Consider the following 72,089-nt stretch of genomic DNA (forward strand, 5'->3'; position numbering starts at 1 on the left):
AGACTTTAAGCACTGAGGTCACTTCTGTTAAACAACATTCCTAGACAGCAAATTACTGGCTGCTTGAAAATGTCAAGACGTTTACGACCCTCCATTGAGATTTACAAGATTTGCCCCCAAACGACTCTTAATTGGGTGAAAATGGCTTCATTAGCCTATTACAGTGATTCAATTAACTAATCTAAAAATCACTTGATAATGTCTGGCTCAGAGTGCCATGGAATAAAATAATAATAATAAGTAGAACGCCCAGTACATGATGTCTGTAATCTGTCTACTGCATTATTGCATTCCCTTTTATTCACTATAGCAGTAGCCAGCCACTGACCAACGTCCTTCCACTGCCAGGATAAATATGTCCACACGCTGCAAATGCTATTTAGCAGACTCCCTCTAGCTTGTTATTGCACTTTTTTAGTCAATACCCTGCAGATTCAGAGTATTTTTGGAAGGGAAAACGCTGGCCGGGCGCGGCAGAGCACTTTCGAAAATGAGCTGCACAATTGATATCTTGTCAGCGTTGTATTATGTTCTTAATGAAGATTACACATGGCGTGTCTACTGGGGAACAGGCACTCTAGATCTTTACGTTTATATGAATGTATTGACTATGTGCTCTGCGCCCTGCAGCACTGTTCACTAAAGTGGATAACTGATGAGAGCAGATGGGGGCAGATTGGGCTTTGGTGATGGGGGTCTGTGGAGCGAGAGTGCCATCTAGTGGGAGGTAAATGTAAGACTCATACGACTATAACAATCCTCCATAGTCATTCCCACATACTCATTGATGCTCTAATGCATTCTAGCTATAGGTCTTATGTTTGTTTGCATAATTATGTAACACTGCAATTTAAATAAGAATAATACAAAAGACTACTATGAGAAAACTTCATTTGTCAGAAAACCAATTTAAACATATCTCATGCTACTGCAATACATCAGATAATAAAATAAAATAAAGACGAGCAGAACATTTGATTATTTCTTTACTCCACGTGCTTTACAGTACAAACATGTATTCAGAATTGACATTTTAATCAATGTCAGTATCCTTCAAACAAAATCATTTATATGCAGAGGTACCAAAGTGAAAAGTGATAAGCTATATCAACAGTTGATATAAATATTTGAAGCTAGGCTTGGGCGGTATATATATTTTTCCTCCATACCTCACTGACATTGGACCACGGTATACGGTATATGACGGTATTAGTTTCATCGGTGGGCGAAGGGGGGCGGAGCTGCACGAGTAACCAGCCATTTGTGTTTAGTCGCTCTTTCGTTTCTGTTTTGTTTTCTACGATATCTGGCAATTCATGAAAAGGCGTGACTTTGCCCCTAAAAAGTCTCCAGCATCTCGTGACCTCCATGTCAATACATTTGTATGTATAGCTTTACTCGTGTGGTTTTATATTTGATTAGGTTTCTTTTTGTCCTTTCGGTTTTATTTTAATGTAAAAGTCGCCTGTGGAGAGGTGTTGAAAATGAGCGTTCTGCTATAAACACTTGACACTGTGTATCTGGGTGTTGTTCATACATGTATGTTACATCTCCAATGCTCTGTGATGATGTTAGGGTTAGTTGAGTTAACTAACCCTAACCCTAACCCTATCCATATCAAATAAACCTAACCTCAACTTTTTTCGACCTCCAAATAATTCTTCTGTTGGCTAAGTTCCTGTTGTATAAATTCATGTCCATCAATAAAAAAAGAGGGTTACTACTTCGGTTTCATTTACATGCACAATGTTGTTCACAAATAATAATAATAATAAATTGGATTTATATAGCGCCTTTCTAGATACTCAAAGCGCGTCACATGTCAGGGGAGGGAGAGGGAGGGAACTCAACTCATCCACCACAAATGTCCTCAATGGAGAATGACGAATGAACGGAATGGGCACCGTTATGGGCGAGCCTGTTTAAAGTGGTATATGTTTGCCTATTAATAAGGTTTAAAAAAGTAGCCTACAAATAGCGAATAGAAATGTAAAATAAAAGAATAAAAATAATTTATACTAAGCCCAACACAGGCAAGGAGACTTGCGACTCTTCTGGCTGAAGGAAAAAGATGGAAAACAGTTTTGACAGTATTGGGATTTCTAAAAACCCTGGTATACCGTAATACCGCCCAAGCCTACTTGAAGCATTGTAGTGGAATGGTTCTCAACAGCAGTGTTACAACCCTCATCAGTCATAAGTACCCTAACAGAGACATCTCCACATCATGTGTCAGAACTGAAACAACCCTATTAAATAGAGCTCATGGAATGAAGGAACAGTACACATCAGTTGTAAGCCTGAAAGCTAGTACTGTGAGTGAGTTAGTGACATTGAGAAGTCATCTGGCTCAAAGGAGGCCAAAGTATCATCTTCATAAAAAAAACTCTACAGATCATTTGTAGTATACTCAATATTTTTACAGCAACGAGTCATCCAGCATACTGTAGTGTTTCCAGTTTCAACATTCCCGTTTCTTGCAGGCGTTTGGGAATACTGGACTTTCAAACATTCCATGGAATGTAGGAATAAAGTGGCCGTGTGCCGTACGATTTCTCTTGAATTGCTTATTTGTGACAAACATGCTGGTGAACACAGACAGTAGAGAGAAAGCTGGTGAAAACAGACAGTAGAGAGAAAGGCTTGTAGAGAGAAAGCTGGTGAAAACAGACAGTAGAGAGAAAGGCTCGTAGAGAGAAAGCTGCAGAGCAGAGCTGTGCTTCTCCTGGACTGATTGTCGACACCACAAAGCTTTTAGCATTGAGGTCAAACAACGAGACCATAAAGACCTCGAAACAATGTGTGTGTGTGTGTGTGTGTGTGTGTGTGTGTGTGTGTGTGTGTGTGTGCACGCGCGTGTCATAGTCACTTCGTGCTGAGGAATGTTATGGGCTACTTTTACAAAAAGATGTAAAAATTTTAAGACACTGAGTAGCGCAAAAGTGCACCATCATCAAAAGTGGAAAAGAGCTTTAAAAAAAGTACAACCATCTGCCAACGCTTAATGCTTCTCTCTCTCCTTCATCCTGTCTGTCTGTCTGTCAGTCAGTCAGTCAGTCAGTCAGCCTGTCTGTCTGTCTGTCTGTCTGTCTGTCTGTCTGTCTGTCTGTCAGTCAACCTGTCTGTCTGTCTGTCAGCCTGTCTGTGTGTCAGTTAGTCAGCCTGTCTGTCAGCATATCTGTCTGTCAGTCTGTCTGTCTGTCAGCATATCTGTCTGTCAGTCTGTCTGTCTGTCAGCATATCTGTCTGTCAGTCAGCCTGCCTGTCTGTCTGTCAGTCAGTCAGTCAGTCAGTCAGTCCGTGAGTCAGTCAGTGAGTCAGTCAGCCTGTCTGTCTGTGTGTCAGTCATCCTGTCTGTCTGTGTGTCAGTCAGCCTGTCTGTGTGTGTGTCAGTCAGCCTGTCTGTCTGTGTGTCAGTCAGCCTGTCTGTGTGTGTGTCAGTCAGCCTGTCTGTGTGTGTGTCAGTCAGCCTGTCTGTGTGTGTGTCAGTCAGTCAGTCAGCCTGTCTGTGTGTCTGTGTGTCAGTCAGCCTGTCTGTGTGTGTGTCAGTCAGCCTGTCTGTGTGTGTGTCAGTCAGCCTGTCTGTCTGTGTGTCAGTCAGCCTGTCTGTGTGTGTGTCAGTCATCCTGTCTGTGTGTGTGTCAGTCATCCTGGGCGTCTGTAGCAGGCCTCCTGGTAGGAAGTAGCGTTGATGACGCTGAACATGTCTCTCCTGACGAAAGAGAGGAATCTGTGCAGAGGGCAGAGCGGCTGTCCGGCGTGGCGGTCGTGGGAGCGGCAGAAGGCGGTGTGAAACGTCACGTCCTGGCCGTTGTACAGCAGCCTGACGAACAGCTGCCCGTCCTTCACCTTTGACCTCTGGCCTTTGCCCGCGCCCTTCTTCGGCTGTGCTGCTGGCGCCGCTGCGGCGGCGGGGGCGGGGCTCTTCCACAGCTCAAACACCACCCTCGCGGCAAAGCGAGGGAACTTGACCTCCTCCAGCCCCAGGGCGCTGAGCAGGGGCGCCACGGTGACGTCGTGCGCCGAGGAGAGGGTGAACACCTCCTCGCCGCCCGTGCGCGCACGCCGCCCCGCCTCGTCGCCCCGGGCCACGCGCTCCATCTTGGCGGCCGTCCGGTTGAGGTAGGGGTGCGCGGCCAGGACGGCGTACCTACGGTACAGCCCCGCTCTCCGCCTGTCCGCCTCATCCTCCAGCTGCTGCCGGCGAATCACGGCGAACTGCCCGACGGTCAGGCACCCGCCGGCGCCCGCCTCGCCCCCCGCGGGCACGCACGGGAACGGCAGGCCATGGCACAGGTGGCACAGCAGGGAGTCTATGGGGTTCGCCGCCCGCAGCTGCCGGGTGGGCAGACCCAGAGTGCGCGCCATGTCGGCGTACGTCCGCTCCAGCTGGGTGTCGGCCACGCGGAGCCGATACTGCCTCCTCTGCTCCTCCTCCAGGTAGCGGTTGCGGGCGGGGCAGTCGCAGGCCGAGCCGCAGAACAGCGTGCTCCACTGGTGACGCACCGTCAGCTTGGTCCAGTCGAAGTCCGGCAGGAAGCCGTACAGGAGGGACAGGCCGCTCTGGAGGGTGCGGCTCTTCCCCGTGGTCTCCACCCACAGCTGGCGGGGCGACCAGTCGGAGGGGAGGAGTTTGTGGCGCTTGTAGGCTTGGCGGAGGAGCTGGCCGTTGCGCAGGTGCTGCACAACACCTGGTGGTGAGGGGAGGGAATGACACAAAGGTTGAGCTTGACCGTGATGATGACGAAGATAATGATGATAGAAAATCATTTCACAGTTGGCAACAGCTGATTAGTGTTTGCTGTCAGAGTGTCAAGAAGGAGAACGGACCACTGCATTAGATGAGACACTGATTTGTACATATCAGGCCCATCTTAAGTGTTGTCCACCTATGACATCACAGATATGATCGTTTCATAAATCTGAATATTAATTTTCATATTTGAATATTCTTTTAATGTGTATATGTCATTGGAATATATAGTAGAATATTGAATATTGTTTGACAGGCCTGCTTGGCTACCTGTCTGTGTGAGCTCTCCCATCTCACAGGCACTGTGGTTGGGCAGACGGGGAACAGAGCCCAGTGTGGACTCCCAGTGGCCACGCCCTCCCTGGCCCATGTGACTGATGAAGGAGCCCAACTGGGGGTGGGAGGGCTTCCTGAGAGAGAGAGAGAGAGAGAGAGAGAGAGAGAGAGAGAGAGAGAGAGAGAGAGAGATGCACAATGTTTAATGATGTAAATACACAGCCATTACAAAACAATTAGCACACAGATACAAGTGCATGGCCGACTCAAAAGTCAAAATAAACAAACCAACTGGCATCCTATTTCTAATTGGACACACATTGAACCCACGTGTTTCCAGATGGTCTGGAGTTTCAACGGCTACATCAGAATCAGAATCACAATTCTTTATTTCGCAACGGTATGTTCTCACATACAAGGAAATAGAGCTGGGTATTGGTTCAAATTTCAAGAATCGATTCGATTCCAATTCACAAGGTTGCGAATCGATTAATTTCGATTAGATTCTATTCCGATTCGATCAATTTCAATATTGATTTGGTTAGTGATACCAAAATGTGTTTTTTGAGCTGTACCCTGAATTACATGACTGTCCAGTTATGTAACATAGGGGTTCCCAACCAGCCAAGTAGATACATGGGAAAAAAGTTGCAGACCTGTTGTCAATTTTAATGGTTTTAGTTACACATATATTTACTCACCAGGTGGTGACAAAGGGTAAATAACAGCCTTTTCATCTGTCAATAAAGACACTTTCACAATTATGCACAGTGATTTGATTTCAGCCTATATAATTTCTAAAAGTAGATATTAATGATCAAACATTTCCATTTATGTAGCCTACAGTATTTATGTTTTTGTTTCAACTACAAACATAAATAAACGTCAACTTGAAACTATGTTTCAACTACCACACACAGCATAATATTTTAGCCTGTTTATTATTATTATTTTTTTTTTTTTGATAAAAAAAAATCGATCTCTGGACATATGAATCGATAATCGAGGATTAAAATAAAAATTGATAAAAAATCGGAGAATCGATTTTTTTAACCCAGCCCTACAAGGAAATTTACTTGGTGCGGTTGGTGCATAAGTAACATGCGATAAATTAGAACAAATAAACAAGATATAACAAATATAAGATAGAAAGAATATAAAAAGATTCAAATATATTAAAAGATATAGATATATAAACAGTATTAACAGCCTGTAAAGATATCTTTACAACCAAATGTGGTAGCCCAAAAATTTGCTATTTTAACAAAAATATGTACAGGGTCCATGATAAGTAGCAGCATTAATGAGCTTTGTATTGCACATAAATTACGGATATTGACAGAGCAGTAGTATTGAATATAGAATATAGAGTATAGAATAGTATTGCACATTAGGGGGATTTGAGGTACAATGCAGTGGAAAACTGTGTGTCTATGTATTTATTTATTATCAGGCAAACACAGGCAAAGCGCTTCTAGGAAAATGTGAATTTCAACATCTCTGGTAATGGGAAGTCTCTTTGTATGGTACCTGCCTTTTCCTTCTCACAGCTGTGTCCTACTCCCTTTCTATCTATGCGCTGTGTGTGGGACTGGGACACATCTGGTTCTGTATGCAACTGCACTTCCTACATCTACCACCAGGTGTCTCTCTATCACAACACTACTGCTCGACAGCATGTGTGGGTGGGAATATGGGAGATTGAGATATAAAAAGATGAAAGAATGTGTTGCCTTGGGACACACACACACACACACACACACACACACACACACACACACACACACACACACACGTACATATGCACACGCACACAAACGTGCACACAGGGATGAGGGCAGGCAGAGGAGCAGGCGGTGATCTAATAGATTAGAGATGATTGAAGATTACAGTTTCATATTATGACAAATGTCTGGGAGCTGCGGCTCAGCTGGGTCAGATTAAAGAAGCCAGCAGAAGGGAACACGTACACGTACACACGTACACACAACACACAGTTTCCATAGCGATCAGGGATTGGTTGAGGAGCACACCATCAAAAATGGCCTACTATGAACCCTTGAATCAATCATGTTCACAGTAGGGATGGGAATTTCATGAATTTTCCTTAACAATCAGTTAACCGGTTATTGTTAACATAGTTTCTCTCACGTCTCGTCTTTCTCTCAGTTCAAGTTCCATTTAACCTCACAGTCACACAATAGCTGCATATTATTTATGTGACATTCATGGCATGAATCACAAATGAAAATAATAATAAAACTATAATTAGCCTAAAAACAATAAGGCTCACCTCCTTTGAACAGCCGCCTGTCCTTAATAGTCATTTGAACAAAGGGGGATGTGATCGCCTGGTTCAATGAACTTGATGAAATCCCTCTCCGTCCACCACGCTTCTTTTCCACCATAAAGCAAGGCTTCTGTGTTATTGTCTCTGCACGCACGATGCCTGCTCCAATCGCCTAGTATTAATATTTAGCTATAACTTTTATGAGTGACAGCGTCCACAATCAGCGTCCAGCGATAATGGAATGTAACGTGAAGTTCAGCGATGCTCGTCGGGGAATCATAAATTGCCCCTGGAGTTGAATTTTGAGAACGGCGTCGCAATATTAAATAAAGAGTGTAATCCTTCTATGCTGTTGCTAGCGCGAGCTTGCGGCTAATTTTAGCATCTGTTTTGTTTCATGTTGTTTGCTCAATTCACTTCCTACTTCCTCATGCATGCGTGACGACCTTCTCACGTGACCACTCCTTCTGTTGCGCTAGCTGGGCGAGGTACGCCGTCTGCTGGACTGGTATAATTAACACACTGTGAGCTATGAAGACTGAATTAATGACACGTAACAACGTTGTCGGTCAAAACAGTTAATTAATTTTAATCGGTTACGTTCTTAACGGCAGTTAACCGACTATCGGTTAATCATTAACATCCCTAGTTCACAGTTGTTGCAATTGTTTAAACACACAAACATGACAACCTTGAATTTACAATCAGCAGCCATCTATGACACTCGTACGCATAAATACTAAATAGCCCTACTTTTCTCCAAATACAAAGAGCTTCGAGAGACATGGGGGGATAAGCAGGACTATCCACCTTATTTTTGAATGCCCCACTGTAAAAAAATAATTGTGGGAACAAGGTCCGGTTTAACGTGACTTATTGTTGCAGCTTGCCATTTCCTTTGTTATACTCGGCTGCAGACCCGAATTAAAAACCGGAAACTGGAGTATGTTATAAAAGTTATAGTCACGTTATAAACAACTAACCAACGCTGGGGGTCCGTATGGAAACAGTGTTACTCAAAATGGTTCAAACTAAAAGTTTAATCAATTTGGTCATTCAGTGGCATTTTACTGCCATGTAAAGTAACTATTACGCTAGCCGCTAGCATTAGCCACAGTAGCCGACTACCCACAATGCATTATGTTATCCCAGCACCCGAACGACACGGCTGTAGAGCAGAATGGCTCTGCTGTAAAATCCTCATAGACGTTTTTTTTGTCAAGTTAAAACCATAGACTGTAAAACAGTCTATTACACCGGAAGCGGAAGAAGCACCCATCAGGCATCATGGCAGCTAGAAATAAGGTGGATAGGTTCAAATCAGCTTCCCACTGCTTTGATGGTGGATGTCCTGTGACAACACTAGCCTCGATCTGTTTATTGTCTGCATCTCTCTCTCTCTATTGAGGTAGGGCTGCACCTGACGATTACGTTCATTGTCGATTAATCTGTCAATTACTTTCTCGATGAATCGATAAAGCTGCGTTCACACCGACCTATTAAAGTTTTTCGCTGGCATCGAGTTTACATACAAAGTCAATGCAAACGAGCGATTGAGCGTATATTCGCCCGGGAGAAAAATCGCTGGGCGTCCGAGCGACAGAGACAGAGCGATAGGGAGAAAATTCGCTCGTCGCCCGAGATGAAATATCCCAACTCGAGCGAAATTACGCTGGCATCAGTCGCTCGCTGTTCAACTCTGATTGGCTGCCGTGTGAGAGTGAGTCAAGGATCACACTGGTTGGGAAAAAAAACGCTGGTTTATTGTGTGACAACAAACCGCATTGACAGTTGATTGACAGGCTGACAGCTGACATGAAGTGAAGTCTGTACTACCGGTATAGAGCTCGCGTTAGGAGCACGCTGATAGGCTTAGCTTGTAAACAACTACGGTGGCTCGTAGTGGACAAACATCATGACATTGCGTAACGTTATAGCCCCCAGATGTCCGTCAATTATTGTGCCTGTTGACGAGCGATTTAAACAGAGCGACAGAGCGATTCCAAATGGTTGAATCGAGCGACAGAGAGAAAAATAAATATCTCTGTATGAACACAGCTTAAAGAATTACTCAAACCGATCAAAATAGTTGGCAATCAATAGTTGACAACTAAAGGTCCTTACACATCGGGAGCGTTTTTTTCGTGCGATTAATTCGCACGTCAATAATATTTTCCGAACCTATCTATATCAGTCAATGCAACCGTGCATATGTCAGGGTAAATGACACATACCAACGGCGAAGTTTCGCCGAGCGTTATGGCGGTGTTTATTTTTTCGGACCACGGTCGATTTTTCAGAAAGTCGCTTCCGACGTGTACACATCTGTGGCTGTGATTGACAGGTGGGTCAAAACTCGCATCGCAATTTCGTGCCGTATATTCGCATCGCTCTTGATGTGTAAGGACCTTAAATCAAGTAATCGCTGCAGCTCTACATTGAAATCATCTTAACAGGTTTTTGCACCATCAGGACACAAGGGCCTGGGGACATGAAACAAGTGAGAGAGATACTATGTTTCCACCAATGTTACAGACTGTAACATTGATCTAGGCTTCAAGGATACTATGTTTCCATCAATGTTACAGACTGTAACATTGATGGAAACATAGTATCCTTGAAGCCTAGATCAATGTTACAGACTGTAACATTGATGGAAACATAGTATCCTTGAAGCCTAGATCAATGTTACAGACTGTAACATTGATGGAAACATAGTATCCTTGAAGCCTAGATCAATGTTACAGACTGTAACATTGATGGAAACATAGTATCCTTGAAGCCTAGATCAATGTTACAGACTGTAACATTGATGGAAACATAGTATCCTTGAAGCCTAGATCAATGTTACAGACTGTAACATTGATGGAAACATAGTATCCTTGAAGCCTAGATCAATGTTACAGACTGTAACATTGATGGAAACATAGTATCCTTGAAGCCTAGATCAATGTTACAGACTGTAACATTGATGGAAACATAGTATCCTTGAAGCCTAGATCAATGTTACAGACTGTAACATTGATGGAAACATAGTATCCTTGAAGCCTAGATCAATGTTACAGACTGTAACATTGATGGAAACATAGTATCCTTGAAGCCTAGATCAATGTTACAGACTGTAACATTGATGGAAACATAGTATCCTTGAAGCCTAGATCAATGTTACAGACTGTAACATTGATGGAAACATAGTATCTTTGAAGCCTAGATCAATGTTACAGACTGTAACATTGATGGAAACATAGTATCCTTGAAGCCTAGATCAATGTTACAGCGTTGAAGCCTAGATCTGACTCCAGGGTGAACAGAGTGTTGCTGTGGGTAGATATGGACGATCCATATTTATGTGGCTGTAGCAGGAGACTGTAAGGCTGTCATGTGGATTGGACGGGGTTCCGCTAGCCTGGACAAAGAGCCAGCCAGGCTGACTATTAGGATGATTGTTGCTAACCAGAGATTACAGAGACCAATTACATTAAGAAGGGATTATTATCACTGGATAGGAGGGGGGAAGAGATTAGTGAGGGGGGAAGGGGGGAGAGAGGGGGAGATGGATGGCACAAATGAGTGGGAGGAATGAATGGAGAGAGAGAGAGAGAGAGAGGGGAAATAACGCTGTGTGGTTGAAACGGAGAGAGAGCTAGAGGAAAAGAAAGATATCAGCACGTCAAACGTAATTCTGTCCCAAATGCTCGACAGGAATGAGTCTTAACACCCAGATTCTCCCAGAAATGAGTTAAAATTGGTTCCCTCATCTCAAAGTCACAGTTTTTTTTTCATGGGTTTTTGCTTAGGTCTGTCGTTAACAAAAAGTGTATAATGTGTTAATTCCACTACAGGAGAGATTTGATCTTCTCTGAAATTAGGTGAGGAAAAAATCTGTGCATCTAGCAAAGAATCTGACGCTAACCTGGACAGAGAGTGTACTGGTGGAAGAGAGAGAGAGAAGAGAGTGTACTGGTGGAAGAGAGAGAGAGAAGAGAGTGTACTGGTGGAAGAGAGAGAGAGAGAGAAGAGAGTGTACTGGTGGAAGAGAGAGAGAGAAGAGAGTGTACTGGTGGAAGAGAGAGAGAGAAGAGAGTGTACTGGTGGAAGAGAGAGAGAGAGAAGAGAGTGTACTGGTGGAAGAGAGAGAGAGAGAAGAGAGTGTACTGGTGGAAGAGAGAGAGAGAAGAGAGTGTACTGGTGGAAGAGAGAGAGAGAGAAGAGAGTGTACTGGTGGAAGAGAGAGAGAGAGAAGAGAGTGTACTGGTGGAAGAGAGAGAGAGAGAAGAGAGTGTACTGGTGGAAGAGAGAGAGAGAGAAGAGTGGAAATGTTCCCAGCTGAAGAGAGCTCAGTTAACCGCAGACGGAGACAGTGGGTCGGCAAGCTGGTGCCAACACACACACAGACACACACACACACAGACACACACACACACACACACACACACACACACACACACACACACACACACACACACACACACACGCGCCCAGGGCAAATGCTAGTTGCTAGTTCAGCGCCCCGTAATTACACCGTGGTCTAAATAAGAAACAGATTATTGTCAGGAGGAGATCTACTGTAGAAATAAGCAATAAGCTTGAATGTTCTCTCTCTCTGCAGAACACGTACGCTCAAACGACACATCATCCAAACACACTCTGCAGCTCCACTCTGTGTGTGTGTGTGTGTCCACACAGGATGGAAGCCCAGGAGGACCAATCCCTCTGACGCTTCACTCTCTCTACCTACATGGTGTGTTTTGTTTTTTTCTGTTCGTCTTCTCCCTGTCTGCCGCCATCCTCCTTTCAACTCTGCTGTGCCTTGGAGAGGAATGTGCCCACTGAGAGCCAGATGGCACCAGGACCACTCAGACCAAGCAGGGCGAGAGAGAGAGAGAGACACAGAGACAGACAGACAGAGAGAGAGAGAGAGAGGGAGAGGGAGGGAGAGAGAGAGAGACAGACAGAGAGAGATGGGGGGGTTGGCAGAGGTTTGATGAAGACGAGGATGAAAGAAGAGCGGGAGGTGGACACAGGACATTAGGAGTCATTAAAAGGATGAGTTTTACCATCACATCATGTGCAGGTGGAGGACCAATTTACAAACAATGGAGGGTTGGACTTAGGGCTGCACGATATGAGGAAAAGCTGCGATGTGCGATAACACTGTTCAATATTGCGATGACGATATGACCTGCGATAAATAAATAAATGCTATAAACAAAAATATGAATGGGTAGGGGTGCTCCGATCCGGCTAAGCCACGATCCGATCCGATTCCGATTCCTGGGGTCACGATCCGATTCCAGAATCGATTCTCGATTCCAACGATTCTCGATTCCAGAATCTAGAATCGATTCTCAATTATGTAGTTTTATATTGCAATAACACACAAAGGTAAATCTAAGACAAAAAATGACAAATGTATTAATGCTGAACTTCAAATTCAACTTCTGAAGTATTACAGTGAGGGCCTAAATTCATTTTGCAATACGAGTGTGTTAATTTAAGCATACGTATCAGTAAGTGGCACGGGATTCTCAAAGCCTGTGTTGAGGGTCATACGAACCAAAATGCACTCTTGAAGCAAAAAAAAAATCCAAAACCAACAAGTTAATTATTTACATTTTTACTTCAATGTAGAACAGTCATTTCTTACACATGAGGGCGGCTTTAGCTCAGGAGGTAGAGCGGGTCGGCCAATGACGCAAGGGTTGGCGGTTCGATCTCCGCTCCCTCCCAGCTGCTGTCGTTGTGTCCTTGGGCAAGACACTTAACCCTCCTTGCTCCCGATGGTGTGTAGGCACCCTGCGTGGCAGCCTGCCGCCATCGGTGTATGAATGGGTGAATGTAGACTATCTACTGATTGTAAAGCGCTTTGGATAAAAGCGCTATATAAATGCAGGCCATAAATGCAGGCCATTTTAGCCTTTTAGTCATAACGATTATTGAAAGATATTCCATATTCCAGACTGAAATGTTATAACAGAAGTGGAGTATTGGCCAGAATGACATGAACATTTGGACACTTATTCAGCCGGTATCTTGCATGTTGCGTTCAGGTGCACTGTCATTTTTTTTTTTTTTGCGATAACACATGACTTTTGCGATGTGTTCATCGCGCATTTTCATATCGCGATGACGATGAAAATACGATAAATCGTGCAGCCCTAGTTCGACTTTACCATGGTGTACTGTTCATGGACCCCCTTTTGACTGTGTCATGTGTTTGTCAGTGTGGATGGGGGGGGGGGCACACAGTGTTTTCACCATGCTCCTGGTCCTATTCACCTTATGTTCAGATGAGGGGGTGGGCCAAATTCTTCCGGGTTGTGTTAACACTTCCGGTGGTCACGGCGCGAAATAAAAAAGAACTTTGAGGAAGAGAGTTGTTTTTGTAGCGGACAGTGCAGAGGGTAAAATAAAGAACGTAGCCTACTACTTTGAGCTCGGTACACAGCAAGCAAGCGGAGTATCCACTGTTAGCCAGGTCAGATAACGTTATCGTGGACAATGACGAGCACTTTCTTGTAAAACATACCTGGACTCCAACAAAGAAAGCTTCAGATGGTTTTCTCTCCTCCGAGCGCAGCTCGAGCCACTTACGTCTATAAGACCCGCAGACGTTAATGTAATTCCCTGGAATGCGAGAATTAACGAGCCAGTTACATGGCATTAGGGTTGCACGGTATACCGGTATTAGTATGGTACCGCGGTTCCCTGCCGTTAAAAAGGATACTATACCACGTTAATTTAGTACCGATACTTAAAAAAATGTCATGGGTTGCGTCAGTGTGCGACCGTGGTGTTTGTTAGCGGAGGAGAGAGACACAGCGGCATTACAGTTGAGAGCCTGTCTCCCACCTCACGTGAAGGCAACACAGCCTTGCCTTGAACCAATGGTGACTCGTGAAAAGTGAAAAAAAGCTCGTCTCTGACTCTGTCTGCTTCATGTGGGGGCGTGTCGACTTTCCTCTCTTCCCTCTCTGCTCGCTCTCTGGCCACACTCGTTCAGTCCTCACTACAGCAACCCGACACACAGGACAGACGCAGCGAAAATGGCAGCGGCTTCTTCTAGTCTTGCAAGCCGACCAACGCTTGTAGAAAAAGCAGATGCACGAAGCGAAATATGGAAATATTTTGCTTACGTTGCCGACAGCGAAGGCAAGCCCGTGGACACATCCAAACCAGTGTGTAAAAGGTGCTTCAACGTGACGCAAGCGAAAGGATCAAACACATCGAACCTGGCTAAACATCTTGCCGACAGGCACCCCGACCTGTTCAAAGAGTTTAAAGACCGACAGGTTAGCGAACGTGAACGATAAACATACATGCCCTCAAATAAGTCCAACGAGTATTGTGTGACAAGCGAACTTGTTTCACTGAAAAAGTTCGCTTGTCACAATAGCCTACTCGTTTACAGTGAAACACGAGGCAATGTGCTGGAGCACAGATCTCTGCCAAGGAGAAAGTCATGACATGTAACGTTTAGGGGAGGGGACATCAGATGACTGCATACCATGTACAATATTTAATAACACTATGGTCCTCAATGCCAGTGTTATTAAAGCTTTTACATGGTAAGCAGTCATCTGATCTCACCTATCCTAATATTTACAATAATCCCAATTATTAATGATATACGAATTCATTGTAAAAAACACCTAGCCTACACGTATGGGGGGGGGGGGGGGGGCTGGGAATACACCACATAATAAGCCTACATTTCAATAGCCTACATTTATGTGTGAAAATAATATATATTACTAGATTAACCATAAATCAGGCACTTCATGTTAATGAAGCTTAGGAGCTGCAAGTACAGAGTACTTTTTTGGGATAAAACAAATAGCTATAATAGTGTAGCAGCTGTGTGAAAATATATTTTATTTATATTATTTATAAGTTTAAACGGTTGACATTCCTTTAAAATATGTTTACAGGAGAGATTATGTTAATTTTACACTAGATAATAAAAGTTCTAGCATGTTCAGCGCCACACGTGGTGGCAGTACTACCAGCATGTAGTAAAATGACTACATGGCTGTGCATTACCTTGTTAAATCAATAAAATAAGTTTTAAGTTCCATGTTTTGTCCCCTCTATTTATTCCAATACTTTTCCTGATGTTTTAGTTTTTTGCCGTGGTATCGTTTCAGTATCGGTATCGAGATACTTAGGCAGGTATCGGTATCGAACTCATAATTTTGGTATCGTGACATCCCTACATGGCATTGCATTCTTATTAGAGCCTGACCGATATATCGGTCCACCGATATTGGCCGATAACCGATATATCGGTATCGGTTGGCCGATATGCCGATATTTGTTTATTTTGTATTTTTTAAGTCATAGACAACATGTTGTGTATATTTGATCTTTTTTCTTAAATCAAGTTATATTTTATATTTGTTATATTTGTGTTTTTGTATTTCTAGTTATTTATAATTATTAAATCCCCAGTTAAGTTTACTGTTTTATTGCATTGATGTCAATTTGGACAATAAAGTTTATTGATAAGCTGTAAAATATCCTGCCTACATTACATATCTCAAGTCATGTCAAGTTATCTTTGTCAAGTGTTTGATATTTGAGGGATCATTGCAAAAACATTGTGTAATATAATGTGTATATTTAATATAAGAATATCGACCGATATATCGATATCGGATTTCTTTTTTTTTTGGTCGGGCACTAATTCTTATACATTGCCGTTTGCTTTTATTTGGTATGTTACATACCATTGGCTAAATTATTAGTTCATTCAGAGTTAGATGATATTGGAGCAGCCAGCCATTTTCTATTTCTTTCTTTTAGCCGTAAGTCGTCACACGACCACATGACCGGGTCAAATGGGCGTGGCTACATAAGGTGAATACGGCCTCATAGTCCTTGGCGGCTATACGACCGTGCATTGTGATTATCTGACCTAATGACGAGATGATCCACCGTCATAAGAGTTGCTAAGACACATTGTGGGTTGAAGGCATCTGGTTGCTTTCTCCAAATCAGTCTGCATGTCAGAAGACGTGTGAGAGACCAGACCATTCATACGGTCAAAATCACACAGCAAGAAGATGTGGCGGTCAAGAACATCCACAGTTTTCAGGAGAGATTTAAAAACAACCCTGTTTGCTGATCACTACATGTGGTTGTCCATATGCACATTGTGCACGCATGGACATGCGTGTGTACACACAAAACACACAGTGGGTTTGAAAGTGCTCATTTTGTTCAGACTTCTTCTCAAGCTGAGGTATGAAGGCAGGACTTCTCTCTGGCTATAAATAACATCCCATCAGGACCTGTCATCTAGCCAGTCTGAGCACAGAGAACAGCAGCACAGCCTGTGAAAACACACACATGCTGCTTCACAAGAGACACGCAGACAGAGACAGAAGAGAGACAGAGACAGACAGAAGAGAGACAGAGACAGAAGAGAGACAGAGACAGAAGAGAGACAGACAGGAGAGAGACAGAGACAGACAGGAGAGAGACAGAGACAGACAGAAGAGAGACAGAGACAGAAGAGAGACAGACAGGAGAGAGACAGAGACAGACAGAAGAGAGACAGAGACAGAAGAGAGACAGACAGGAGAGAGACAGAGACAGACAGAAGAGAGACAGAGGCAGAAGCGAGACAGACAGAAAAAAGACAGAGACAGAAGCGAGACAGAGAGAAGAGAGACAGAGACACAAGAGAGACAGATACAGAAGAGAGACAGATACAGAAGAGAGACAGATACAGAAGAGAGACAGATACAGAAGCGAGACAGAGAGAAGAGAGACAGAGACACATGAGAGACAGATACAGAAGAGAGACAGAGACAGAAGAGAGACAGAGACAGAAGAGAGACAGAGACAGAAGAGAGAGACAGAAGAGAGACAGAGACACAAGAGAGAGACAGAGTCAGAAGAGAGACAGAGACACAAGAGAGAGACAGAGACATAAGAGAGACAGAGACAGACAGAAGAGAGAGACAGAGACAGAAGAGAGAGACAGAAGAGAGACAGAGACAGAAGAGACATTGGGAAATAATGGATTGCAGGCGGTTAGCATAATTTAAGTGTGTGATTGTGTGTCTTTGATGTAGCTATTCTGCCTCCAGTCTTGGCTTACTCTAGTCTGCCTGTCTGTCTGTGTCTGTGTGTGTGTGTGTGTGTGTGTGTCTGTGTGTGTGTGTGTGTGTGTGTGTGTGTGTGTGTGTGTTTCCCACCCATATTCCTGTAGGGAGTACCTGAACGGTGAAAGTTCTGTCTTGCCAGAATTGCTCAGCGAGCATGTTGCTCAAATCGAGCCAGATAACAACACCAACAACTCTGCCTCAGCAGGGCATACACGCTGTGTGTGTATAGTGTGTGTGTATAGTGTATGTGTGTGTATAGTGTGTGTGTGCACGTGTGTGTATAGTGTGTGTGTATCCATCTGCACCACAGCGCAGCAGAACAGATGTAGCAAACCAAACTCCTCCGCCAGCGCTGACACAAGCACTGACAGTGTACAGAGGACCGGCAGAGACAGAGGGAGGCAATGAGCCAGTGTGAAAGACAAACAACTGTCTCACTAATACAGCTGGGACACCTGGACCAGACCTGCATCTGATTTAATAGCATCTTGGAGCCTGCGTCTCTTAAGACTGCTGCTCATAATGCTATTCTCTGAAAGGACAGAAGACAATGAAAACCAATTTTAAGTCTTAAATAGGCACTTTTCTTAAAATGTCACTGCATCATATGCAGTGAAATTTTAAGTTGAGGCTCAGTTGCACAAAGCACCGTAGGTTCAGATTTCCCTTAGAGTCAGAGTTAAGGTGTCCATAAAATAGAATCGGCTGCACAAAACAGCCTTAAATCTTGTGCTTATGTTTTGCTTAAAATGTTTAACCTTATGGAGAAGATTTAAGGGTGTTTTGATGTGCAGCCGATTCTATTTTATGGACACCTTAACTCTGACTCTAAGGGAAATCTTAACCTAAGGTGCTTTGTGCAACTGGGCTATCACATGCACACACAGACAGATGACAGACACTAGATCTAATGTCGTCACCTCCCTTCACACAAACACACTCCGCTAGTAGAGAGGCAAAGTGAACGTCACTTCCTGCTTCAGCACTGTACCAGAGATTTTCATCCGACATTTATTTTCCCATAGACATTTCGTAAAATGCTTATAAAAATAGTATTACTTGGTCAAACCAAACGGTTCAGCTATACTTAGAATTAGGGATGCACCGATATGAAAATTTTGGCCGATGCCGATAACCGATATTAACATTGCTGTTATGGCCGATAACCGATATTTACCGATGTCGATATGATCTGTATAAAACCACATTTTTATGATCATCACATTTTGTACATACTGAAAAACCCATGTTAACACTGAATTTGAAAAAGTTATGCATTTCTTTATTTGCAAAGCCTTTGGAAAAGCCCATAAATCATAGATTGACTGCATTATTTCATATCAATGTGAAGAATTTGGCTGATAATGATAACCGATATTAACATTGCAACATCTGACCGATACCGATATGACCGATATGTTAAAAAATGACCAACATCGGCCGATACCGATATGATTGCCGATATATCGTGCATCCCTACTTAGAATCGGGAGAGACCATAGAACATTTCACTCGGACCAAAACTTTAAAAGAAAACATCGAAAAAATATTTTCTTTAAATCCGCAATTCTTTTACGTTTTGGTCCGAGTGAAACGTTATGTGGTCTCTCCCGTTTCTAAATATACCTGAACCGTTTGATTTGACCAAGTAAAACAATTTTTATAAGCATTTTACGAAATGTCTATGGGAAAATAAATGTCGGATGAAAATCTCTGGTACAGTGCTGAAGCAGGAAGTGACGTTCCACTTTGGCTCTCTATTCACCTTATTCTTTGCCCATACAAGGACGCTTCTGCATGACGTCATTTCGTAATCGTCTTTCCGGTTTTAAACACGGAAGTAGAGTACGCCTACCGCAGTCATTAGACTTGCCAAAAAGCTGTTTTCAAGCTAAAAAACAAACAAACTGTTTTAAAGTTTTAATATTTGTCGGGTGAGAACGTAACATTATATGTGACCAGTTTATCAGAATAACGCCTATTTGGAAATCTTTAACGAGCAGCGAGGACCGGGAGCGCTGACTGTGCGGACACCGGTCAGACTAGCTATTAGGGGTGGGGGAAAAAATCGATTCACCTAAGTATCGCGATTTTTAATGTCACGATTTTTTGGATCGATCTTTTATTCCAGAATCGATAATCGCAAATTTAATTTTTTTTTTATTTTTATTTTTTTATTTGGTGCTTGCAGTCAGGCCACTCACTGAACAGCAGGCCAAGCGCCGCCTACTGGTTTACTAGTGGTTTTATTACTTTATTAGTTAGTCTGAAGTAATAATTACACTTCAGGGTTAAAGTGGGTGCATCTCATTGTAAAATTGGACTTCAAACGGCCCAAATCTGGCTTCAAACGGCCCAAATTTCACGCGCGTTGGCCCATATCGGCCTGGCCTGCTTGGTATCTAATGCCCGGCCTGAATTATGATCCCAGTCCGCCCCTGTTTTTAACTATATCGCCCAGCCCTACTCATGATATATAATATACAGTCTCTAGTGTATGATTCAACTTTTCCCATGTTCTAATCTAGTGTAAAAAAGCAAACAAACTGAAAAAAGAAAAGAAAAAAATAAACAAAAATCGCAATAAATCGTAATATCGAATCGCAATAATCGTAGAATCGCAATACTTAAGAATCGCAATATAAATCGAATCGGCACCCAAGAATCGTGATAGTATCGAATCGGGAGATAAGTGAATCGCCACAGCCCTACTAGCTATCCTACTGTAGTTAGGCTACTGGCAGTGAGAAAACACTGACTGTCGACGTGCTTTTGTAACTAACGTTAAAAATGCCGACCGGGTACAGCCATCGGCTCCTCGCAGCAGTAACATTATGAACATGTACGGTAACTGAAGTTGGCCGCAGTGTAGCTTAATTCTGAATGTTGCCAAACTTCATTCATACTGACGTTTTATTTTGAAAATGGCCGCCAACTAGCGCTGAACCGGAAGAACAAATACGTTGCGTCGAACGCGTTAGAGAGAAAAAGTGGGCGTGGTGAATAAGGTGAATAACCAGGAGACACAAACTGAAAGGACCTCCTCCCTTCATCTCTCATATTGTGTCCTGTGCTTCTCATCTCTCTTGTTCCCTGTCAGCCTAAATGTGGAGAAGCCTTTTATCTGGAGACAAATTGAGCTCATTTTCAGGGAGTCGTCGAGCCACGACAATATCAAAAGCTGTGGCTATAATTGGTTGTCTCCCTCTCCCGTATATCTCTCTCTCCTCTCTCTCCCTCTCCCCTATATCTCTCTCTCCTCTCTCTCCCTCTCCCCCATATCTCTCTCTCCCCTCTCTCTCTCTCTCGCTCTCCTCCACTCAAGCTTTCCACCAGGCCTTCTTGTTAGGACTGAGAGACTGTCACATGCCTGGCTGGCTCTCATTTCATGTGTGTTCGGCTCATGGAGAGAGAGGCACTGCTTGGGACACCATCTTGGATCCCTGTGGCATCTCCTGACATTGTGTGCCCTTTACTCGGAGCTGATTTCATAGACTGCGGGGATAAAGCCATCAGCTTCTGACACTACCAGTACCGCTTTGCGTTAAGCTTTTCTTTAATTTTCTCTGACATAACGGTACAAGGGAAACAAAACAAGACACAGAGTCTAATAAAAGCATGGTTACTGGACTCGGCTTGGTCGGTGCCCAATTTATAAGCTCAGCAGGGAAGGAGTTCTGACATCACTGATGATGTCACTGATGTCACAATATCTATGCATAAGTGAATGCAGTGAATCATCAGTTCAACTTGTGACACTTTTTTCCTGTTGGCTATCTTACAGCATTGAGCATTCTGTCCTAAGCTAATTATTCTTTGTTTGATCAATTTATCCCCTACTTTCCGGAGGACATAAGGACGGACATACGGACAGACCCTCATATAGACGTCTCTGCCCCTAGTGGCCACGCCGTAAAAATTGCATTTTAACACCCAACAACCTCTACCACCAGATTGGGTGGGAAATCTCCTGGATTGCTTTATGTCCAAAAAATATATTGCTACCAACCAACTGCTTTGACAACGGTCTGATTTGCTAATGGTAAGTAATTATGGTAATTATGTAATTAGTCATGGTAAAGTTAGTATTGGCAATAGAGGCAAAGTGACCGCCTACTTCCTGCTTCACCACTGTACCAGAGATTTTCATCCACCATTTATTTTCCCATAGACATTTCATAAAATGCTTATAAAAATAGTTTACTTCGTCAAGTCAAACGGTTCAGCTATATTTGGAATCGGGAGAGACCATAGATAGAACATTTCACACGGACCAAAACTTAAAAAAAAAACTACATCGAAAGAATATTTTCTTTAAATCCAGAATTATTTTACGTTTTGGTCCGATTGAAATGTTATGTGGTCTCTCCTGTTTCTAAATACAGCTGAAGCGTTTGGTTTGAACAAGTAAAAGATTCTTATACGCATTTTACGAAATGTCTATTTGAAAATAAATGACAGATGAAAATCTCTGGTACAGTGCTGAAGCAGGAAGTAGGCGGTCACTTTGCCTCTCTATAATAAACAATACATAATTTGACGATGGTATATTTAGATTTGGTATGAAACTGTATGTGTGTATTATACCTGCTGGGGGACAGGGTGCAGTATGTGTGTGTACCTGCTGGGGGACAGGGTGCAGTATGTGTGTGTACCTGCTGGGGGACAGGGTGCAGTATGTGTGTATTATACCTGCTGGGGGACAGGGTGCAGTATGTGTGTATTATACCTGCTGGGGGACAGGGTGCAGTATGTGTGTGTACCTGCTGGGGGACAGGGTGCAGTATGTGTGTGTACCTGCTGGGGGACAGGGTGCAGTCGATGGCGGGCCGTTTGGTCTTGGGGATGTAGTAGAGGGGGTAGCGATCTCCGTGACGAATCATCACCTGGACAGACAGCAGCTTATAGTCGACGGGACTGTGACCTGGCAGAGGAAGAGGACATCAGCATCATCATCATCATCTACAGTATATTTCTAATATCATCATTATAGCCTTCGATATTGTCAAGGCCTATGAGGATTGATTTTCTCAATATGACAGAAGTAAAGAAATATTATTATTTAGGTCTGAATCATCCTAAATATCACCTAAAAATAACTTTTATAGATCTAGTTTTTAATGTCATGTCATTTTTTTTAACTACCGTAATTGTCCTTGAACACACATTTTTAGCTGCGACCAGCAACTATGTCACTCTGTCGCTCACTCCTTTACTGAGAATTATACAAATACATTTTTATCCGAAAGGTATTAAAACATTTATATACAGTAATTTAACAGAATAAGAACACATCCCACATCAATGACCTTATGAACTTGGGTTAATGTAGTGGATCAATATTAAAATAATATGTCTGGTATCGCCCAAAATATAACATGTACAGTGTGTAACAGTATACCTCGGTCAGACTGGTTCTAAAAATAATTCAACCCCTCTCAACTGCTCAGTTCAAAAAGCATTCTACAGTAACGAGGCTAATAATTGGCTAATCCTTTTTTTCCAATAGATTATTGAAATATTGTGATATTAGCGCACCATGACTGATAATGATTTTTTGAGCAACGACCCAACACTGCTTGTTACTGTCAATAACAACAACATGATGCTACTGACGTGGAGAGAGGAGAGTGCTCAACATCAACTGAGGCCACGAGTTTGACCCTGAAGGTCCAGAGGGTTTCTGCATTTTACAACAGAAAATGCCTAGTATTAACCCATTGATAGCTGATGCAGCATTTGCGTGTATATCCCTCATTTGTGTGTGTATCCCTTTAAGACCGCGAACCGCATCACGCGGTTCGCGGTCTTAAAGGGATACACACACAAATGCTGCATCAGGTATCAATGGGTTAAAGAAGTCAAAAAAGCCTTCCAGCCATCATCACCACACAGACATCCAACAAGACATCTCTTCGTGTGCAAAAAGCAGGCTCCCTCTACATGCAAATTGTCTCCTTTCTCATCAAAATGCAGACTTTGCATGTGCGTACGTGTGAATATAGGTCTAATGGCTTTGCCGGAGCGCGGCTAAGGCTTCAAACTGACAGCTGTTTCTACAGCCTCTGCATGAATCCATGAGCTACATGCTTGATGAAGAGCACACTTGGCTCAAAGTGATGACAAGACACAATCTTTTAAACAGCTTCTGTTTTCAATCACGCAGTAAGTCGTGCACTGCCAACACATGTGCATCTTATTCTTTTCCATAACAAGTTTGTGTCACAAATAACGTTAGGCCTGCAACATTAACCTGACAATACAATAGCAATGTTACGTTGATTTTTCAACCGATAAAGGCCAATAAATGAAATGTCAGGCCAGCGGTAGACTATAGAGGCCATTTACACCTGGCGTTAACATGTGTTTTCTGCCATCAGATTGCAATCTGATGGCAGAAATGGGTGTCCTCTCAATCCGCATACAGTTGCTGTATCCAGATTGAGAGGACACATTGCATTTACACTTGTGTTCAATGTGTACACAATGCATCCCTGACCACCTCCGGAGGTGGTTTGGCCGATCAGATTGCAATCCTTCTTCAATGCGTTTTGGGGGTGTTTACACCTGTACTTTCAAGTGATAAAACACAATCTGATTGCAATCTGATCACAGAAAACGCATGTTAGCGCCAGGTGTAAATGGCCTCAGTGCGCCCTTGTGAGATTTAACGTTACATTTCTCTGTATTTCAACAGTTTTACTGTTTCTGTGCTCACCTTTGGTGGTAGTCCACGAGCTTCGTTCATGTTGTTGTGCTGTCCTCGTAACATTAGCGTTAGGTGTGTTAGGAGGTTTGAGGTCATGATTTTCACAGTGGAAAAAATCTTAGGAATCGACAAAATTAAGGATGTAACAAGTTGTTTTATCTTGGGGTAACGGTAATATTATTACCAGTGTTGGGCAAGTTACTTTCAAAATGTAATATACTACATATTACTAGTTACTTCCATTTGAAAGTAATAAGTTACTTTACAAAATTACTTTCTGTGTAGAGTAACTCGTTACTTATTACACTACTTTTGCATTACTTTTACCAAAACAACAGCAGCAGCGGAATGACATGGCCATCCCGAAAAATAATTTAAACCGCCTTGAACTTCAGTGTAAACAAATCAAAAGTCTAAATGTTATTCTTTTCCTTTTGTTATTGTCATCTATAGTGGTTATTTGCATAAAAACACAGTTTGATTAGGAAATGATTGTATCTTTTTAAAATATGTACTTTGATTAAAAGAAAAAGGACCTACAATTTGTAACTTGAGTTACTTGACAAAGTAACTGGTATAATATTACTGAAATCCTATAAGTAATAAGTTATATTACTGAGTTACTGCTAAAAGTAATATATTACATGTAATATGTTACTTTTGTAATGAGTTACCGCCAACATTGATTATTAATGCAAATGTATTAGTAATTCATTACACTACTCGTTACTGGGGAAAGTAGTATTATTACAGTAACGCGTTACTAGTAAAGCGTTACTGCCCAATATGCTAATTTGTTACTGAATTTCAAATATAGCCAGAATGCATTGAATGGTTAGCGATTAATAAATGGCAAATCTGTCATCCAGATGAACAGAGCTAAGTCAAATAAATTAAATTGTTGCCAGGCGGTGGAGGATATCAGCATGGTTGCCTTTGGCTGCCTTCATTTCTCTATGGAAGAAAACCAAGGCTTTGTACTGTAGAATGAAGGCACTGCAGTATTATGGTCGGATGATGCAATCAAGTCGAAATGACTTGCACACGCTTGCGCTGGCGCTGTTCTATGGCGACCCGGTTTTGCTCTCCGACTCTGAGAGCGAACCAAGCACAATTTCGCTCGTGATACTTGTACCATGAAGTGACAATAAAGGACTGTAACTGTAACTGAGTTCTCCAGTGGAACTGCTAAGAGCCTAATGTATTCATAACAAAAGAGTCATATGTGATTCACCGAGTATGAATCGTTGCTGAAAAAGCAAGCATAGTCTGTGAATCTTCCTGGGATAAATAAAGGTTTAAAAAGCGTGTGATTGTACTGATGGCAAGTGTCACCAAAGTGGAGAAATGTTGCGTTTAACCGAGGGGTCTCAAACTCACGGCCCACGGGCCGCATGCGGCCCGCCGGCGCCCCCTGTGTGGCCCGCGATGGAATTGCAAAAAAACAATGCACCTGAACGCAACATGCAAGATACCTGCTGAATAAGTTTCCAAATGTTCATGTCATTCTGGCCTATACTCCACTTCTGTATGTTATATCGTCTGTCCAGAAAAAAAAGTCACTTAAGCAACATCAGCCTTTCAGCCAACACAGTGGCAGAGCAGATTACTGAGCTCAGCTGTCAAGTGACATTTATGATCAGTTCTAATTCTAGCTCGAGTTCCAAGGGACAGTTGAAAATTAACACTGCCTAATTTAGTAATGTGCATTGTCCCTAAAAAAAGAAAACAATGTCCCTCAAATAAACAAATAAATTGTTAATGTAAAAAATTGATTGTCCATCAAATAAATGAATAAATTGTTAATGTTGAGAATTTGAACGGTTGCATTTTTCTCTCTTTTTTTTTTAAATACATGAAGTGGCCCCCTTGTGACAAGACTGGACACTCAGCGGCCCCCAGGTAATTTGAGTTTGAGACCCCTGGTTTAACCCATTGATACCTGATGCAGCATTTGCGTGTATATCCCTCATTTGTGTGTGTATCCCTTTAAGACTTCTTAAAGACGGTCTTAAAGGGATACACACACAAATGCTGCATCAGGTATCAATGGGTTAAGAGAACCTGGATTGAATACAGATTGTCTACAGCCCCACAGAGCATATTCATGGTGCCAAAATGTAACCACGCAAAGAGGATGACACAAACAGCAAATGTGTGAATTCCAAGGTGTGAAGCTCCATCGTTTCTAGGGATCAGACAATATATCAAAATCCAATATATCACAATGTAAACATTTGAATGTAAATAAGTATTGTGGGGGAGAAAAATTAATGGTGATATTAGCTTTTTATTTATTTATTAAAGTCTGCAATTCTTATTAAAGTCTACAAAATCTTCACGAGCTCGCTTGGACTCGGTCAGATCCTGAAAATCAGTTGGGGTGGACAAATCGTATATATTATTAGGCTACAGTCATGTAGTGTATCTCCAGGTTTCCACGCTTACAGTGTTAGTGTGTGTGTGTGTGTGTGTGTGTGTGTGTGTGTGCGCGCGCGTGTGTGTGTAGAGGTCTCACCCTCCCAGGCCTGCTCGGTGCGGTTGGGGGTGTTGCAGTAGCCGTAGGCCTCAGATACGGGGTTGGGGTCCGGCGTGTGGAGCACCGGGAACACCCTCTTCCTGCTCTTGCCCTGGCCCGCCCCGGTGCCTCCATCTAGGGCCTGTAGGAGGCGCTCCTCTGCTATGGGAGTGGTGGGGATCAGGTTCACTGTTGGATGGAGAGAGAGAGAATGTAGAGAGGGGGAGAGAGAGACAGAGAGGGACAGAGAAAAAAGAAAGGGAGAAAGAAAAAGACTTCATTCTAAATCCATTGGTTAATTAATTATGTAGATTAGATTCTAAGTGCCCAACAAGGCCAGATTTGCATGTATTAATTAAGGAATGGTACAAACTAGGGATGCACGGCACAATATGTTTTTTTCCCCCCAGCAGATACATTAACCGCTAATTACCTGCTTCTCATGGCCGATACCGATAAGATATTCTGATCATTTGAAATCTTTGGATTTTAAAATTAAGTTCATAACCTGTAGTTTATGCCCACTAGAGCAGTGTTTCCCAACCGGGGGTACGGGGAACGATTGAGGATTAATACAATTTATTTTCAGATGAGAGGAGAGAGAGAGAGAGAAACTCCGCCCCCGGAAGGTGTTAACTGTGACACCTCTACTCTGTGAAAAACAGAAGAAGTCATTCACGCTGCTGCAGGTCAAACAATAGCTCTCACTATGAGCTCTCACTATGAGCTCTCACTATGAGCTCTCACTATGCGTAAGTGGCTCAAATGCCCGGCTGATCTGGATTTCGGTTCAGGCGAGCCAAGCGAAAAAAGGAAAAGGGAGGCCAGGTCTAAACCGCGGCTGTTCAATGAAAAATACATTTTGTATGGATTTACCTGTACCTCAGCGGATCCACCGCAGCCACAGTGTTTTTTCTGTGGCGAAGTCCTGGCAAATAATTAAATGAAGCCAGCTCATCTGCAACGCCACCAGAGCACCAAACACGCAGCATGTCTTGGTAAGACAAATGACTTTTTCACTCGAAAACTCTCAGAGTTCAAGTCGAGTCGGGCTACGATGAAGAAAGCTGTGTTTCAAGCAAAGCACTGGAGGTGTCGTATGCTGTGTCACTGCTTGTGGCTAAATCAAAAAAGCCTCATTCAATCGTTGAGGATCTGATTCTCCCTGCAGCCCTGATGTTAGCTGAAACTATGATCGACAAGAAAGCAGCAGACGCTCTCAAAACGGTTCCATTGTCAAACAACACGCTCTCCCGTCGGATCGATGATGTCAATTAATATTGTTGGACAAGTTGTGAATAAAATGAAGCAAGCAGGTCAATTCGCCTTGCTGCTATGGCAGGCTCTGCTGCCTCACGGATCCACGTTCAGATGGCGGCCGCTCGTCGGGGGAGTCTGGATGGGGCTCGCGTTCGTCTGCGTTTCTGGGGTTTCGGTTGTGAGCTGGGATGAAGCTGCGTCCTATTATAGGCTTTCTGCTGCGCGTTTCAAAGTGCGCTGCACCCAGTCTATTTTCGGAGCGTTCAGCCTTGTGGCTCCCAGCGCGACACTGTATAAGCCAAACCATTCTCATGGTTTGGCTTTGGTTTTATTTTCTGGCGGCTAATCGTGTGGAGAAGCTATGCAGCAGAGACAGAGACATTTGTGGGAGCGGATTGACTGCTGTTCGCAGCTAAAGTTGGCTCCAGGCAGCCAGAGCAATCTGTGCCGCTCTGGCTCATGCATCGGTTTCTCTTTGATCACGGGGATTTTTCTGCTTTTTTTACTCAACTTTCTCTAATCTGGAGAGCACTGTCGCCACCTAATGGGTCGGTAAAATAGGTTTTACACATTCAACATGCCCCAAAATTTTACAGGAGATGGATCTGGCTTTGATCCACGTCCCACCGTCAAAAAACACAATTGACGACAATCGTCGTCATTGGCACTCTACGTCACTAAAGCAATTGACGACGATTGTCGTCATTGGCACTCAATGAGTTAAAGATGACAATCTGGAGTGGAAATCCGTGAGGTTGAAAGGGAATATCCTGAACTGGGAAATGTGCACTGAACTTTTGCCTTTTGGATCTAATATGTGTGATATTTGTGTGTGCTATTTTGGTGTGATGTGCACTGATTTGAACTTTTGCTTTTTGGATCTACTTATCTTATGTGTGATATTTTGCCTGGTAACAGCTGCCCCCAGAACTGTCAAAGCTTATGAAAGACAAACTAGCTTAGGTGTCTTTTTAAAGGTGCCAAGTGACTGAATAAAAATAGTTGAAACTGTTACTGTGTGAGTCTGAATATATCTATCTCTATATAGGCTATATATAATATTTTGTTCATTCTCAATAAGTGTATAGCTATTTGTATTAAAGGGGAGTCATTCAAAATTATTTTAATGTAATATTGTTTTAATTTAATAATCAGTTGTGTTGGATAGTAAAAGTTGAATGAGAATAATGGAACTAATTTGGGAGAATCATCAACACGCTGTCAGGGGGTACACTTGGCATGGCAAAACAGCTCAAGGGGTACACGGCACAAAAAAGGTTGGGAACCACTGATCTAGAGGGTAAGAAAGGCTAAGATGTAGTGAGCGAAGATTGATTGATTGATTTTATTTTGGATAAAGAATGACAACATGAAAAAGTGTAAACACTTATTTCCATCATGGTGCCTGACTTCATATTCCATAGCTCTGACCTAACTGACATCATCACTATGTTAACATAAAACTAAGAACATTTCTGATATGTTGATTTTTTTCCATTAAGTACATCAAAAACGTCATCAACATTTGAATACTTTGACTTTTATAGAGCTTTTAGCCTTAGAATTTAAATGAAATGCTTAAATTGACATAATCTGTCAAATCAGACATGTCAAAGAGGTATTAAATGAAGGGCTTTTATTGAAACCAAAGTGTATGGCTGCTGGTCTACACATAAAACACAATGACATAAGGCATATATATACCTGTAGTAGACTGTCTGGCACCTACAGTACAGCATTTTAAGCTTAAAGGTATCCAAAGGAGTTTTCCTTGTAAACATACTTGTTTTGTATAGATATTATACTGATTCTAGTATACATTACTTTGCATTGCACTTTTCTACTGCTCTTTTGCACTTCTGATTAGATGCTACAACTGCATTTTGTTGTCTTAGTACTTAGTACTACAATAAAGTTGAATCTAATCTAATCTAATATTAAATATTAGCCAGTATGTATCTCCTATAATAACGCCAATATTCATAATAGGGGTGGGAATCACCAGATGCCCATGATACGATACTAAAACGATACTTGAGTCACGATACGATAGTATTGCGATATCGCAGATATTGATATATTGAATATTGCGATATATTGAATATTGCGATATATTGAATATTGCGATATTTCGATATATTGCGATTTCTTACTTTTTCAACTGCAAATGATGTCACCAAAGGAATACTTTGTCAACATCTGGTTTATATACCGGTACTGTAAGAACAATTTTTCAGTCTGTACATCTGACTTCAACCATTTTATTGCAGCAACATTGTCAAGTAGACAGACCAACTCCCTGCCCAGGGCCATCCAAAACATCCCCACTTTAGCCAGCTTTAAGAGAGCTGTAAAAAAGCAGCTACAGGCATAGGTTGCAGCATGCACCAAGTAGATTTAATGTTTTTAATTCAAAATGTCTCATGTATTTTAAAAACTCAGAATTCAGAATGCTGAAATCTGAATTCTCGTGTGTGTTTTATACAGTATGTGCTCTCTCTCTCTCTCTCGCCTTCTCTCACTATTCTTTCTCTTCTCTACTAGGGACCACATTGGAAATAAGCTCCAGGACTTCAAAGCCCTGGGACTTTCATGTGTTTTTTTTATCCCTGTATGCCAATTCTTTGCATTTTACCTCTACATGAAATGTTTATGTGCTTGTACTAAATAAAATTAAATCAAATAAAATCAACAACTTTCATAAAGTCATGTCATAGTTGCATGCACCTGACAAACTGAACTGTTTGTTACAGTCTACTTACAGTCCACCTTAACTGGATGTGTGTGTGGACTACTGTACTTAGGTAGTTTTTGAACAATGCAACTTCACTTACACAAAACATCTTGTGCAACCCATTCAGTAACTGGGGAATTTATAAATGACTGTTATGACAAAACTGTTACTGTTAAAACAAAATGAAAATATGCTACTGTTTGTTTACTGCTGGCCTTGGAACGAAAGTTTATAGCAGCCCGGTGGCCTGGCATGGCCTGCAAAAAAAAAAAAAAAATTGCAATATCGATACTTGGCGTCCAAATATCGATACAATATCGTCAGGCAAAATATCGCGATACTATGGTGTATCGATTTTTTCCCCCACCCCTAATTCTTAATAGGCAATAAGTATATTATCTGACAAAAATGTATCGGCAGCACTGATATATATCGTGCATCCCTAAAATAGAGAAAAGACCACTGAACGAAAGGATTTCTAAAATTGTAAAAGCAGAGAGCGAGGAGGGAGTCAAATCCTTCCACTGACTCTGCATCGCCCCCTAAATCTGGAGCCCATCTCCATGTCAACAGCTCTGTACCCCAAAAAAACCCTCAGCACTACCAGAGTGCTGCCATGGAGACCGGTGACCTGTGACCCTTGGGAGAAATACTCCCAACAGGAGAAGAAGAGGTGTGGGAACCATGTTAAGCCCGTTCAGAAAGACACATTCGGGGGGAAACGAGGAGAGGTTGAACCCCCTGTGCCATCACACTCTCTCACACACACACACACACACACACACACACACACACACACACACACACACACACACACACACACACACACACACACACACCTTGAAAGCAGTCAGCCAACTATGGAAATACTGCATGTCGCTGCAAGGAGAGAAAGCAAGCAAGGTTCCTGCCTGCCTCATCATAAAACACAGACAGCAAATGGTTTCATTAATAGAATAACCCTCAGACTTAAATCACCTACTCCCTACTTTTACACACACACACACACACACACGCACACGCACACACACACACACACACGCACACACGCACACGTCTTTTTCTGGCGTCCGCACGCCCTCACACACGACTTTTCCATTTCCTGCCCCATCCAGCTGAGCTCATAAAGTGCACAGCGCTGCAGCACAAAGCAAGTAAAGTAGCTGCGACTAGGACTGGGGCGGCCAGCAGGGGGCGCTGAACAAATCTTCCTCAGCAGCATATAATGGTCTGAAATAGATCTGCAAACTCAGATGATGTCATATTATCACCCGAGTTGATCGCCCCCATAATGAAACTGACAAGACATTTTGTGCAAATATCCATCAGCTCGTCTTTGCTCTGCAAATGTGCCTCCGGGATCATTGTTTGTTCATTCATTCAACCATGATGAACGCTGCATCTGGTGACGGTACTCTGGTACTCTGGCATTTTCAAAATGACACTGGTTAGCCTAAGGGAGAGCACTACAATGATCAAAATTTGAATTGTGGATTTTATGAAGTTCGGGGCACATATCCAGCCATCCTCGCTCTACAATTGATCTCGAGTCCAGGACCATAAACGATTGGCCCGAGGGGAGACATTGCATCATCATTTTTACAAGCAACCAAACGCAACAAAATACCATAAAAGAAAAGACCCAACAAAATAGACTTCCATTGTTTCATGATAGACTTGATGTTCTTTTTCACATCTCGTTATGGATTGATGGATTTCATTTTAAGACACAAAGAGAGACAACGTAACGTTCAAGGACCTCAAAAGTAACAGACAGTTTGGGAAAGAGTGTTGTAAGCCTGCTGCCAGCCTGACTATTAACTGTTAACATCAGGTCCTGAAGAGGATCCAGACAGCCACTTCTCCTGCCTCCTCCCATCAACTCCTACACGTCCTCACTGCACTTCATCTGAACAGCTGACACGCTAGAAGAAGCTTTGAAGTACAAGCTGTAGAGACTCTAAACACACATTATCTGTCTTTTTCCTGCTGTGTCCTGTCTGTCTGTCTGTCTGTCTGTCTGTAGTTGTTATTGTTTTGGGCTTACGATGCAGAGTCCCACCAAGCCTTCAAAGCGTAGGACGGAGTCAGCAAGATATATTTCAATAACCATAGAAAGATCTCCATGATTTCTGGTTGTCAAGTAGCACTTCCTGTTAAAAATAGATTTTTAAACTCACCGGCGATGATGAGGACGAGGAGAAGGCGCGCAGCGGCAACGACGGAGACCATTCTGATGATGTCTGCTGGCTCGCTAGAGGCCCAGCCACACACTGGAGCCCATTCACACACACAGCCACAACCTGCCTGTCTCCCTCTACCCTCCATGACCAGCCCCCCCCCCCCCCCCCCCCCCACCCCCTCCCATGCCCCCCACCCCCTCCCATGCCCCCCGCCCCTCACTCACACGCACGCCTGCGCAGACGAGGCCGGCTTTCGGAGGCCAGCTCAGTCACGGTTGCCTGACACAATGGAGCTTTTGTAACAAGGTTGCCTAACATCCAGCCAGAGCATGCATAGGAATAATGTACACATAGAACGCACTACGACACAGACACACACACACACACACACACACACACACACTCTCTCTCTCTCTCTCTCACACACACACACACACACACAGAGCGTGTATTGAGGCACACCAGCAGGATTTCAAACGTCTTCCTAAAGGCACCAGGCAGCCGCCTACATTACAGCTAGCTGCCCCCACACTGAATCACACAGCACGCTACAGACTGACATAACACATGAGTTTGATACTGACAAACTGTCACAGTCCTCTTCAAAAGTGTAGGAAATGCCTGAGGGTAAGTACTGCATAAAGTTGCTAAGCGTAGCAACGCCGTTTGGGTGAGTGTGTTCTTCATGGTGCTCCTCTGGAAACCAGCTTGCAGGAGGTGCTGAGTGTGTGTGTGTGTGTGTGTGTGTGTGTGTGTGTGTATGTGTGTGTGTGTGTGTAATGGAAATTTAATTCAATGAATTGAACGAAAAGAAAAAGATCTAAATCTTGGGGGCAATTTTTGCTCCTCGCTCACGGTTTCGCCCCTTGCCCCTCTGGCTATTATGTCCTACACTGCTGTTAAACCTCGATAGTGTTAACACAAACGTTCACACGTGTGCAGAGACTGCAGACGTGCACACACACCCATATAAACGCAGAGCTAAGTATAGTGAACCCTCAAACAGCTTGTCAACAGTCAGACACGTAATAGCACATTTGCACCTCCTTGTCTGTTGACTGTATCATTATGATCAGCTTGACTACAGTACAGTAGCTTACCTGAAGGAAGAAGCCCAGGCTGCTCAGCTCAGCCCCACAAAGCAGACGTGTCTGTCAGCCGTGACACCAGAGTCATCAGGGGGTGAGCAGAGGACTTGCAGAATGTGGTTTGGCTTGAAATGAAGAAGGTGGGACTGGGGTTAGCTGGCCAGCCTTCCCTCCCTCCCTTCCGTGAGAGGAGTCTGGCACCGCAGGTCTCCATTGTGGGATTGCGATGGGCGGCGCTTGGCGGCAGTGCCCTTGGAAAATAGTTTCCAACAATCCAACTTGCCGTTTTCAGCGTGTAGCAACGAGCTAGCGTGCAGGTTTCTGCCGTTAGCTTGCTAGCTAGTTAGCGTTGTTGTTTTCACTGATGTGGCAGGGCACTGTTTACAGCGACACAGAGGGAGGAGGGAGCGGAAGCCGCTCTGATTGACATGGTCGGAGCCAATGACAGAGCTTGTAATAAAGCGGGGAGCGGACATCCGGCAGCCACTGAAACAGTCGCTCCAATGGGAGAGCAGCTGTAGAGCAGGGGAGGGCTACTGTCCTCTAGAGAGAGAGTGGCGTCAGCGGAGGACCAAAATGCGAGACTCATTAGCCAATGAACAGCCAGGAATGGGTCTCGCGCTACTTTTGCATGTTAAAATAAAGCTGATAATGTCCAATTTGATTCAAGGGGGAAAAAACCCTTTCAGAGTACAACACAAACTGCCTATTTTGCTGCAACTCGACAGTGCTGCTTAATCCAGGACCTTACTTCCTGGAACTCTTGAGAGTAAAAAACTGGTTCATTGGAGTGAATGGAGATGCCGGGACTCTTCTATCTACATGGCTCTGGGGAGGGCTTATCCCAGTAGCCTGTTTCCGTGCAGCCAGACTCGGTTCCCACTAACCGGATTCCAAAGTGTTCTATGCTGCCTATCAGGGTGGGAATTTCATCATTTCAGGGTCAAGGTCATCTGGCCTTCGGCGTCGCAAATCTTTTAGGGCACAAGGCCACATGCCAGGGCTCAAAGGCCATTTTTCTGAAATGTGTGTTAAAATGAGCCAATGACACATCCTTAGCTTGCATAGAGCAGCTACATTAAACTGAGACCAGTGATGCTTTTAAAGCAGCTGACAGTAGCAGGCTGGTAGCAGCAGGGCACTGCCAAGGTGGCCTTAGTGATCTCAGGGCATCACGGCCATGTAGTTCCCACCCTGCTGCCTGTAGTGTCTACTGTGGTACAGAAGCCTCTGCCAACCGTGCACAAATATTAACACAGGCTGGATCAATAATAATAGGGGTGGTTGGGAATCACCAGATACCCCACGAGACGATATTATCACGATACTTGAATCACGATATGATGGTATATTGCGATATTATGATATGCTAGTATTGCGATATTGAGTGTTGTGATATTTAAGCTATATCACACGAGAGGGAGTGATGTTGTCTAAGGGCGTTTTCACACATATTTGGGTCGAGCCAGGCGCTGCCGCAGCAGTGAAAAGTATACAATGTTTAAATTTTCAACTAGAGCGGCTTCGTTTCACATGTGATTTTTATCACCGCGCCCAGGCCGTCGTTCTACAGAGTGGAGCGTCATGTATCCATGCCAACCAGACGGAAGTAGACGCGTATAACGTAATTCCACCCGGAAAGGAAGCCCGGATGTAAACAGAACTGAACGAAGTTTATTTCTATAGGGACAGATACATAGAGCATTCACAGTCTTTGTTATATATCCTGACATTTATAGCCTAAGCTAGTTTGCAATATTTGTCCCTAGATGGAGAATGGAGAATGAACAGCAACGCTGTTTGCTCTTGGTAGCCTACTGCTTTTTGCATTTTACATCGTTTGTCTCTTTCAATATCGGGAAAGTGTTGAATTTGAAAACGAGGCACGGCTGCATCTGGAAAACAATGTTTTCATGTACTGGAGGCGGCGGATGTGAATCTCCAGACAAAGCAGGACAAGGCGCAGATTGATTCTGTTGAACCGTGAAGCCCTCACCATACGCAGATATTATCGGCGAACAGCCAGGTAAGTTGTAAACATTAACGTTTGTAACGCTAGGCTTGCTATGCCCTTGGTGGTAATTTGGCCAATAACTGTTTATGCAATGTTTGTGAACGCCGAATTGACGTTAACATTAGAAATACAGCATTAGGACGAGCTGAAGTCGGCGCGCGTTCACACATCACTCGCGCCGTATTTAGGGTAGGGTTAGGGCGACGCAAGCCGCTCCGAAACCACCCTCTCCAGCTGGACCGAGAGCGAGTCAGTTACGTCGACTACGAGTTTGAGTGGCATGTTCACACTGACCCAGTCGCGCCGTGTTCGGCCCCAAAACTCAGTTAAGTCGACCTAAAACGTTCCAGTGTGAAAACGCCCTAATATTGTATGGGGGGGGGGGGTAGGGCCGCGGCCGTGTGCCGAAGATGATAACAGTGTTTCCCCTACCATGTACCATATAGGGATGCACCGATCCACTTTTTTCACTTCCGATCCGATTCCGATACCTGAATTTGGATATCTGCCAATACCGATATTATGCCGATACCAATTTTTTTCTTGAATATACAGTATAGGCAAAGATTTGGCCAATTAAAAAAAAAAATTTTGAATACACCTTGCAAAAAGCAGACAAAATTAAGAAAATATACAAGGCAAAGAAGGATACTATTATCCATGGGCAAATTACGGCAAAAAAAATTAGAAAAATCCCGATTCCGATCCGATCAATGTTTTTTTTTTTTGTGAATTAGTGCCAATATCGGCACCCGATACCGATATTGGATCGGATCGGCCCCATCCCTAGTACCATATACAACATTTTGTCAACCATGTTGAACATTTTGTTGACTTGTAGAGAAGGAAAGCCTACACTATGTCATTCCACACAGTCAGATTCCCTGCTCACCGTGGAGCTACCATCTCTGCTGCTGCTGCACGGAGTGCACTCTGACTCTACTCCACCAAACATCTCACACTAGTTCCCACTTGACTCTGTCCCCTTGTTGCTGCACTTCTCTCTGGAGCCCCGACGACCTCCATCACCACTTTCCTCCGGGAGTCAATCAGCATGATGATCACGCCCAGGCCGCTGTCTTCTCTTCTCAGCCATCATGCTACTTTCAATGTGAGGCTGCCAGGAGCCAGAGGAGCCATTTACTGCCCCATCCATCATCACGCTCCAGTGTGTCTCTCATGCCAACGGTCCACAACTAAGCAGCCATACATGAACGGGCTTGACTTTGGACTCAAAGGAGTGGGAGGGGGGAGGAGCGGTGCTACGAGAGGATACCAAGCAACAGACTGACAGAAATAAAGAGAGAGAACAGAGGACAGAAAGCAAGGGAGATGATTTTAGAGAAGAGACAGGGGAGCAATAGAGACAGTCCACATGTCCCCGAACGCCCATACAGGCGCTAGGAACGCCCACAATAGACGCTGAGTTAGCTGGCTCAGACTTGCTGGGGGCGTGGTCAGGGTGGGGTAAATTCCCCCGTTCAATCCATTCAGCAAAGTTAGAATTTAGCTGATAGCCCAGCCCAGGCAGACACGATCGGGGATTTAACCACCGCAGTAAATGCACATCTGAGCAGACGTCTTGTGTTCTGCTCTAGAACCACCAAACCTGTAGTTTAGAGCCGCAGCACCGTCTTTTGGTGAGTCAGCCCATGAGATATATCGGCGGTTTTACCCCACTCGCGCGCCAGCCGTTTAACATTTTGTGGGCGTTCCCAGACATGCGGACTGTCTCTATAGAGACACTGCATGAAATAGGCCACGCCCATCATGGGGGATAGCTCTCCGTCCACTCCCATAAACCAGCGTCATTTTCCTTGAAATAAACATAGCTAAAAGCTAGGGGTGTCACGATACACTCAGTTCACGATACGATACGATACACGATATTGGGTTCATGATAACGATACGATACGATATTTTAACAATATTTTTTTTCATCCTCCGTGTCTGTAACGTCCCTCGTCTGTTCAAACAAAGCAATGAAAAGGAGAGCGAGCATGCAATCAGATGCAGATCAGTGCCCCCATGTTCAGCTTCTTTTTCTCGCGATATGAGATTTCATCTCAACGATACATATTGTCACGTTTAGATATCGCCATATATTGTGGGACGATATATTGTGACATCCCTACTAAAAGCTGTTGTGTGGTGGGGCTGCGCAGACAACAAATGTAAAAAATCGCCAGTTAAAGTTTTTGTGTACTCCCCGAGGAAAACAATTGAGAATTGGCGAGAAGAGAAATGTGGATGTAGCTGTCAATGAAGTAAGTCGGAGTGTTCATCTTCCGTATATATGATCTTTGTGTGCAACATGCACGCGACATAGGAGAACGCCAGGATTGGTGGGGGGTTCTGTTTCCCCCCGTTTTGGGCGTGGTTTCTGCATGATGACGCGCTCCGCAGTGTCTCTATAGCAGCAAAGTGAACAACAACAGAAGCTGACCATCTATGAAACATGAGGCAAACTCCCATACGCTCTCCTCTCCTCCTCATGGCTCTATCGTGCGCTCTCCTCTCCTCCTCATGGCTCTATCATACGCTCTCCTCTCCTCCTCATGGCTCTATCATACGCTCTCCTCTCCTCCCTGTGGCTCTATCATACGCTCTCCTCTCCTCCTCATGGCTCTATCATACGCTCTCCTCTCCTCCTCATGGCTCTATCATACGCTCTCCTCTCCTCCTCATGGCTCTATCATACGCTCTCCTCTCCTCCTCATGGCTCTATCATACGCTCTCCTCTCCTCCTCATGGCTCTATCATACGCTCTCCTCTCCTCCTCATGGCTCTATCATACGCTCTCCTCTCCTCCTCATGGCTCTATCATACGCTCTCCTCTCCTCCTCATGGCTGTATCATACGCTCTCCTCTCCTCCTCATGGCTCTATCATACGCTCTCCTCTCCTCCTCATGGCTCTATCATACGCTCTCCTCTCCTCCTCATGGCTCTATCATACGCTCTCCTCTCCTCCTCATGGCTCTATCATACGCTCTCCTCCTCATGGCTCTATCATACGCTCTCCTCTCCTCCTCATGGCTCTATCATACGCTCTCCTCTCCTCCTCATGGCTCTATCATACGCTCTCCTCTCCTCCTCATGGCTCTATCATACGCTCTCCTCTCCTCCTCATGGCTCTATCATACGCTCTCCTCCTCATGGCTCTATCATACGCTCTCCTCTCCTCCTCATGGCTCTATCATACGCTCTCCTCTCCTCCTCATGGCTCTATCATACGCTCTCCTCTCCTCCTCATGGCTCTATCATACGCTCTCCTCTCCTCCTCATGGCTCTATCATACACTCTCCTCTCCTCCTCATGGCTCTATCATACGCTCTCCTCTCCTCCTCATGGCTCTATCATACGCTCTCCTCTCCTCCTCATGGCTCTATCATACGCTCTCCTCTCCTCCTCATGGCTCTATCATACGCTCTCCTCTCCTCCTCATGGCTCTATCATACACTCTCCTCTCCTCCTCATGGCTCTATCATACACTCTCCTCTCCTCCTCATGGCTCTATCATACGCTCTCCTCTCCTCCTCATGGCTCTATCATACGCTCTCCTCTCCTCCTCATGGCTCTATCATACACTCTCCTCTCCTCCTCATGGCTCTATCATATACTCTCCTCTCCTCCTCATGGCTCTATCATACACTCTCCTCTCCTCCTCATGGCTCTATCATACACTCTCCTCTCCTCCTCATGGCTCTATCATACACTCTCCTCTCCTCCTCATGGCTCTATCATACGCTCTCCTCTCCTCCTCATGGCTCTATCATACGCTCTCCTCTCCTCCTCATGGCTCTATCATACACTCTCCTCTCCTCCTCATGGCTCTATCATACACTCTCCTCTCCTCCTCATGGCTCTATCATACGCTCTCCTCTCCTCCTCATGGCTCTATCATACACTCTCCTCTCCTCCTCATGGCTCTATCATACGCTCTCCTCTCCTCCTCATGGCTCTATCATACGCTCTCCTCTCCTCCTCATGGCTCTATCATACGCTCTCCTCTCCTCCTCATGGCTGTATCATACGCTCTCCTCTCCTCCTCATGGCTCTATCATACGCTCTCCTCTCCTCCTCATGGCTCTATCATACGCTCTCCTCTCCTCCTCATGGCTCTATCATACGCTCTCATCTCCTCCTCATGGCTCTATCATACGCTCTCCTCTCCTCCTCATGGCTCTATCATACGCTCTCCTCTCCTCCTCATGGCTCTATCATACGCTCTCCTCTCCTCCTCATGGCTCTATCATACGCTCTCCTCTCCTCCTCATGGCTCTATCATACGCTCTCCTCTCCTCCTCATGGCTCTATCATACGCTCTCCTCTCCTCCCTGTGGCTCTATCATACGCTCTCCTCTCCTCCTCATGGCTCTATCATACGCTCTCCTCTCCTCCCTGTGGCTGTATCATACGCTCTCCTCTCCTCCTCATGGCTCTATCATACGCTCTCCTCTCCTCCTCATGGCTCTATCATACGCTCTCCTCTCCTCCTCATGGCTCTATCATACGCTCTCCTCTCCTCCTCATGGCTCTATCATATGCTCTCCTCTCCTCCTCATGGCTCTATCATACGCTCTCCTCTCCTCCTCATGGCTCTATCATACGCTCTCCTCCTCATGGCTCTATCATACGCTCTCCTCTCCTCCCTGTGGCTGTATCATACGCTCTCCTCTCCTCTCTGTGGCTCTATCATACACTCTCCTCTCCTCTCTGTGGCTCTATCATACACTCTCCTCTCCTCCCTGTGGCTGTATCATACGCTCTCCTCTCCTCCTCATGGCTCTATCATACGCTCTCCTCTCCTCCTCATGGCTATCATACGCTCTCCTCTCTTCTCCGTGGCTCTATCATACGCTCTCCTCTCCTCCTCATGGCTCTATCATACGCTCTCCTCTCCTCCTCATGGCTCTATCATACGCTCTCCTCTCCTCCTCATGGCTCTATCATACGCTCTCCTCTCCTCCTCATGGCTCTATCATACGCTCTCCTCTCTTCTCCGTGGCTCTATCATACGCTCTCCTCTCCTCCTCATGGCTCTATCATACGCTCTCCTCTCTTCTCCGTGGCTCTATCATACGCTCTCCTCTCCTCCCTGTGGCTGTATCATACGCTCTCCTCTCCTCCTCATGGCTCTATCATACGCTCTCCTCTCCTCCTCATGGCTCTATCATACGCTCTCCTCTCCTCCTCATGGCTCTATCATACGTTCTCCTCTCCTCCTCATGGCTCTATCATACGCTCTCCTCTCCTCCTCGTGGCTCTATCATACGCTCTCCTCTCCTCCTCATGGCTCTATCATACACTCTCCTCTCCTCCTCATGGCTGTATCATACGCTCTCCTCTCCTCCTCATGGCTCTATCATACGCTCTCCTCTCCTCCTCATGGCTCTATCATACGCTCTCCTCTCCTCCTCATGGCTCTATCATACGCTCTCCTCTCCTCCTCATGGCTCTATCATACACTCTCCTCTCCTCTCCGTGGCTCTATCATACGCTCTCCTCTCCTCCTCATGGCTGTATCATACGCTCTCCTCTCCTCCTCATGGCTCTATCATACGCTCTCCTCTCCTCCTCATGGCTCTATCATACGCTCTCCTCTCCTCTCCGTGGCTCTATCATACGCTCTCCTCTCCTCTCCGTGGCTCTATCATACGCTCTCCTCTCCTCCTCATGGCTCTATCATACGCTCTCCTCTCCTCCTCATGGCTCTATCATACGCTCTCCTCTCCTCCTCATGGCTCTATCATACGCTCTCCTCTCCTCCTCATGGCTCTATCATACGCTCTCCTCTCCTCCTCATGGCTCTATCATACGCTCTCCTCTCCTCCTCATGGCTCTATCATACGCTCTCCTCTCCTCCTCATGGCTCTATCATACGCTCTCCTCTCCTCCTCATGGCTCTATCATACGCTCTCCTCTCCTCCTCATGGCTCTATCATATGCTCTCCTCTCCTCCTCATGGCTCTATCATACGCTCTCCTCTCCTCCTCATGGCTCTATCATACGCTCTCCTCCTCATGGCTCTATCATACGCTCTCCTCTCCTCCTCATGGCTCTATCATACGCTCTCCTCTCCTCCTCATGGCTCTATCATACGCTCTCCTCTCCTCTCCTCCCTGTGGCTCTATCATACGCTCTCCTCTCCTCCTCATGGCTCTATCATACGCTCTCCTCTCCTCCTCATGGCTCTATCATACGCTCTCCTCTCCTCCTCATGGCTCTATCATACGCTCTCCTCTCCTCCTCATGGCTCTATCATACGCTCTCCTCTCCTCCTCATGGCTCTATCATACGCTCTCCTCTCCTCCTCATGGCTCTATCATATGCTCTCCTCTCCTCCTCATGGCTCTATCATACGCTCTCCTCTCCTCCTCATGGCTCTATCATACGCTCTCCTCTCCTCCTCATGGCTCTATCATACGCTCTCCTCTCCTCCTCATGGCTCTATCATACACTCTCCTCTCCTCCTCATGGCTCTATCATACGCTCTCCTCTCCTCCCTGTGGCTCTATCATACGCTCTCCTCTCCTCCTCATGGCTCTATCATACGCTCTCCTCTCCTCCTCATGGCTCTATCATACGCTCTCCTCTCCTCCCTGTGGCTCTATCATACGCTCTCCTCTCCTCTCCTCCCTGTGGCTCTATCATACGCTCTCCTCTCCTCCTCATGGCTCTATCATACGCTCTCCTCTCCTCTCCGTGGCTCTATCATACGCTCTCCTCTCCTCCTCATGGCTCTATCATACGCTCTCCTCTCCTCCTCATGGCTCTATCATACGCTCTCCTCTCCTCCTCATGCCTCTATCATACACTCTCCTCTCCTCCTCATGGCTCTATCATACGCTCTCCTCTCCTCTCCGTGGCTCTATCATACGCTCTCCTCTCCTCCTCATGGCTCTATCATACGCTCTCCTCTCCGTGGCTCTATCATACGCTCTCCTCTCCTCTCCTCCTCATGGCTCTATCATACGCTCTCCTCTCCTCTCCGTGGCTCTATCATACGCTCTCCTCTCCTCCTCATGGCTCTATCATACGCTCTCCTCTCCTCCTCATGGCTCTATCATACGCTCTCCTCTCCTCCTCATGGCTCTATCATACGCTCTCCTCTCCGTGGCTCTATCATACGCTCTCCTCTCCTCTCCTCCTCATGGCTCTATCATACGCTCTCCTCTCCTCTCCGTGGCTCTATCATACGCTCTCCTCTCCTCCTCATGGCTCTATCATACGCTCTCCTCTCCGTGGCTCTATCATACGCTCTCCTCTCCTCTCCTCCTCATGGCTCTATCATACGCTCTCCTCTCCTCCTCATGGCTCTATCATACGCTCTCCTCTCCTCCTCATGGCTCTATCATACGCTCTCCTCTCCTCCTCATGGCTGTATCATACGCTCTCCTCTCCTCCTCATGGCTCTATCATACGCTCTCCTCTCCTCCTCATGGCTCTATCATACGCTCTCCTCTCCTCCTCATGGCTGTATCATACGCTCTCCTCTCCTCCTCATGGCTCTATCATACGCTCTCCTCTCCTCCCTGTGGCTCTATCATACGCTCTCCTCTCCTCCTCATGGCTCTATCATACGCTCTCCTCTCCTCCTCATGGCTCTATCATACGCTCTCCTCTCCTCCTCATGGCTCTATCATACGCTCTCCTCTCCTCCTCATGGCTCTATCATACGCTCTCCTCTCCTCCTCATGGCTCTATCATACGCTCTCCTCTCCTCCTCATGGCTCTATCATACGCTCTCCTCTCCTCCTCATGGCTCTATCATACGCTCTCCTCTCCTCCTCATGGCTGTATCATACGCTCTCCTCTCCTCCTCATGGCTCTATCATACGCTCTCCTCTCCTCCTCATGGCTCTATCATACACTCTCCTCTCCTCCTCATGGCTCTATCATACGCTCTCCTCTCCTCCTCATGGCTCTATCATACGCTCTCCTCTCCTCCTCATGGCTCTATCATACGCTCTCCTCTCCTCCTCATGGCTGTATCATACGCTCTCCTCTCCTCCTCATGGCTGTATCATACGCTCTCCTCTCCTCCTCATGGCTCTATCATACGCTCTCCTCTCCTCCTCATGGCTCTATCATACGCTCTCCTCTCCTCCTCATGGCTCTATCATACGCTCTCCTCTCCTCCTCATGGCTGTATCATACGCTCTCCTCTCCTCCTCATGGCTGTATCATACGCTCTCCTCTCCTCCTCATGGCTCTATCATACGCTCTCCTCTCCTCCTCATGGCTCTATCATACGCTCTCCTCTCCTCCTCATGGCTCTATCATACGCTCTCCTCTCCTCCTCATGGCTCTATCATACGCTCTCCTCTCCTCCCTGTGGCTCTATCATACGCTCTCCTCTCCTCCTCATGGCTCTATCATATGCTCTCCTCTCCTCCTCATGGCTCTATCATACGCTCTCCTCTCCTCCTCATGGCTCTATCATACGCTCTCCTCTCCTCCTCATGGCTCTATCATACGCTCTCCTCTCCTCCCTGTGGCTCTGACTATCTATGCAGATAATGGCTCAAATCCTACTCTGCGTTTGATGAATAAATGATGACGTCAGCTTTTCACCACCTGTGAGATGATCAAAAAGTGTGGAGAGGAGAGGGAAGTTGTGACAGTGAGCGTTTCCTATGTCCAACAATTCACAGCTAATCTAGTATCATCCAGTTCTAACAGACCTATATTTCCTATGAAGGAAACAGGAGTGAAATATCAACCGTTAAGGAGGGGTGCTTCAATTCAGCCATTCCCAACCTGTGCCCCCGGGGGCCCACTGGTGTGGTGGGCCACGAAGGTATTGCAAGTGGGTCGCCAAATCGTTTGCAAAAAAAATATTGAAAATTTGTGAAAAAATTATTATGTATGAGAATGCATTTCTCCATTGTTGAATGACACCGTTATTTAATTTGTACTAAATTATTTGTTAATTAGCCTATTGCAGACAGACCCTCACTTTTTAGTTTCTGATGTCTGTGTGGTGCTGATCATAGAATATATATTAAAGATGGACACTGTGCCTCCACCTCCTCCTGGTATGCTCTTGTGAGGTTTAGTGAACCAGATTCTGCGCACTAGTTCTGTTGGGTTGGAACCTGTGAGACCCCGCCCCTCTTTTTATGTAGCTGCTGTCTCTAGCTTTACGTAGTGTATTTATATACAGTCAATGCTCTAGCTGTGTAAATATGACACTTTCACTTCTAATCATTTTTGAGTCATCAAAAGCAACCATGTAGATTCACACTATGAGGTCTGTTTATCAAAATGACGCCTGTATGGAAATCAGATTTTTGTTGTCAGATATTTAGAGGAACCGGGACCAGTCCATCATCTCAGCTGATAGCAGCCAGACTCCGAGCTGCTCAAGCTTACTTCCTTTTGGAACAAATGTTGGTTTAACAGATGACATGATCTAAGTGAAGCTTCGTGTAGGCTATGTAGCATTCACTGGGCTGCCTCTCTGAGTCTGGGGCTCTAACTAACGTTAGCCAGGCTGCCTGGGGCCCATACCGCAAATGTAGGATAAGCAGATCCAGGATCTGTCCCTTGATCTGGTTTGGCTTAAACCAGATCATTGCAATCAAGCTAACCCGTACCACCACGACGGTCATCAACTCGGTAAGTGGATCCAGGTTATTTTTTATCAAGCTGAGAGCGCGTGCGCATAAAAAGTGCGTTCTCTCCGGCGTCTGACCAATCACAACATGGAGACGCCAAACACGTCATCGGCCGCGACTGGCAGCAGCAGCAGCAGCAGCAGCAGCACTACTTCACACTGGAGGAGCAAACTCTAATATTAAGGAAATATGAAGAATTTAAAAATATCATAAAAACAAAATGGCACCACTGTTGCACATAATAATGGCTGAAAGGAGGGCTGGCAAAACATTGCACATTGTCTAAATGCGTAAGTTATTCAGCTTGCTTGATTTCACCACGAAAGTTCAGCCATCTCCGTTGCGCACGCGGTGCGCTTTGGAGACGTATGCTTTGACGCGGGTGATTCCAATGACATCAAGGCATTGCTTATACTAGGGATGGGCGCGAGCACTCGGGTACTCTAGCACTCGTTCATAACGTCAGTACTCGAGTAACGTTTCTGCTGTTCGGGTACTCGCCCCACTCCCCACCCCTTTAAGAATGGTCTAGATTAGAAGATCTACGCATGCATCGTCATGTGGATCTGGCAGCATGAACTGCACGGCCGGGCGTCAAGCCAGCCAGAATGTACAAGTACGTCATCCGCTTTGTTGCTTTCAAAATAAAACGCTTATTGTAACCTTATTTATTTTGACTAATGTGTTACAGCCACAGTTGCATGCCATATAACATCACAACGAGTATTTTGATACAAGGATGCTGCTTCATTCGTTGAAATACCTTTTCTCCTCCAACATCAATAAGCTATTTACTTTTGTTTAAGTAACATTATTTTGAAAGTTTTAACCGGAAGTTTTCCAGCTCTTTCCGAAAATGGTGGCTGGAGATATTCTCCCGAATGAGAAGCACGCTTCTTCATAGCGCACGCCCGATAAAACTCATTCAAAATGTTGCACTAGTTTACTGACTACACTGTCGTTTCCCATAATGTTAGTCACAAGAAATGTGGAGAAAGAATCACTTTTTGGGAGACAATCGCATCATGGTGATCACTATTCAGCAACAATGGACATGTATTGGAAATGCCTTTGCTTGTTTCACAACTTGTCTGCTCCAAAGCGCTAATCCAACCATCCAACGGGGATACTGTCTGAGGTAGGCTTTAGATGTTAGCTTAGCGTCACCTAATATCACAGTCAGTCCCTCTCCTGACAAAAAATGCTCCAGGTAGCCCCATACAGAGCAGATTACCCCTGCTCAGTCATTACCATAGTAATCACACAGCCTGCGCCCCCCGCGCGAGTACTCGAGCACTCGTTCATAATGGAAGGAGAGTACTCGAGTATTTAAATTGCTTAAAATGCCCATCCCTAGCTTATACAGTATTCTGCTGCGTGTAATATGACACAAATCCGTAGCAGTAGCTCCGTTAGTACACAGGCGACTTTATGAATGGTCCTGCAGATAGTATTTTTGCCGAGGTTATCCTGACCATTCTATTGACAGTCAATGGTGCTGATGGACAGCTCCTTTTACCGGTCAAATAAAAGGTGCTCTGAGAAGGCATTCTTTGGCCTCCGTACTGTTTACACTCGGATGTTGGCCGCAAACATTTTGGAGATTTTCAATTGGTTTAATTCATTACAGCCTCTTTCATCGCCTGTCTGACAAAGGGCCTGATCACACAGGGCAGGAGATGAGAGTGGGTTTGATAGTGAGGCATTCATTAATTATTGGTTACACTGCAGCCTCCTCTTACACAGGCAACACACACTCTTATCAGCTTGAGAGAGGGGAGGGGGGGGGGGCTGAGAGAGGGAGTATGTACTTGGGGTCACGAAGTGCACTCTCTCTCTCTCTCTCTCTCTGCATTCCTATCGTGCGTGGCGTTTGTGCAAAAAGTGAGAGAGAAAGAGACCGAAAGAGAGACAGCTCTCGTGCAGCATCCCGGCCTTTCAGACGGTGTGTGTTGTTCAGTGTGGCCGTGTTGAAAAGAGCCGACAGCTTCGAAACAGCTGACGCGAGGCAAAGATGCATTCCCAAATACCACCTCCATTAGGGCTGGGTTAAAAACATTGATATATCGATATTGAATCGATATTCATGTGAAGGAACAAGTATCGATACATAAATCCCAGTATCTATCTTTTAAAATGCATTTTACATTTTTTTTTTATAAACATAGGCTATAATATTATAGGCTGTGTGTGGTAGTTAAAACATAAGGCTCTTTCATACACAGATCGCGGAAAAATAGCCGTTTAGGAGTCCCGTAAAGCCAGCCGCCTCGCCACAGAAATTGCTTTCACACGAGCCAAGCAGCACGGCCACATTACCGTGCTGCTCTGTACTTTCAGGTGAAATCCCCCGCTCCCGCATTGAAAGGCGAGCAGAGGGATTTCCAGCTCCTCCTAGCCCAAATTAATATTTTCATAGGTTAGTGTAGCCTAGGCTACTGTATGATGAACAAATTCAATTCAACAACAGACTTTCCTCCTTCTCCTAGTCCGCTGAGGAGATCTGTATCGGCATTTTCATTGGCTGTTTGCCGATATCATAACTTAATAAAAAAATGCGCTAATTTGCGGCTGCTGCACCTGGAAGAATCCCCTCCTACAGTAGTTCTGTGTCTGGAGCAATGTCCCGCCCACAGCGCTATCTGATTGGTTACACATCAAGCAATAGCCTATCAGAGAGCTCAGAGATCAAATCTTGACACCTCACCTCAGTGCTTTCTGTTCAGCCGCAGCCTGCACTAGACAGGGGGACAGTGCGAGGCTGCCTGAAGCGAGAGCAGCGGACTAGTTGGCTGTTGTAACTGTAACACTCACACTGTGTTAAGGTAAAGCAGCAGATATTGTCATGCCAAAGTTGTAATAAAGTTAATATACATAATAATTACCTACGCTGACATTGCAAAAACACCACGATCTTATGAGCGATTCGTATGAAGCGCTGCCTCGCACAGTGTGGTGTGTGGAGATAGGTCTGTCTATCAGTCTACTTTTTTTACTTTCACTCGTCACTTTCTTGATACATGAGGTGATTTCCCCTGTAATTTTTTTATGAATGAGCTGACCATTCGCACCTTTTCCGGCTCGCTGCGACGACCTTTCAAGTGGAGGCGGGTTGTCCGCCAATACGGCGATGTGACAACCTTTGGTGCCGGGACAAAAGGCGTACAAGAATTACCCACCAACGCGCGTTCATGCCTTTCAGATCGGAGCCGCGAATCCTAATTTCCGCGCATTTTTCGGCTTTCATGGCCGGTGTGAAAGACCCTATAGTTTCAAGTTGACGTTTATTTATGTTTGTAGTTGAAACAAAAACATAAATACTGTAGGCTACATGTGCATTGTGCATGCACCATGAGCCAGATGTACAGACCTCAAATCTGTTTGCACTATAATGTTTGTGAACTGGAAATGTTCATGAGCTGTATTTAATTTTATTTACACAGCTTTTATACTTTATGAAACACTGTTTACAACATGCTGCTGTTCAATGATTCTGTTGTATAGTGGAAATCTAAATTTGTTTGGCTTCTCACAGAAGACTGTAAAGAAAGAGACAGAAGACTGTAAAGAAAGATAAGATGTTGAATGACTATGTTGGTCATGTTTAAATAAAAAATAATTACATGATGTAACTGCTTGCTTTATGGTCGATTCTTAATGTAAATATTAATATGTTTTAATAATGCACCAGGTCAGAGGGTTCCTTGTACAATTTACAGCATTAGTTCTTTGAGAATCTCTTCCATTATCAAAGCAAAACTGGTATTGTAACTAAAATAACGATCTCGAATCGTATCGTATCGGAAATCGTATCGACTTGGGACCTTGTGTATCGGAATCGTATCGTATCGGGAAGTCAGTGGCGATACCCAGCCCTAACCTCCATTGCATTGAATTCCACTGTAATCTGTGTGTGTGTGAGAGAGAGAGAGAGAGAGAGAGAGAAAGAGAGAGAGAGAGAGAGAGAGAGAGCATGATTTATGCGAGTCTAAGCCTATATGCTTGTCCAGACAGAAGCGTAGGCTCGCCAAAAACACTTCCGCTGCACAGAGGGATTTTCAGGGAGCCGGAACAAAATAGTTGAATCTTCACATTCCCAACACATTCCCATGACGTCTGTACTCCATGTCCTGCCTGCATCATCATCACCATCATCATCATCATCATCTGATGTTTTTCCAATAGTGCTTGTGCAGCTTTGCAGATCACATCCACAGTGCAGGGCAGGCAGGCTGTCTCCACTTACATTGAGCGCTGGTTTCCTTGCATTCAACGCGGCCGGCGAGGAGACACGGTCTAGACAATCCCTACAGGAGATGCTGAACAATGACTTCATAGGGGAAAAGACCCACAAAGGTGATCCATAGCAGATGTGAGCGTGTTCAGCCACGGCCCCTCCCAGGGGCACTGAGGTTTCCAGAGCATCTAGGGGCCGGTGTTGCTGCTGGATATTTATGGGATGTCTATGGGGGATTGGGCTTTGTTTTGCCATGAATAGGGGTATCTTGGAGAGGAAAAGCTGCGAGAGGATATGCATGCAGGAACATGTCAACAGACATACATACAAACAAACTTGAAATAACCACCTCGCAGTTGTATGCCTCCGCCAACAAGTCCGTTTACAGCCATGTTTACAGACTCCAAATATATGCAGTGAAGACTTTGAAGGAATTTAATAAAAGCTTGGTATTAGGGCTGGGCAATATAATCGATACGGCAATATATTGCGATATTTTATTTCCCAATACTGTATCGATACTTGGACGCCAAGTATCGCGATATTAAAAAAAAAACATTTTTTTTTTTGCAGGCCATGCCATGCCATGCCAGGCCTCTGCATCTGGTGATTCCCACCCCTAATCGATACTGTATCGATATTTCCCATATCGATGCGTTCAGTAACACTCAACACTCAGTAGTTTTGACTAAATGTGTCCACTAACTTATCAGTATAAAGTGATGTACATATTATTACACTACCTGTGTGGTACACACAGTGTGTTGTATCTTTAGCTCTATTATTTAATTTTGAGTAAATTCTGTAGAATATCGCAATATATCGCAATATGTATCGCATCGCAATATATCGTGATACAATCGTATCGTGACCTAAGTATCGTGATACGTATCGTATCGTGAGATCCTTGCCAATACCTAGCCCTACTTGGTATTACGTTTTTTTCTTCTTCTTGACAAAATGGAAGTCATCACTATATCGACATGTATGATACCAGTGAATAGATTTCCAGTGAGAAACATGCTGTCTTCACTCTGAGGTTTAGGCTTACAGAGGACTGATGGAGAGCTTCTTCACGTGGTTCAACCACAATCACCTGAAGCTCAATATCAGCTAGGCTGTCATCTAGGGAGAGGAAGTGAAGTGGATGGACTCATACAAGTATATTGGGGTCCAAATGCCTATTTAACTTATATTAGCCTGTAAATTTCATGTACATTCAATGTAAACTCTTATTTAACTCCGACGGTAAATTCATGTAAATCCACTGCCTATTTAACGTCTATTTAACTCAGTCTGTAAATCTCATGTAAATCCAATGTAAATTTATATTTATCATCCACAGAACACTTCATCACCACTCATGAACATATTGTATATATTTACTCGATTTGATTGCACTTGCAACTTTGTGATTGTCTTTAGTTATCTTCCTACTTATCTCTGTATATTGATGTGACCGCTACGCTGCATACAGACAAATTCCTCGTATGTAACTTGCATACTGTGGCAATAAAAGTGATTCTGATTCTGAAATCAATAGGATTATGGGCGCACACCCCCCAATCACCATCAACGGCACAGTGGTGGAAAGGGTGGACAGCTTCAAGTACCTGGGAGTCAACATCCACCAGGACCTGACATGGGCCGGTCACACCGCCACTAGTCTCTTAAAACAGACTGTCTCATCTACATCCGGCGAATGCAGCTATACACAGTCTGTACGTTACACCCCCAGAACATGCACAAGGAAGTTTGGAAAAAACCTTCAGACTGGAAGGAAGTTCGACAAAATCCAACCAATCACGGCACGTGTGTCCACGAAAAGAAATTCTGATTGGACTAATGAGCGGAAGACCCGCCTTAAAAAAATTCTGATTGGACTAATGAGCGGAAGACCCGCCTTTCTGCTTCCCATTCCGGTTGGTGCATGATTCTCCCCCACGAAGTACAGACGGTATGGCGGAAGCATTTGAAAATTGCGGAAGCCAACTCGTCTGTTCTAAGAGACTACACCGCCACTGTTGTCAAAAAGGCCCAACAGCGACTACACGGACTCAGGCGCCTGAAGAAATTTGGGCTAAGGCCAGAAATCGTTAGGGACTTCTACAGAGGCACCATTGAAAGCCTGCTGATTGGCTGCTTCACCACCTGGTACGGGAACTGTACCACCATGGACCGCAGGGCGCTACGGAGAGTGAGACGCGCGGCCCAGCACGTAACAGGATGTGAGCTGCCAGAACTGCAGGAACTATATAACCAGCAGTGCCTCAGGAGGTCCCTGAAGATCATCAAAGACACAAACCATCCCCACAACAGCCTGTTCTCCCTGTTACCCTCAGGGAGGAGATACAGGGTTCCAAAAGCACGCACAAATCCCTTGAGGAACAGTTTCTTCCCGCAGGCCACGAGACTCCTTAACATACACAAATAGTGTAGTAGCTGTACTGTACTGTACTGTAGCTGCTACCATTACGTATTTCTAATGTTTAATTGTATGTTTAATTAGGAATATGCTATTTGCACCTGTATGTCAAATACGCCGAATTTAAAATGTTTAAGCACGTCTAAAGTATGCACATGACATGTGCACCTACGTATGTGCAGTGAATATGCCACTGTCTCTGACTTGTCGTATCACTCTACTACCTTATTGCTTGTTGTGTCTCTTGTTGTTTTTGCACTCATATGCCCTGTTATATTTGTACTATGTTGTAAACGGAGTCCACAGCACAATAATTTCACACATGATACTTGTACCACGGAGTGACAATAAAAATCTTGAATCTTGAATCTTGATTCATGTGATTATGGGTTTAACTTCAAGGATTTTGGTGTCTGCAAAACTAAGTGACAGCACTTGGCACCGTTTTTGTCCAATAACCCAAGATCTTTTTTTCAGCTACAGTGGTAAGCAAAACATTATGATGTCACAGTGATGTTGACCTTTGGACTTTAATATAAAATGACATCACTTCATCATTTTATCCTACTAGCAGTATAGAGAGGCAAAGTGAAACGTCACTTCCTGCTTTCTCCCAGTACCAGCCGCTGAAAAAATATGAATGGCGGTGAACGGAGAATAACGTTACTTTGCTGATCCCGTTTGAATTGTGCCACGGGGTGCCAACGTTAATTTTGTCGATTTAAAACATAACTTTGCATGTCAAGAAAGTTGCAGTTTGTCGCCAAACTGTTGCACTAGAAGTTATAAATCAGAAAGACTACATGCACTGTTGCCTAAGTTTCTTTCTCTACCGGCAAAGCTGAAGACCGGCGACATGCCACGAGCTTCCACAAGCTATGTAGTTTTTATATGAAACTAACCCCTACGTTTCAGTTTGACGAGTATGACGACAAACTGCGACTTTCTTGACATGCAAAGTTATGTTTTAAATTGACAAAATTAACGTTGGCACCCCGTGGCACAATTAAAACGGGATCAAAAAAGTAATGTTATTCTCCGTTCACTGCTATTCATATTTTTCGCAGCGCTGGTACAGGGAGAAAGCAGGAAGTGACGTTTCACTTTGACTCTCTATACCCGTGCAGTGTATCTATCGAGTGTAAATATACTGTGTCTCTGTGTGACCGCCCGGTGGAGGCTGTGCAGCCATTGTGCAGCATCGCAAGTTCGGCCATTAATCTGCCCTAATTACCTAATTAGAAAATCTGTCTCCGTTAGGTCAGGGGTAGAGATGCAGCGGTATGAGTTTTTGACGGTATGATAACCTTGGACAAAAATACCAAGGTTTCACGGTATCACAGTATCGCAGACCTTTATGTGTTATTGTGAAATCTGGCAAAAAAAAAATAGCCTACTTTTTTTTGTTTGTTATTGAACTATTTATTTCATCTAATTAACGTATGTAAAACTAAAACACACATGCTTATCTTTTGTCAAATCGGATTGGACACTGGACATAAATGTTTCAATGTTAATGTGCACACACACACACACACACACACACACACACACACACACACACACACACACACACACACACACACACACACACACACACACACACACACTTTTATTTGTATCCAAAAGTACTGTAGGGCAAATATTAGAGATCCAGATATTTTGGAAGAAAGTAGCCGTGCAGACACTGGATGCATGTGCTGTACGCACAGGAGAAATAGTGTAGCGCATTGCTAGCTTATAATGGATCCAAGCAGACATAATGTAATGTAAACACACACACACACACTTCTGCCTCTCTGTGCGTCACACACACACACACACACACACACACACACACACACACACACACACACACACACACACACACACACACACACACACACACACACACACACACACACACCTCTGCCTCTTATTTAATGACTGTTGTTACTTCTCTTCAGTGCAATACGCCGGCATAAAACGTTCGCTCAGTCAAGTAACGTTATCGTTAGTTAGAGCAAAGACAGCTGAGTGCTAATTAGCCATGTTATGTTATCGATAACGTTAGCCTATGACAGTGTTTATTTTACATTCATCCTCCTGCCGGTGGAAATGGTTTATGTCCGACACGATGTATGATGACGCAAGACGTTTAACGTACCTTGAATTTGGCAAATAAGGAAGGACGGGTGTTGTTCCTGCAGATGTGCTGATTCATGTTTGAGGTATTTCCCCCTCTAATCCTCCCTGGCCATCCCTGCTTTTACCAAAAATATTCCCACACACCGCGGAGTTTGTCTTTTTCGACGGGGCCGCGGCCCACCGCCTGGGGGAACGTTCTGGGGATTCTCCTTCAGCAGCCATTATCACGTTGAATTACAATAGGCTACGCACAGGAGTAAACGATTGACTTGATGACTTCTTGACGATCACAGCTACACTGATTGCTGAGACTGGGCAGCTGGGGGGAGGGGCCGCGTAACTGCACTCTGTCTGGGCACTTTCTCTCTCAGGGGGAAACAGGTGATACCGTGGGGAAGGTATGACGGCAAAACTTAGTGGTTTTGATACCGTGACTTTTTGAAACCGAGGTATACCTTCAAACCGGAAACCGCTGCATCCCTAGTCAGGGGTGCTCTGTACACTTCCTGAAAGATACAGCGCGATCACACATAAAATGGCATAGCTGTGGCTGAACACAATTTCTGCTGACTAAATCACTCCACATTCTTATTAGGATTAGACATTTGTGTGAAATTTGGTCATAATTAGCGTGTGAATTATTGAGTTGTGGCCAAAAATGTCTTGAGAGGTCACAGTGACCTTGATCTTTGACCACCAAATTGTAATCAGTTCATCCTTCAGTCCAAGTGGACGTTTGTGCCAAAGTTGAAGGAATTCCCTCGAAGGCGTTGCTGAGATATGGCGCCAACGAGAATGGGACGGACGGATGGACGGACAACCCAAAAACATAAGGCCTCTGGCCATGGCCATCACCGGTGGAGGTATGAAAACACTTGCAAAAAAACAGAGACTGACAAAGCTTTCTTTGTGTGTTAGTTTGATCGTTAAAATCTGGATACTAGTTCATGACCGCAGAGAGTGAATTTGTCAAGCATTTTATCAAAATGCGCAGCGTGCACACACATGTACAAACACACACACACACACACACACACACACACACAGTTCACTTACAGAACTGGAGGCTGAGGCTGACGATGGCCAGCACTGCCCCGCCCACCACCACCAGGACGAGGAAGCGGTTGCGAGCTAGCATCCTGTCACGTGATTGGTCCGCGTCCCTGTTGGTCAGCCATCCACACCACACCGCATCCCTGCAGACTGGACATAAACACTGAGTGACATAAAGATAATGTGGTGACAAAATCACAATCAAACAGCACCAAGGAAGCCAAGGATGTTGGCAGCACAGACAGAGAGAATCCTATAGGCCAGGGGTTCCCAACCTTTTTTGTGCCAAGGACCGGTAGATACATGGAAAAAAAAGTCACAGACCGGTTGCCAATTTTAATGGTTTTAGTTACATATATTTACTCACCCGGTGGCGACAAAGGGTAAATAATAGGGGTGGGGGAAAAAATCGATTCACCTAAGTATCGCGATTTTTAATGTCATGATTTTTTGAATCGATCTTTTATTCCAGAATCGATAATCGCCAAAAAAAAAAAAAAAAAATTTGGGTGCTTGCAGTCAGGCCACTCACTGAACAGCAGGCCAGGCGCCGCCTACTGGTTTACTAGTGGTTTTATTACTTTATTAGTTAGTCTGAAGTAATAATTACGCTTCAGGGTTAAAGTGGGTGTAAAATTGGACTTCAAACGGCCCAAATCTGGCTTCAAACGGCCCAAATTGGGCTTCAAATAGCCCAAATTTTGCGCGCGTCGGCCCACATCGGCCTGGCCTGCTTGGTATCTAATGCCCGGCCTGAATTATGATCCCAGTCCGCCCCTGTTTTTAACTATATCGCCCAGCCCTACTCATGATATATAATATACAGTCTCTAGTGTATGATTCAACTTTTCCCATGTTCTAAACTTCTAATCTAGTGTAAAAAAGCAAACAAACTGAAAAAAGAAAAGAAAAAAATAAACAAAATCTCAATAAATCGTAATATCGAATCTCAATAATCGTAGAATCGCAATACTTAAGAATCGCAATATAAATCGAATCGGCACCCAAGAATCGTGATAGTATCGAATCGGGAGATAAGTGAATCGCCACAGCCCTAGTAAATAACAGCCTTTTGTGTTGTACTGTAATGTGCCTACAGTATTTATGTTTTTATTTCAACTACAAACATAAATAAACGTCAACTTGAAACTATTTTTCAACTACCACACACAGCCTATAATATTATAGCCTATGTTTATATATTAAAAAAAAATTGACCGGGCTCGCGGACCGGGTGGTTGGGGTCCACTGCTATAGGCTACTCAAAATGTGAGTCTTGTGGCTCTAGGGGTGTGACAATATGAAAATGTCATGGCACAAGTATCCTGTCCAAAATAACTAAATAATAGGGGTGCACCGATCGATCGGCACGCAATCTGTATCGGCCGATTTTGACCTCAAATATGTGATCTGCTGCTGCAGATATTTCTTTATTGTCGCCGATTGCATAGCCGATCATGCTGCACGTGAGAAACATGAGGCAGCCCATTTTCATGTCTTCAATGTCTATCGTTTAACTTTCATATTATGCTCTAACATTTATATCATTGTGTTGCAAAGCACACGCTTTGCTTTCGTCAGTGTACTCACCTCCACACACCACACCAGACTGTTAACACACCCCTTGCGTCTTTGAATCACACACATCAGCTGGTGATTACAGCAGACTCAGCAGACAGAAGTTACCTACAGTCCTCCCGCCTACCGAGGCATTTGCATGCTGTTAAGTCCGTGTTTGATCCATATTTGCGTGTATCCTCCTAACGTTAATAGCTCCGGTTAGCTTTAGCCGCTTTAGCTTAATCGATAAAATAGTTAACTTGGGTCGAAGTTATTTTTCTTGTGTAACAGGGAAATCCCGGAAAATTGAATATTTTTGTTGAGTGAACTGAACTGCATTGAACTGGTAACATGGAAATCCCGAAGTGGAGTGATTTTTGTTCTTTTGTAAACTGAACTGAGGGAACTGGACTACTACTAGCCATTTAGTTCAACACAGTCTTGTGCTCCAATTATCTCACACACAAAAAATCATGTTGGCGGTTTCCTTTAGCCTACAAAATATAAAATATTGATGTAGAAAAAAAAAAAAGTGCTGCACTTTCAATTTGATGCATGAAATGTAGGCCTATATGTAAAATGGAAACTGTTCTATAATAGACTGCTATAGCTGCTTACAAAATAAATAAATAAATATATATATATATATATATATATATCGGTGATCGGTAATCGGTAATCGGTGATCGGTCGATGATCGGTTGGGCAGATATTTCTCATAGGTGATCGGCAATCGGTGATCGGTGGCAAAAAACGTGATCGGTGCACCCCTACTAAATAACTCTTAATATGGCACTAAAACATACTGGAATCACTTTACCTTACATTTTGTTAAGAAATTAATATTTTTATTGTATCATAGGACCAAAGACTGTATCAAAAATAATGGGCGTACCCATTGGTTGCTATTATTTTTATTATTCAAATGTGTTATCATTTTATTTATTTTATTATTCACTTTTTCAAATGGCAATTCAAAATAAATAATAAGAAAAAAATACACTACCAAACAACAAAATTCATACAGAAATGCAAGGTACCTACTACTAGCAAATAGCTGTTTTTAATGGTGTTAAATGTTGTTGTTTTTTAAACCCGAAGACAACTTCACCTAGAGCTTCTTCCAAAGAGCTGTCATCCTAACCAGCACGCTTAACCATCCATCTATAGACAACATCAAAGAGCTGTCATCCTAACCAGCCTGCTTAACCACCCATCTATAGACAACATCAAAGAGCTGTCATCCTAACCAGCCCGCTTAACCACCCATCTATAGACAACATCAAAGAGCTGTTATCCTAACCAGCCTGCTTAACCACCCATCTATAGACAACATCAAAGAGCTGTCATCCTAACCAGCCTGCTTAACCACCCATCTATAGACAACATCAAAGAGCTGTCATCCTAACCAGCCTGCTTAACCACCCATCTATAGACAACATCAAAGAGCTGTCATCCTAACCAGCCTGCTTAACCACCCATCTATAGACAACATCAAAGAGCTGTCATCCTAACCAGCCCTCTTAACCACCCATCTATAGACAACATCAAAGAGCTGTCATCCTAACCAGCCTGCTTAACCACCCATATATAGACAACATCAAAGAGCTGTCATCCTAACCAGCCCGCTTAACCACCCATCTATAGACAACATCAAAGAGCTGTCATCCTAACCAGCCTGCTTAACCATCCATCTATAGACAACATCAAAGAGCTGTCATCCTAACCAGCCTGCTTAACCATCCATCTATAGACAACATCAAAGAGCTGTCATCCTAACCAGCCTGCTTAACCACCCATCTATAGACAACATCAAAGAGCTGTCATCCTAACCAGCCTGCTTAACCATCCATCTATAGACAACATCAAAGAGCTGTCATCCTAACCAGCCTGCTTAACCACCCATCTATAGACAACATCAAAGAGCTGTCATCCTAACCAGCCTGCTTAACCACCCATCTATAGACAACATCAAAGAGCTGTCATCCTAACCAGCCTGCTTAACCACCCATCTATAGACAACATCAAAGAGCTGTCATCCTAACCAGCCTGCTTAACCACCCATCTATAGACAACATCAAAGAGCTGTCATCCTAACCAGCCTGCTTAACCACCCATCTATAGACAACATCAAAGAGCTGTCATCCTAACCAGCCTGCTTAACCATCCATCTATAGACAACATCAAAGAGCTGTCATCCTAACCAGCCTGCTTAACCATCCATCTATAGACAACATCAAAGAGCTGTCATCCTAACCAGCCTGCTTAACCACCCATCTATAGACAACATCAAAGAGCTGTCATCCTAACCAGCCTGCTTAACCATCCATCTATAGACAACATCAAAGAGCTGTCATCCTAACCAGCCTGCTTAACCATCCATCTATAGACAACATCAAAGAGCTGTCATCCTAACCAGCCTGCTTAACCATCCATCTATAGACAACATCAAAGAGCTGTCATCCTAACCAGCCTGCTTAACCACCCATCTATAGACAACATCAAAGAGCTGTCATCCTAACCAGCCTGCTTAACCATCCATCTATAGACAACATCAAAGAGCTGTCATCCTAACCAGCCCGCTTAACCATCCATCTATAGACAACATCAAAGAGCTGTCATCCTAACCAGCCTGCTTAACCATCCATCTATAGACAACATCAAAGAGCTGTCATCCTAACCAGCCTGCTTAACCATCCATCTATAGACAACATCAAAGAGCTGTCATCCTAACCAGCCTGCTTAACCACCCATCTATAGACAACATCAAAGAGCTGTCATCCTAACCAGCCTGCTTAACCACCCATCTATAGACAACATCAAAGAGCTGTCATCCTAACCAGCCTGCTTAACCACCCATCTATAGACAACATCAAAGAGCTGTCATCCTAACCAGCCTGCTTAACCACCCATCTATAGACAACATCAAAGAGCTGTCATCCTAACCAGCCTGCTTAACCACCCATCTATAGACAACATCAAAGAGCTGTCATCCTAACCAGCCTGCTTAACCATCCATCTATAGACAACATCAAAGAGCTGTCATCCTAACCAGCCTGCTTAACCATCCATCTATAGACAACATCAAAGAGCTGTCATCCTAACCAGCCTGCTTAACCATCCATCTATAGACAACATCAAAGAGCTGTCATCCTAACCAGCCTGCTTAACCATCCATCTATAGACAACATCAACATTCTCAATCGCCCCTGGCTTACTTCCTGTTGCAGTGTGCTAATACAATAGTTGGCAGGAAAGAGGAAATAAACTAGGTTTCAAACTGTTCCCTAGCAACACAAACCGTCTATAGAGATGATTACTGTTATTATTGCAATGCAGGGCTATGTTGCCAACTTAAGCAGTATGTTCCCTCCCAACTATCTCAACATCTGTACAATCCTGTAACTAATCTGACCTTCAAAATACACACTCCACACATTTAGCTTTCAGTGTCACACTGCCACATCACACTGAGCCAGAGCGCTAACTGGTGCCTCACTGCACTTCCACCTACAGCTGCAACCACACCACACTCAGACAGTCATCGTAGATTTGGTCAATGCATTCCTCCAGTGCAGTTCAGTGTGTGTTTTCTACAGCTGCTACCAGTTAGAATGTGAAACTTGGTGATTTTGGTGACCCCTTGAGTCCCTTAGTGGTAGGGGCGAAAAGACACTCGCCAGTCACCACTTGTTCCCCCCTTCTGCTGCTCTGCAGAGAAAGCAAATAGCCTATAAAAAGAGGTGATGTTATGAGATGAGTTATATTTCCCATGGCACAAGACCTGCTCATCATCAGGAGGCAAATTCAGGTCACTCAGTCTATCAGTCAAACAAAGCTCTCTCACTCACACTGTGTGATGCCCGCTTGCCCCAGTGCTACAGTCTTGATAAGCATTGCAAAATGTAAATGTACCAGTTGTGGTTGTGACATGGTGGATATCTATCACGTTTTGCACAGAATGTGCAGTTCAGGTATCCTTGTACTAAATGTGCCAATATTAACTTGTACTAAATAATGTGCCAATATTAACTGTGAGGCCATTTACACTTGGCGTTAACATGCATTTTCTGCAATCTGATTGCAATCAGATTGCAGAAATGGGTGTCCTCTCAATCTGCATAAAGTTGCTGTATCCAGATTGAGAGGACACATTGCATTTACACTTGTGTTCAATGTGTACACAATGCATCCCTGACCACCTCCGGAGGTGGTTTGGCCGATGATCCGATCAGATTGCAATCCTTCTTCAATGCGTTTTGGGGACGTTTACACCTGTACTTTCAAGTGATAAAACACAATCTGATTGCAATCTGATCACAGAAAACGCATGTTAACGCCAGGTGTAAATGGCCTCTGTGAGACTCAAAGGTCCCTGCACTGATGCTGCTACAGAACTCATTATTGTAGTGTAGTTGGGAATGGGATTAAGACTCCATCAATGAGGAATGCGGCACCAACAACACCAGTGCGAAAGACCTCCCTGTAGTCAAAAAATGTGAAGCTAGGCTAATAATCCAGCTAATCTAGAATTTCCCGTTGTAAACCCAGTGTTATAAATAGTGCGTGCAAAGGCAGATGCTAGGTTGGAAACCATAAACAGAGGCGTGGGGGAGGAAACCTAAAGCCCTAAAGTAGTACTAGTCATACACAATAAACCCTACCATTAGGCAGTCTAAAAATACTCCCAGTCCAAAGGATTCAAGTGGATGACTATAACCAAGGTATAACAGTGCTGTAGTATGACTCTGAGGAAGACAGACTTGTCTGTCGAAACGTCAGTCAGCCCCTTCTATTAAAACGTGCAGACGGAAAAGAGTGCTCCGGTGTCTTTACTTCGGGTAGTCTGTGTGAAGTGCCCAGGTAAAATATTATTTTATGCATATTGTCCTCCACTGTTGAGCACCAGGACCCTTTTTATTCCAAACCTGGCTGAAGCGCGCTGGACTCTATTACTACTGTAGTGCTGTAGTATCTCCTGACTCACATGAAGGCACCTGTATGTAGCTTCGATGTGCCACCAAACTCCATTCAAAAGTTCAATTTCACCTTGCTTTAATTTGCACCTCGCGTTACCTTGCAAAGGTAATGCGATAATAACACATCAAATATGACTCGAAACGTTTTCCTTAATCAGGAAGGGTTCGTCATGTTGTGACTAACCCTCATGTGAATTAATGTTTTACTTGATATTTGCGTTTTCTGCTCAGCAGGGCTACATCGCCATTATTGAAGAGTTCGGACGGACCCTGAGCGTCACGTATCGGGGCAAGTGCTCGATGTGACTGGCTGCTAGTTAACTAGCTAGCAACAGTACTTAACGTTAGCTAACGTTACATTCATCTTGGCAGTCAGCGATAACTAGGTTAGCTCACTAGCCGCACAGGATGCGATAATATCTGGCACGGCACTGTAGGTTATGTATGTTTGTCCTAACTTTATTTGGCTACTTGTTGCTTGTTGTGTCTGATGACTCGGCTCGCTCGACCCACGGCGTGAAGTTCTCTGTAGCATTCAGGTTAGTATTGCTAACGTTATTCGCCGAGCTAGCAACTGTGTCAAGGAAAAAGCCACATCTACATTCGTTGCAAAAGACGAGGGAACAATAAACAAAATAAAGGGCAAATGCATGAACAATAATGCGTCAGAGAATCATATCCCCTGCATTTCTTCTGGTCTTACCTGCTGGAATACAGAGCCACAGACAGCCGCCGGGGTGAAACACTTGAATCCACCGCTCCGCTTTCTTCTGACTGACTGACTGGAGAATGTCGACCGACCGTCCAGCACAAACGTCAGGATAGACAGAATGAGATTAACACTACCGGTCAGAACTTTCGAAATAAAAGCCTCGATTGGTGAACGCGTTGCTTTCTTCTTCTACGCCTTAATGTTTCCTTTTTTACAGGGATGCAACGTTTTTGGGTAGGCCTACTGCAGAAATACTGGAATGAAACCTACACAAATGCCTACTGCGTAATATGTAGCCTGGTAATTGGAAAAAGTTATTTTGTCAGCTATTCATACCAGTAGCCTAATGATAAGTAGGACGCCGGTTAATTGGCGTTCTTGACAACTATTGGTGCCCTTGAGAAAGGCAGTTACAGGCTTACAGCCTTACATTGGATGAGATCCAATGGCAGTGGAAGATTCAGCTCCCAGACGTTTGGTGCGGAAGCGGATAGAGGCTGAGAACTGAGTCTACTTTGGCTATAACTGTAGAGGGAAGCTATAATAAATGCTAATCCAGTTAACTTTCCCTGGAAAAATTAAGATCCAAAACTACAGCACAGCTGGATTCATTTTCAAGAGTTTTTATTTTGAAGGAAAAAGCATCAAACTTCCGGTATTGCTTTGGTTTCTCTGACTGGCTTGACACAGTTGTGGAAAAGCGGCTTGCAGTTATGTGGCAAAATTCAGCCCATTCATATTTCCAAGCCTCACTGCGCCATCTACTGGCTCAGACGCAGCAATGCCGTCAAAAGACATGCTGCCTTCTGCTGGATTTACTACAAATTGCCTCTCGGGGATAATAAAGAGAACCTTGAACCATGTTGTTCATGGATACAATTTCGAAACTTTTCCATGACTTTTCAAGGTGGACCAATAATAGTATTTCCATGTAATGTGAGGCGGTGACTCTGAATCAATACTAGAAATTATGACCTAGGACAAATAGGACACAGCTGATCTTTATATGGGTTTTTAGTGCTTTAGTGTCCCTGCATCGTAGAAGCTTAGCTATTGAACTAAAACAGGATTTTTTTTATAAAAATATTAATATAAAATACAAGAAGCACTAAAATCAACACATACTGTATTAGAGCTACATTATGTCAACATACAGAGAATAAATTTGTTGTTATGTTACATTACGTGGAAGGTTATCCACGGGAAGATTACTGTCACAATTTCATTACAGACAACACAATTTCATGACTTTTCCTAAACTTCCAAGGATTTTACTAATTCCATGACTTTTCCAGGCCTGGAAAACAAGATTTTGAAATCCCATGACTTTTCCAGGTGTGGATTTTCATGTGTCTCTTTAAGTTTCCTTTATGTCCAAAACCTTTACCACAGACAGAGCAATTAAAATGTTTATCTCCTGTGTGGACTATCATGTGTATCTTCAAGTATCCTTTATGACCATAACCTTTACCACAGACTGAGCAATTAAATTGTTTCTCACCTGTGTGGACTATCATGTGTCTCTTCAAGTCTCCTTTTTGACCAAAACCTTTACTACAGACTGAGCAATTAAATTGTTTATCACCTGTGTGGACTATCATGTGTGTCTTCATGGATGATTTGTGACCAAAACCTTTACCACAGACTGAGCAATTAAATTGTTTATCTCCTGTGTGGACTATCATGTGTGTTTTCAAGTGTCCTTTATGACCAAAACCTTTACCACAGACTGAGCAATTAAATTGTTTAGCTCCTGTGTGGACTATCATGTGTGTCTTCAAGATTGTTTTACGACTAAAACCTTTACCACAGACTGAGCAATTAAATTGTTTATCACCTGTGTGGACTATCATGTGTTTCTTCAAGGATGATTTGTGACCAAAACCTTTAACACAAACTGAGCAATTAAATTGTTTATCTCCTGTGTGGATTAGCATGTGTGCCTTCAAAGATCCTTTTTGACCAAAACCTTTACCACAGTCTGAGCAATTAAATTGTTTAGCTCCTGTGTGGACTGTATTATGTCTCTTCAAGTCTCCTTTATGACCAAAACCTTTACCACAGACTGAGCAATTAAATGGCTTCTCACCTGTGTGTGTCTTCAAGTGTTTTTCATTACCAAATCTTTTACCACAAACTGAGCAGCTGAAGTGTTTCTTCCCAATAACTCCACTGTTTTTCTGTGAGCATAAACCTGACTGAGGTTCACTAGTTTCGATCCATTCATTATCACTGTCTTCAGTCTCAGAAGAGTCTGAAGTCTTGTCTGGATATAAGTATATAAGATAGAAGTTCCTGGGTGGTTCTGATACTCCACAGTCCTCTCCATCAGCTTCTGTTTTCATCTGTTCAGTTGAGCTGCTGGCTAGAGGCTCCTCTCTGTTCTCCTCAGTTTGGCTTTGATGAAGCTGTGAGGACTGAGGTTTCTCTTCCTCATCTTCAGTCTTCACAGGAACAGCAGTGAATGGGGACTTTGTGATATCAGCCTCATCCAACCCTTGCAGCTGCTCTCCCTCCCTACTGGTCCAGAGTTCCTCTTTCATGTGTGGGAGCTCTGTGTCCTCCTGAAGCTGCTCTCCCTCCTGACTGGTCCAGAGTTCCTCCTGTTCCTCTTTAATGTGTGGGAGCTCTGTGTCCTCCTGAAGCTGCTCTCCCTCCTGACTGGCACAGAGTTCCTCCTGTTCCTCTTTAATGTGTGGGGGCTCTGTGGCCTCCTGAAGCTGCTCTCCCTCCTGACTGGCACAGAGTTCCTCCTGTTCCTCTTTAATGTGTGGGAGCTCTGTGTCCTCCTGAAGCTGCTCTCCCTCCTGACTGGCACAGAGTTCCTCCTGTTCCTCTTTAATGTGTGGGGGCTCTGTGGCCTCCTGAAGCTGCTCTCCCTCCTGACTGGCAGAGTTCCTCCTGTTCCTCTTTCATGTCTGGGGGCTCTGACTCCTCCTGGTGCAGACTGGGGCTCCACTCCTGCTGCTCAGCGGGAACCTCTTCTTTTTGCTGCTAGATGACATAATAATAATAATAATAATAATTATTATTATTATTAGTTTATAGTGTTTTTCAATGACCCAAAAACATGCTTGGGAGAAGAAAGCCTTTTCAGAGCAAAGTTTGATTTCAGTTAGATAAATTCAAAAACATCCTCACAGTATGATAAAGATGGGGACTACTCACACATACAGTGACTTGAGACTTGTCCTCAAAGACCTGCAACTTGACTTCGACTTGTAAAGACTTGAGACTTCACTTGGACTTAAAATGACTTGTGAGCATCTCTGGTATATATACCAGAGATGCTCACAAGTCATTATACATATCGTTAGGCTACTATTTTGATATGATATCAAAAAATCTAAAGAGCCTCCAGGAACCTTAATTCAAATTGGGTTCTTTGAGGAACCATATTCATGCATAAAAAGTAAAGGTTCTTGCAGGCACCTCTGATACCCCTTTTCCACCTACCTAGTTTCAGGGCCGGAGCATTGAGAGCATTGAGGAACCTCAGAGTTCTTGGGGGACCCCTAGGTTCTTGGAGTAAGCTAGAGGTTTCTCAAGGAACTTGTAGTTTTTACAGTGTAGCTTCAAAGAAGGTCTCTGCAGGCCGTCCATTTTGGAAGACATCCCTGATGAACAGCTGTGTCAGCTCACATAACATCAGTCTTCTTGGCCTCTGTAGAATGCGGTTCTCTCCTTAATAATGAATTAACAGGATATTTAGTAGTGTATAGATGTCTTAACCACATTACATTACATTACATTGTCATTTAGCAGATGCTACAACCACATCAAGCAAAAATGAACACTAACAGTATTCACTGGAATAAATGCTTATATTTTGAGTAAATAACTTGACCTTTACAATTATTTATTTAGCATTTGTTAAGCTACATCCAGTTATTATAGGCCTCTCCAAACCTGCATTTTGTTAGACTCAGTTCTCAGTCAACCTGAATTTCACAGGATCAATCCAGCTTTTGTACACGCCTGTGTTTTTGTTTCAGGAACCGACACCACAACCGAAACTCCCAGCCTGCATATCAATATTCAACCACAAAACAACCCAATTTGCTGTGAATCACTATGCAGGACCAATGGCTGGGTAGTTCATGAGTTGTCCTGAGGGCAGCTTCAGGGGGGCTGGTCTGATTGGTTGGTGCATGTCTCATTAACAAATCAATGGGATGTTGTCTGAACATAATGTGATTCACTCAAAGCTGGTGACCCTAACCCCCCCCCCCCACACACACACACACACACTCAAAGCTGCTGACTATCCTGGAAGTTTAGACTGAAATGAAGAGTGTGTGCTGTTGACTTGGGCACTACTTCACTGTGGCACTGGATTATTCTCTTCATCCTCAACTGTTTAAACCTGCTGAATCAGTTTGAGGATCGCCTGTCAGTGAGTTTATATCATGTTGTTGTTTTTTCATGTTTAAACCTGGTGAATCAGTTTGAGGTTCTCTTTTTTTTAGCTGGTCATTCTGTGTGGGATTATTTGGCTCACTGCAAACACTGCACTGGCAAACTGCAGCCCAGTAAAGTTGTTTTCTTTGAGACCAGGGGTTTTCAAAGTGGATTTGGAGGAGGACGTCATGTGGGCAGCTGTGGAGAGGCGTCAGGACTGTCCCATTGTCTTTCAAATCGACTCAGTCAGTTGCAGAGTGTGTGTGTGTGTGTGGGGGGGGGGGGGGTAACCCTTTACAGGCCTACTTTCATTCACATCACACACACGCTTAGACATTGTCCCTGTGTGTCACTGTCTGACTGACAAACGTATTTGTTTGTGACAAAGTTGTGTGGCCAAACATGCAGAGAAGACAAATCGTATACATCCCCAAACCAACCCCAATGGAGCGGTTTTCCCAGAAGCATCTGTGCATTGGCCAACTGTCTCAGCAGAGGTCCTGCGAGCTGAAGATGATGAACCAGCTCAAGGAACAGCAGAAGTCACTCAAACATCAGAGACATGGTGGAAAAGGTAAATATCAAGCCATGACTGCAGATTTGAGCAAAGGCAAGCCATTATAGAGTGGTTGCGTGTACCTGAGTGACGGTGATCTAATCTAATAACGAAGGAAGTAAAATTAAAATGACATCACTTTATATGTGGGTCTGTGTAATGCTAACGAATGAAATATTCTCCATTTGGAAAAATTGGGTACAATATTCTAAAATATAAACTTTTTAACTCATATAAATAGAAAATTGGGATTTTAGACTTGTGTTAAATCGGGAAATTGGTGTGCAATTATAATAGAGGTGGGATGCAAATATGGAACAATATCAAAACTAAACTGAAAGTTGGTGTCAGGAGTTAGTGGCCATTCCATTTGTGCTGGGAGCTGGGGACTTCACAGTTCAAAGGTCAGGACATCACCTGCACTCGGATTTTCTCCGCAGAAGTCGGGGAAGCCTCACCAGCCCCGATCTCAAAAATCCAAGATGGCAGCTCTGCCCTTCAACAGTAGTTAAAGTTGTATGAAATACTGTTTATTAGCACTTCTGTCTTATTTGTCTCTCAGTTGTACACACAGTAGGCTACTGTCTAACTTCCATCTGTGGGCATGCTGCTACAGTGTTTGTATGCGCAAAATACAGCAAAATGCCTTGATAACGACTGTTATTGCTAACAATGGCTAGCCTGGCTCGAGCTAACCCTGGCTGTTTTCCTGTTTAAATGGAACGCTGACAACTCGGGTGTGACTCGACTCAACTGCCATATTCCTAGTTCCCAATGCAAATGGAATGGACCATTAGAACAGCTGTTTTTCCATGGAAGCCATGGACTGTAGCACAGAGACAGGAGAAAGAAATTTATATTTTATATTATTGAACACCTGACACCAATTTAGCAATTTCCTGATTGCATTGCAAAGATCACATTTAGAAAAAATATTCAGAATAATATTGTTTCTATAGACAGTTTTAACTTGACAACAATAACAACCGTCACAACCCACCTGAATATCCGGTTTACTTCCTGTATACATAGATGAGCGCAGGCTGATATTCGGCTCATATTAAATGTTAACGTTAGGCCGTGTCTCCGACAGACACATTAACAAGGTAGCCTATTTCGGTCTTTATGTCTTGTAGTAGTTAGTAGTAGTAGTTGTTGTTGTTGTTGTTGTTGTTGTTGTTGTTGATAGTTGCCATAACAACCACCCCTGTCGGAAAGACGTGCACACGCTGGGTAGGAAGCGTTGTTGTCCCGGAGGCGATATTTCTTTTCGGATGATGGCGAAGGCATAACCCGCCCCTCTCTGCCTCTGATTGGCCTAGCGTCAAACTTCCATCCAAACACATTCGCTTGGCTATCCTGCATTACATCTCTCTTACAGTCTGTGGTCAGACCGTCAGACTCAGTGGGTCAGACAGACAGACAGACAGCAGTTACGCTTGCTAGCCTGCATGAAAGACGCCAGTGTGTTTATGTTTTTAATATAGTCATATATATGGTTTATAACGCTGCCACTAATCACAGGCAGAGAGGGCCAAGGGCGGGTTATGCCTTCGCCATCATCCGAAAAAAATATCGCTTCCGGTAAGCTAGCTAGCTAGCTAATGTTAGCTGCTGGTTGGTTGGCTAACTAGCGAATGTTAGCCGTTAGCTAACGTACTAGACAAACACAGACATGCAGAGCTCCAAAAACAGAGCAATTCGTGATTTTGTTACTGTAGTTTCTGCAGAGTAACGTCCATGTACCTTTATGTACACGGGGTTGGTATTGCAAAGGGATCTGACGGATAGTGCAGTAACAGTCAGCAGCTATGATAACAGAGGAAGTCGGGGGGAGGAAGTCCATATATGGTTCATCCGGTCATGGGCACAGGACATTACGTCATCACAGGATAACGCGATTGGCTGGCTCAGATCTGTTCAAATCTGAGCCAGCCAATCACGTTGTCCTGCGCCGTTTGGGATGTGTATAAAAGGCGCAACCAGAGCAGAGCAGAGCGAGAAGAGGAGGAGAAGAGGAGGGGAGAGGGGGAGAAGGGGAGAAGGGGAGAAGAGGAGAGGGGAGAGGGGAGAGGGGGAGGATGGGGGGGAGAGGAGAGAAGGGGAGAGGAGAGGGGGAGGGGGGAGAGGAGGGGGGGAGAGAAGAAGAGGGGGAGGAGAGGAGGGGAGGGGAGGGGAGGAGAGAGGAGGGGGGGGAGGAGGAGAGGAGAGGAGGGGAGAGGAGAGGGGAGAGGAGAGGAGGAGAGCGCCGCCAGCGGCACCACCCCGCTGGGCACAGACACCCAGGCCAGCCACCCCAACCTCCAGGCTGCCACCACCCAGGCTAAGTGCCCCTCTGCTGGGCAGACACCCAGAGCAGCCACTCCCACCACCAGGCTGCCACCACCCGCCCTGCCCCTCACCCTGCCCGGGTCCCACACCCCCGGCCGAGACCCCACTCCAGAACCCTGCGCACCAGGCGGACCCGGTGCATGGCGCGACGCAGTAAACAAACTCAAATATGTAACGTAGCCTATGTAAATACAGTGTTGTGTAGTGGACAGGTCCGCCCATAAGGGGGGGTAAAGGGGTAAGCTTCAAGGGGCGTCGCCACTAGGGTGGGCGCTGGAGCCAGGCAAAAAAAAAAAAAAAAAAATGTTAACACTAAAATATATCTCCCATCCTGAAAATGCGGCAACTAATTTATTTTTTTGCAAGGAGTCGAACAAATACACAAAACACAGCAGCAGTAACAAGGCAGGAGTGCTCCTGTGGAAAATAGTGCCATTCTGATGTAATCCCCCATCCGACCAGTGCAGTGAGAGGCAGCAATGTGCCGCAAGGCATCTAGTCTGCCGGAAAGCCAAAAGAAGAAGAAGAACAACAAGGCAGGCTTGGGGTGGGCCATTTTGCTTGGGGCAGCAGCAGCTAGAGGGACCATTTATGGTGTAACACACAACACAGACAGGTGATACAAAACAAGACTGGTGATAGCAAAATGCCAGGAGCAAAAAAACAAAAGTCAGGATGCCAAAATCGCAAGGCAAAAAAAAAGCGGGAGCAGCCAAGGGCTTTAGACCCAAATAATAATCTGTTAACAAACTTTTTTCAGTCAGCTCCGAAAGCTGCAGGGTTGATATGAGTAAAGCGCGTGCGGGGGAGGATGGGGGGGGCATAGTGGCTGGACCCTTCCAGGGGCACTGCCATCTCTCTGGGCGGCCCTGGTAGTGGATGCGATCATCTTGCTCTATAATGACCAGAATGGGTGTTGTTCAAACTGAACATTTATTTCTTCAACATGCTGCAGCAGAAAGGGAGATAAACAGCGGACACTATTTTCGTAGTTAAGCTATGAAGTAGCCTACTTCCCCCCGCAGCATCGTGACATTGAATTAAAGTATAGGCTATAATTAGGCTCGTTTGAGATGACTTCTGGCTCGCCTGGGAAGCAGGCGAGGGCAGCTGAGTGCAGTCAGCCAATTAGAGGCAGAGAGGGGCGGGTCATGCCTTCGCCTAGCCTTCGCCATCATGGGAAAAAAAAGATTGCGTCCCTGAGCTAGCCTGAGAGGCTAATAAAAGCTACATGTTACAGAGTAAGCTGACTATCAGTACGTTATTGCACGCATAGGCCTATCTTTACATTTAAACGTTTACATAGCAAAAATAGAAATAGAAGTAGGCTATGTCAGTGTTTTCCCCTGAATAGCTGAGAAAGTGGACACTGTCAATAGTTAGCACTGTGAAGCTGATACAATTCAGGTGGTGGTAATGCAACATTTAAGGATGCCAACCGCCATAAAACACAGAAGAAGAGTAAGCTGACTATCAGTACGTTATTGCACGCATAGGCCTATCTTTACATTTAAACGTTTACATAGCAAAAATAGAAATAGAAGTAGGCTATGTCAGTGTTTTCCCCTGAATAGCTGAGAAAGTGGACACTGTCAATAGTTAGCACTGTGAAGCTGATACAATTCAGGTGGTGGTAATGCAACATTTAAGGATGCCAACCGCCATAAAACACAGAAGAAGAAGCTGAGAACGCCGGCTGTTTTATCTGCTCTAAATAGTCTGACTCACCTGAGCCACTTCTAAACATGAAGTCTGGACCATGTCTGGCTAGCCAGAGCAGGATATTTTCCAGTTTTACCAGGAGTCTTTGTTTAGAAACAGCTGGAAATGATCTGTATTCTCTGCCGATGGCGAGTAGAGTGGGTGGGGGGTGGGGGGTGCGGTAGGGTCAAACTAGCAAACTCGCATTATGAGTCAGACTAGGTTTATGAGTCACAGGAAGTGTAAATACAATCGGAACTTCCGATTGTGTTTACAGTTTACATTTTTTTGTCCATTTTTAAGTAAAATGCTTCAATCTGCTGCAGTTTGAGAGCAAAATTAAGAGGCTAGATCTATAAAGACTGCTGTTGCTTTAAAATGATACAAAAAATAAATGTCTCCCCATATAATATAATTTATATTCTGCATACAGGTCACATGGC

At 44.3% G+C, this 72,089-nt stretch overlaps 2 protein-coding genes across 2 annotated transcripts in view; one reads left to right on the forward strand and one right to left on the reverse strand.

Annotated features, from left to right (window-relative positions):
- Positions 1–997: 997 nt before the first annotated feature.
- Positions 998–55,531, reverse strand: pxylp1 (2-phosphoxylose phosphatase 1; the record flags this gene model as incomplete). Its single annotated transcript, XM_083637355.1, is given in 6 exon segments — positions 998–4,691; positions 5,024–5,163; positions 22,232–22,358; positions 26,662–26,850; positions 55,410–55,513; positions 55,515–55,531. Coding segments are annotated over 6 exon segments (1,623 nt in total). The 3' UTR covers positions 998–3,645.
- Positions 55,532–67,502: 11,971 nt separating this feature from the next.
- Positions 67,503–72,089, forward strand: part of exo5 (exonuclease 5) — a gene marked incomplete at both ends in the record, with an annotated part of 6,523 nt that continues 1,936 nt past the window's right edge. The window contains one exon of the mRNA XM_083636860.1: positions 67,503–67,632. Coding sequence (XP_083492986.1) covers positions 67,503–67,632 — 130 coding nt within the window. The remainder of the gene's footprint in view (positions 67,633–72,089) is intronic.

This window comes from Poromitra crassiceps (assembly GCF_964638095.1).
Source record: "Poromitra crassiceps genome assembly, chromosome: 5".
NCBI classification, from domain to species: Eukaryota; Metazoa; Chordata; class Actinopteri; order Beryciformes; family Melamphaidae; genus Poromitra; species Poromitra crassiceps.